Genomic DNA, 71,912 nt, shown 5'->3' on the forward strand with positions numbered 1-71,912 from the left:
ATTTGGGCCTCTGCCATTGGCCCTTGAACTCTTGAGTTGTGATTCGCAGGTTGGAAGTTAAAACAGCCAATCACGTTGAAGGTGGGAGTGGCCCAGGCTTTCAGGAATGTATATAAGCAGTTGCTTTGCTCGTTTCCCAGTTATGTAGTTCAATAAAGGTTCTTGCTGTTATCACTGTCTTGCCATGTGGGAACCCACCTACACTTCAGGGCACCAGCTAGGCTGCAGGAGTTGCCAGAAGGAGGCAAACAAGTGGCTTGAGAGAGGTAAAGTGGCAGATAAAAAGGCAAATGGCCTTGGAAAGGTGAAAACCCCCAGAACAGGCCTCGTGGACCTTTTTTTCCGTACTTTGCAATGGTGTTTTTTTACAGCAAAACCCAATCGTCAAGAGTAATCCAGTATTAAATCCAGAAATCGGAACATGGCCCAGCAGTTTTGCATCCTGGTCCACCAAATATTGAGAATCCCAAGCAAGCAAGGTTTATCCTATTTCATGTAGTGGCTGGTGCTTCACATGGTACCTTACAAATAGTGCAAGCTTACTTTATTACGCCATGTCTGCACATTATTTCAGCCTTGCAATAAAAAGCATAAAGCCTGTTAGTGACTGATCTGCCTGGTTGGAGAGTCCACCTTTTCTCTGATGTGCAAAGGTTGAGCACTGAGTCCTCCTCTCTGCTGGTACAACATCCTGTGCCTTATTATAGGCAGCTTCCCGTCTCCCACATTGGATAAACCTTTCCAAAGTTTCAACAAAATTGTAAGGGACAAAGAGGCAAAATGTGGAAAACCACATAAACATAAGCACATGACTAGAGCACAAGAGCACCATTTCAAATGGCTAGTATGCCTTTCTTCAGGTCATTTTTTATTTTTTACTGTTAATGATCCATTACAGCCTCATAACAGGAACCTTTCGGCTGAAGAGCAAGGTTTTTTAAATTCCCTAAATCTAGACCTTTTAAGGACTTGCAGACCCAATTCAATAGGTAGCTTCCATTTTAAAATTTCAGTCTGCTAAAAGCTTTCCTATTCGACAAAACTCATGCAGGCAATTGAGATATTTTAAGACCTCATCTCTGATTTTAATTTTTTTTCTTTTTACATGGTTTTTGTGTCCCTGGTTTCAGCAGCTATTAATGAGGATATAACCAAAAGGCAAAGAGAAACAACTGCAGCCTGCTCCTGGATCTCTGCTCCTGGGTGGGGAGATATTCCAGGAAGGGCTAGAATCTACACTCATAATTTATTCACTTATGAGTATATATACCCTGCCTACTAACTGAAAGATGTGAAAGGGTGTGTGTGATTATAGCAAAACCAAACAGGAAAAGAAAAGAGTGCTCTGCAGTTATAAATTGATTTTATTTTGAAAATAATGCTAATATTAATCCTAGAAGGATAGGAGGAAAGCTTCAGAATTAGGCATTCAAGAAGCGTTTGTTAAATCCAAAACTTTTGCTATATAAAAAGGTGATAATGGAACTCCCTTGCATTGCTCCTTTAAATTCAAAGCCTGACACCTTCCCTGCATCTTCCATATAAATATATCTTTTAAAATTCTTCCAGGCCTTTTAAACCCCTGCAATTTTAACAGATCATGTGATTGTCATGTTTTGAGCTATTGCTTACAAGCTGTATAACTTTATCTTTGCTTCTCTTTCTGCCAGGAAGGATTTTCTTTAAATGCTGCAAGGTGTAATTTTTATAATAGAGGAACCCCCCCCCCCATTTAAGTGTGTTCAATTCATGCACAACTGTGCATATGCGTAGCACCAAAAACCCAATGGGGGAGAGACCTGAAGAGCCTCTACAAAACCCCAATGCACCTCCAGCCGACAAAGACTCCCTGGAGCCCAGAGGGCGTCCTCTTTAGGGTCTGGGAAAGAGCTCCTTGCAAGCTGAAGTCGCAGCAGGGTGCCCCCCATTTTTGCACATTTCACTTATGCGCGCAGGGGACCAGAACGTTACCCCCGTGTAAACGGGGAGCCGCCTGTACAGAATTTCTAAAAGGTTTTAGAGTTTTCATGCTGGGTCTTTACCGAGCAGTCATCTCTAACTAGAAGCCAGAAACACATAAGGATGCATTCAGTGACAAAGGCAAGCAGACTGCAGTCACAAGAGAAGCCCATGGGGGGGGGGGCAGGGGGGAGGCAAGAGCTGAAAAAGCAGGTGCAAAGGTATGAGAGAGAAGCCAGGAGGTGCACCCAGTGAGGAACTGGAGAGTGATGGCAGAGACCAGTGAGGAAGAAGATGTGTCTCAGCATCAAAAGCATCTGGAGGTGTTGGGCACAGGTGTGTAGACACACAGGTGGCTTTGCCCCCACCGATGATGATCCTTCACAAGGTCTTGTAGCCCCTGGGCAGGAAAAGGGCTTCCTCCACCCCCTTTCAAACTCCAATTCCCAATTAAGCCTTTGCTTAAGTCCTTAGGTCCTGTGCCACAATGTTTAGGAAGACCCTTGTGGTATCTCGGAGATTTTGTCCAGTGACTTCAGCAGTTCAGCCACCACCTGCAGCTCTTTCGCGCCAGAGAGCAGCTGCCTGGAATGAAAGCAGGAGGTTGTTAGAAAGAAAGGGGGGGGGATGAGTGACTGCTTAGGCCAGGAATTACTTATTTATAAAAATATTTGTATGACCACTGTATCATAAGGATATATATCAAAGCAGTTTACAGCAATAAAAACATAAAACCATACAATACAAAACCAGACAGACATCCGTTAACCATTGTAGAAGGAGGCATTCTAAATTGTCCATGGAGGCCTAGCAGAACAAAAATGTTTTCAGCAGGCGTTTAAAAGTTGGCATCGAAAAAGTTGGCTTGCTGAATCTCCAGTGGCAGAGAGTACCACAGGACTGGACCAATGACAGTAAAGGCTCAGTTTCTTGTTGCTGTCAAATGAACCTCACCAACTACGGAACGCCCAACAGCCCTCCTGCAGATGATCTTGGTGATCAAGCTGGGGTATAAGGGTCTGGGATATAAGAGTTCAGGGGCTCCCTGAGGCACCCTGGGCCTAAGTTACTGAACCTGGCACAGCAATAAGTGGGCTTACTGGCAACTCCCTTATCCCCAACTGCACCCTTGGCAGGTTTTCAAGGAGGCCATGAAAGCATTTGGCTCAGAATAGAAGCTGGCCTACGCAGACATGGACATCTGAGTGAACTTTTGGGAACCTGGATAAAGTGGAGCAGAGACTGAGCTGCATTCCTAGCACACAATTCAAGAGAAGCCCAAACTATTACTTCCATCTCTTTCGATTACAGATACAGGTAACTCCCATCCTGAATGGTAAGGGAAGTGCAGGGCTTTGGGGGGGGGGGGCTCTGCCAGGGTCCCAGCCCCCCCCGCCTCCTCCTCAAAGCTGGGCAAGTACTTACAAGGCTTTGGCATGTCATACCGGTTGCAGACATATCATTAAAAAAAAACAATATTCCCCTAGTGACACAAACAGGACTTAAAATGCTGGGCTCCCTCTGTTTCCACCCAAGTCGGACTTGTCCACACTGAACATCTGTGGCTCTGCGGGATTTCACACAGGAGGCCATAAAATGCCAGAGGCAGAACTTGGGAGAGTCTGCCTGCAAAACTAGCCCTCTGCCCAATGAGCTACAGCCCTCCCAAGTTTGTCTTGATGGCAAGGGCTGAGGACTGAAACCATACTTCGTTTTCAGGGGAAGGGTTGCAGCTCCACACGCAGAAGGTCCTGGGTTCCATTTCCAATGGAATCTGCGGGAGACCTCCTGCCTAAAACCCTGGAGAGCTGCTGCCAGTCAGTGTAGACAATACGAAGTTAGATGGACCAATGGTTCTGACTCTGTAGAAGGCAGCTTCCTAAGTTTCTACCCTGTTCCCCTTTTTAACACATGGCTGCTGCTTTGAAGTTTCAGGGTCTTAAAGGAAGCGGCTTGTTGGGGGCTTGTGGAAGTCGGCTGGAGTTCATCACATCTCTCGCTGTTTGTTGGATCAGCAGAGTTTGTGGAGACCCAGCAGAATCTTCAGAGATGCCTCGGCTATGGGGAAAACTCCTCTCCCACACAGTTCAGAGGAACCAAGTGTTTCTTGTCTCCACACGCAAGACGAATAATAATAATAATAATAATAATAATAATAATAATAATAATAATAATAATTTATTATTTGTACCCCGCCCATCTGGCTGGGTTTCCCCAGCCACTCTGGGTGGGCGGCTTCCAACAAAGATGAAAGATACACTAAAATGTCACATATCTAAACACTACTGACTACTGTATTGGCCCGAATATAAGCCACACTTTTTTTTTCCAAATTCCAACTGTGAAAAGTTAAAGTGTGGCTTAAATTCGTTACCTTACAAAAGTTGGCTTTTACAATATCACTGCTGAAACAGACATATGGTAAAATGGAACAATTTTTATTATTATTGCCGATTTGCAAGCTTGAGACTGTTGTGCAATTAACCCACAGGATTTTATTCTACATTTGCCATTTACAGGTGTGAGTGCATGCGGAATTGTAGCAACTGAATAGCGATTTCAGTGATTGTTTGGTAACTTTTGCTGGCTTGCAAGATCGAAGGCTTAAATTGGCTCAGAGTTACAATTCTACCAACCACAGCAATTTTCAGCCTGTAACCCAATTTTAAGGGAGCGGCTTATATTTGGGTATTGTCTTTTTTTCCTCCCCCCCCCCCCTAAATTTTAAAGGTGCAGCTTATTTATGGGTATGGCTTATATTTGGGCCAGTATGGTACTATATAGTTCTTTAGGTCTCTGAATTAAAGATACATGTGGACAGAGAGATCTGCTAACACATGGTGCTGATAATGCCAAAGTTGCAGGTTCCCTCCCTGCATGGGACAGCTGCATACTCCTGCACTGCAGAGGGTTGGACTAGATGATCCTCAGGGTCCCTTCCAATTCTATGATTCTATGCTAGCTAATGCTACTGAGTAAAACCCATCCTCACAGACTCAGTCAAACAGGCCCGGACAAGGAGAAGACAGAAGCAATGCCCTAGAGACTCTTATCCTTGTCTTCTCATTCCTGAAACAATGAGGGCGAATGTCTCTGAAAGTCATACCACTGACCGCTGATGTTGCTATGTTGCCTGGCACCTTATCTCAGAGCACCCAGACCGGGGTGTGTGTGTGTGTGTGTGTGTGTGTGTGATGTGCTAACTCAAGGCCTGGACTGCGTCATTTAACTCATTTGTTTACATCACACAAGATGGCTCATCCATCTCTCGTTGAGGTGCAAGTTGACTGGGGTTCATGTAGATTTTAATCTACAGATGCCGGATGTTGAAATGTACCTGATGGATGGTTGGGACTTTGTGATGACGGCGCGGAGATTCTGCAAGGCAGCACTGGCATTTTGCTGCACTATGGCCAGGTTAGCCGAGTGGCTAGATTTCAAGGCTTCATTTTCTAACCTGTAGTTCTCCACCTGAACCTTTAAGGTAAAAAACAGGAGGGGGGGATACATCAGTGGCTCACCACCCCCAGCTACAGAGACATGTGGATAAAAAGCACAGAGGAGCTAGCTCAAAGGATCCTGGAGATGCCAGCAAGCAAGATTAGTTGATAACGTTGCTGCAAACAATGCAAGTCTGCTAAGCAGGGTTTGGTTTTTTTTTTTTTTTTTAAGCATTTTTCACCCTGCTTTTTCTGCCAAAACGTGTATAAAGCCCTTGGCTTCCCCCAAAGGATCCTGGGAACTGTAGTTAACCCCAAAGAACTATAACCCCCAGCACCCTTAACCTACGTTTCCCAGGATTCTTTGGGAGAAGCCAGGTGCTTTGAATTTATGGTGTGTAGCTAGCCACACACACAAGACGTGGTCTGGGCAAGTTTCCTGGCAAAGGAGTTCAGCCGTGTCTCGCCTTCAACCTGCAACGTCTCCTCAGCCTCATAACCAGAACAGGAGAAGCGCCTGGGGGCTGGGTCAGGCCAGGGGCCTGTCTGGTTCCACATCCTGTTCTCACAGGGGCCACCAAATGCTCATGATGGGAAACCCGCAAGCAAGAGCCAGCTTTCCCCTCTCGCCCTTTCCAGCAACTGGGATTCAGAAGCTGCCTCTGCCATCCTGGCTAGGAGCCAGCTTCGTCCTCCCCTCCTCCCTGAATCGGTCTAATCCTCTTTTGGAGCCCTCCAGGTGGGTGACCCTCATGGCCTCTTGCGAGAGAGTCCCCCAGTTTAACTCTCCACCCTCCTCAGCTTTGCCTTAGCCGGTGCTCAGAAACACAAATGTCTGGCTTCTAAAAAGGACTGAGAAGAAAGGGAGACCCAACGGAGGAGGCCCCCAGGCCGTACCTGGAGGAGGCTGTTGTGCTGCTTCAGCTTCACAGTGCTGGTTTCAGCCTTCATGGCCCGTTTCTGGAATAGAGAAGAGCAGGGCTGGTCACTGGAGCCGGAAGAATAAAGGAGGGGAGCGGGGAGACCCTGAGGTCCCGCTATCAGTCAGAGGCAGTAGGCCTCTCATGACCAGCCGCCCAGAGCCACATGCCCTCCTTGTGGGCTTTCCACGGGGGGGGGGGGGGGGGAAGAGAGCAGCGTCCCAACAGAGTCTAGGAGCAGAATCCCCCCACCTGCTCGCTGTTGTGAGTCAGCTTCCATTACAGATGGATCACATTCCCATTTCGCACAGCTTTCCAGGGGCCACACGCAGGGCCAGAGGAAAGAGTGCAGAGCAGCTGAGATAAAGTTGACCTTTTGTGCAGTTGGCATCCTTCTCCAGGCCCTCAGAAGGCAGTCTTCTCTCAAGGACACCGTCCAGGCTGGCAGAAGCCCTCAAGAGGGCAGGAAGTAAGGCTGATTCGGGGGTGGCCTGTGGAGGGTCTTTGGGGCCGGCAGCCTCTCCACAAGCTGCTGGGAGGAGCTGCCCATTGCCCCACCACCACCAAGAGATGGGTCAAGCGAGGGGGGCAGGTAGAGAGATCTGCTTCCATCTGAGATCTCAGAAACAAATTGAGGATAACAGAGACCACTGTCCCCTACAAACCAGGTGTATTATTCAGCAGTCAAGACACAGGGAAGAGTGCCCATTACAGAGCCATCCCAGGGCTGGGAGGGCCATGGTCTTCCTCCCATGGCAGGCCAGACTCACCGCCATCAGCTCAAGGTTCTCCTCCACCTGCTGCACCATCGCCTCCAAGTCCCGCGTCTCCTTCTCCTCTTTCCGCCGACTCTCCTCCAGGGTCCTTTCCAGCTGCTTGATTCTAGTTTACAAAAGGCAACAGCAGGGAATCAAGCATTGCCTTTGTGTGTGGGGGGGGGGGCTCCCTAGCTCAGCAATTCCCAAACTTTTGGGGGCCACCACCTCCTTGCTTCCATATATTCCTCCCCCCTCAGTGCCCCCTACCCTATAAACAGGATCATTCAGAATAGTGGTTTGCACAGCGCACTAAGGTAACAGCACAAAAAATGTTCAAAACAGTAACAATTTATTGCACCTTCATTCAAAATCAAATTAAAACTATTTAAAGCAAATTTAACAATTGAAGCTTTTAAACAAAACAGATTTGCTGCCTCCTCCTTGCCTCTTAGCGCCCCCCCCCCCCAATCTCACTGCCTCCCAGTGGGATTGGCCATTTTAGTAGTCACCTTAGCTGATAAAGGACCAATTCAATTAGTATAAATTTGCAAGAGCATAGCAATACTTTGCAAGTGTGAAAGCCATCATCTCAGAAGAGATGACTCTCCCCCCGCAGGCCCATTCAAGGCAAGAGAAAATGACTCTTCAAGAGATTCAAAAAAATTGCAGGTGCAAATATTAAGGACTTATATTAAAAATAATACTACGTGTGCTGCTCAATTGATTGGGAACACGTTTTAAGATGACTTAAAGGCATTCTTAATCAATGAATCCAAGTGACTGATTCACTGTTGAAGTCATAACAAAAATACTTTTCGAGGTTTGGTTTTTGTTTTTTTTAAAGGGCTTGTTATTTAGCTAAGTTGGAGGAATTTTTTTGCGAGAAACACAGTATGTGTACCTCTCTGCCTGACTCTCAGAAACTGCTTGAAGATGGTTGATCTTACTCCTAAACTTGGAATTTTCTTCTTTTAACTGCAAAAGGAAGAGCAAAAGAAATACCTAATTGAACAAATGTTTGCCTCGTATATCAGTAGCAAAGTTGTTTGGATGACACTGGATTAAGACAATGTGTATTTTGGGATAAAGAAAAACATGAATATCTAAATTTTTGGTCAAGGACCCAGGTTTGACTCTGTTTGCTCTGTCTGCAAAATTAAAGGGATTTTGAATTATTAGGAGAAAAAAGGAACCGAGGAAGAATCCAGAGTTCATGGAGCCCAGAGGGCCAGTATGAAGTCAGGATGTTGAAGGTGCCTTTAGGGTAGCCATATTTCAAACAAACCAAGACATATCAGGGATTTTCCTGATGTATGGCAAGCCTACTTTAAGACACCAAAACCCCATCTCTCCACAACCAGGTTCCTGGCTGGGACCCACACTAGTACAGGGCCTCCAAGTAGCCTTTGAGCAGTCCCTGGGGCGAGTTTCAAAAGTGTGTGTGATTTGGGGGAAGTGGGGAGCGGAACAACTCTCACTGTTAATTATAATAACCTTCTGATGTTTTTAAATACTAGTTTACAACAGTCTTGTTAATAATTTTAATGTTTATTGTAAGCTACTCATAAGATTTGTTACATTCAAGAGGCATATGAATAAAATAAAACAAAAAATTAATGGGTGGGGGATACTGCTCCTCCCGAAAAGCCTGAGGTGAACACAGGCCCCTGGGGGCCCATATGGTCCAGCCTACACAGAGGCCCCAATAGAAAGCCCACAAGCGGGGCCTGAGTGCAACAGCAACTCTTCAGCTGTGCTCCCACCAGCTGGCATTCCGGGGTAGACTGCCCCTGGGCAGGGAGGCTCCTGCTATCCCACTAAACCAGGCATAGGCAAACTCAGCCCTCCAGATGTTTTGAGACTACAAGTCCCATCATCCCTGACCACTGGTCCTGTTAGCTAGGGGTGATAGGAGTTGTAGTCCCAAAACATCTGGAGGGTCGAGTTTGCCTATGCCTGCACTAAATGTTCATATGGAGAGCTAAGCTGGATTGGCCCAAAGGGAGCCCATCTGGTCCCGCCTCCTGTCCTCACAGTGGCCAACCAAGATGCCGCAACGAGAAGCCCCAAAACAGGACTGGAGCAAGAGCTCAGAAGCATTACTGCCTCCAACGGGAGGCGGGGGGGGGGGGGGATAAATTGGGTGGCAGGAATTAAGAAGGGCTACAGAACACTTCCTTCCCTTGCCCAGCCTGGGACTTGAGAACCTCGAAGCAGACCCATTTGCCAGGGAGCAATCCTGGCCTCCCAGCTCATTCAGGAGACGTGGACTCGCTATTCAGATGGAAGGAGGAGCATTAGGAAGAGACCCAAGCAGCCTACAATTCAGATTCCCATCTTCCTCACTTCTTCGTAAGTCGGCTGGCAAGGAGGCAGATAAAAGCTGTCCCCCCCGGCAGCTCCATCCACAGGCAAGCTCTGGTCCTCCTTGGCCCCCAGCTTCCACGGAGTAAACCTCTGGAGCTCAGACAGGTCAGAGGGATTGCAGCAGAGAGAGTCATGGGTGCTGTCCAAGGAGGTGCTGGGCATCCTGCCCAGGTGGGCCTCTTCAATGGCTGATGGCTGGTAGGTGCTGCTCCATTCGCTGTCCTCGTCTTCATCCTCCAGCGAGGAGTTAGTTGCCATTGGGTTCGGGGGAAACAGCTTGTGGAAGGCCACATCCAAAGACCCAGGGGACGAGGTGCTGTCGTCCAGGAGGAGTGAGAACCTGGAGGAATCCTAAAATGTCAAAGGGGGGAAATCTGTTCTCAGCCTAAGGAAGAGCCTTGGGATACTTCAAAAACACAGCCCATCACTCAGGAAAAGAAACCCATGGATACCTGACTGTAGTTGCTTAAGAGCAGCCCAGAGAGAAGCGGCTCCGCTGCAGCTCCCAAACACCGTGTGTGTGTGTGTGTGTGTGTGTGTGTGTGTGTCACTCTCCCCTCTCCCCTGCCTTTGCCTCCCAGAGGGGGCTGTAAGGGCCTGCCTGAGCCTGAGGGGGTGCAGGTAGCACAGGCACAGCTTTCCCACCGCTGGAGGAGGAGGGGGGAAAGGAGGAGCCATGCAGGACAGCAGCGCCCCCCTCTCACCGCGCAGCCCCCTGGTGCAGGTCTCTCCTCCCGGCCCCCCTTTCCTCCGCCAGTAGCCTTCTCTCTGCAGAGCCACTACTCTTCCCACCTGTGGCACAGGAAAGAGGGAGGCCCGTGAGTGCGGGGAGGTGTGGGAGGTTCCTGGGGGGGGGGGACTCAGCCACTTGCCCCCTTGATTCCTGGTGCCCCCCATCGCCCGCTTTGCCCCCCAGGCCTTACCTTGGGGCTGCTGGTGTTTGACCCCGAGGAGGCCAGGGCAACGCCGCTCAGCCCCTTTGCTTCCTCCAGGACAGGGGCTGCCAAATACTGGTTCTTGCTCCGCACAAACTCCTTGAAGGAGAAGGGGTTGGCCTCTTCCTCCTCAGGTGCAATGGAAGATCCAACTGGAGGAGGAAGCCAAGGAAGGAAGGAAGCCTTACAAACAGGGGAAGGAATAAGAGGGAAGATCTGGGACTGGGGGGGGGGGATGCACAGCCCCCCCCCCCCAGGATGCTCATTTTGCTTGCAGCTGCAAACACACACCTGCCTTGACTATGATAAGGGCGACTTTTATGGCTCCCCCTGGAAAAAACAGGAGAGACGCCTAGCAGTTAGAGCAAGGGTCAGCAAACTTTTCGAGCAGGGGCCAGTCCACTGTCCCTCAGACCTTGTGGGGGACCGGACTATTTTTTGGGGGGAGGGATGAACGAATTCCTATGCCCCACAAATAACCCAGAGATGCATTTTAAATAAAAGCACACATTCTACTCATGTAAAAACACACTGATTCCCGGACTGTCTGCGGGCCGGATTTAGAAGGCGATTGGGCCGGATCTGGCCCCTGGGCCTTAGGTTGCCTACCCATGAGTCAGAGCTTCAGGCTCGGGCCTGGAGTCCCCAAGGGGCATGGGCTGGGGAGCCTCACCTACCTCAAGGGCTGCTGTTGTGGGGATTCAGTGGGGAGAACCGCCCTGGGGTTTTGGAAGAAGGGCGCTGTACTAATTTAATTAGTTAATAATGAAAATAATGCCCCCTTTAACTCCCTGGGAATACAAAAGCAGTCAAAAGCAAAGGACTAGTCCCAGAGGGGACTTCCTCCTCCTCCTCCTCCTCCTCCTCTCTCGCAGCAGCCTCGGCTGCCACTTTCCTCTCAAGCGCTTTTTACAGCAAAGACCCTCCTTGTTCTTGCCGAGGCAGCGCTCCAGGCAGCCACTCCTGAGCCGCTTGCAAGGGAGGCGCTCTGCACGCGCTCAGGAGCACCGCCCTCCGCGCTCTCCTTCTGACCCTCTTCCCTCCCGGAGTCCCGCCCAAGGCGCTCTGCCCATGCTCAGAGTCCTACCAGCGGGGCCCGCCCGGGGCTGCTGGCGCCCGAAGGAGGCTTCGCCCGCGGCGGGAGGGCGGCCGGGCCCCGCCATGGAGCCGCGCCGAGGGAGCCCCGCCCGCCCCTTCCAGGCGGGAGGGAGAGCCAAGAAAGGGCAGAGTCGCACGCGCGGGCCACAACTTCCGGCTCTCCTTCGGCACTTTCTCTCGAGGACGCGCGTCAAGCACGACCCGCCCCGCTCCTGGGAACTGTAGTTTGTTCAGTGCAGCAGGAAGGACTGCGGAAGCAAGGGGCTTTCAAGCCCGGCAAGCGAGGGGGAGAAGGTGCTGCATCCTCCGGGAAAGGGCGCGTGGAGCTGGAAGGGGCCCCGGGGCCCCTAGTCCAGCCCCGGAGCAGCGGAAACAGGATCAAATCTCTTTTCTGATGAGAGCAGCTTTTGCATCTCATTTGGAAACCAAGGACCCAGAGTCTGGAGGAAGAATGCTTGAAGTCCAGTGTGAAGTTTCCACAGTCTGTGTTGATCTGGGGAGCCCTGTCATCAGCTGGTGTTGGTCCACTGTGCTTCATTAAGTCCAGGGTCAACGCAGCCGCCTACCAGATTTTGGAGCACTTCATGCTTCCTTCTGCAGATGAGCATTATGGGGATGCTGACTTCATTTTCCAGCAGGACCTGCCCACACTGCCATAAGTATCAAAACCTGGTTCAGTGCCCATGGGATTACTGTGCTTGATTGGCCAGCAAACCCGCCTGACCTGAACCCCATAGAGAATCTATGGGGCATTGCCAAGAGAGACATGAGACCAAGCAATGCAGAAGAGCTGAAGGCTGCTATTGAAGCATCCTGGTCTTCCATAACACCTCAGCAGTGCCACAGGCTGATAGCATCCATGCCACACCGCATTGAGGCAGTAATTGATGCAAAAGGGGCCCAAACCAAGTACTGAGTACATATGCATGCTTCTACTTCTCAGAGGTCCAATATTGCTCTATTTGCAGTCCTTGTTTTGCTGATTTCATTTAATACTCTAATTTTCTGAGATTGTTAATTTGGGGTTTTCATCAGCTGTACGCAATGATCATCACAATAACAAATAAAGGTTTGACATATCTCGCTTTGCATGTCATGAGTCTATATTTGCATGTCATGAGTCTATATTAGTTTCACCTTTTAAGTTGAATTACTGAAATAATTGAACTTTTCCACGATTTTCTAATTTTCTGAGTTTTACCTGTAACCTCCCGTATTCTATTTTATCGAACACTGCTTCAGTGACTTTGTTGCGAAGAGGTTTATAAATCTGCAAATGCGCCTTTACATGGGCTTATTTCAAAACGCTGCCAATGGTTTGGAATCGTAGTTCAGGAGTCCTCTTTATGCCCATATGCTTGCCCAAGTACCAAACTCCAGAACGCTGCTTTAAAGAAACAAAATCCAATTTCTTCCTATGTCACACACTGGCCTTTAGAATGCCACCGTGGTCCGCCTTCGAATACGAGGACTTTTGTGCCCCTGTGTGCATCTTCACAGAAAGGTAGTTTTCAAATCTCCATACCGCCATCGCACGGCACCAGTCAAAATCGTCCACTAGGAAATGTCCAGAACCACAGAAGCCCTAATGAGGTGAAGCTCATAGAATCATAGAATCATAGAATCATAGAATCATAGAGTTGGAAGAGACCACAAGGGCCATCGAGTCCAACCCCCTGCCAAGCAGGAAACACCATCAGAGCACTCCTGACATATGGTTGTCAAGCCTCTGCTTAAAGACCTCCAAAGACGGAGACTCCACCACACTCCTTGGCAGCAAATTCCACTGTCGAACAGCTCTTACTGTCAGGAAGTTCTTCCTAATGTTTAGGTGGAATCTTCTTTCTTGTAGTTTGGATCCATTGCTCCGTGTCCGCTTCTCTGGAGCAGCAGAAAACAGCCTTTCTCCCTCCTCTATGTGACATCCTTTTATATATTTGAACATGGCTATCATATCACCCCTTAACCTCCTCTTCTCCAGGCTAAACATGCCCAGCTCCCTTAGCCGTTCCTCATAAGGCATCATTTCCAGGCCTTTGACCATTTTGGTTGCCCTCCTCTGGACACGTTCCAGTTTGTCAGTGTCCTTCTTGAACTGTGGTGCCCAGAACTGGACACAGTACTCCAGGTGAGGTCTGACCAGAGCAGAATACAGTGGCACTATTACTTCCCTTGATCTAGATGCTATACTCCTATTGATGAGGCCCAGAATTGCATTGGCTTTTTTAGCTGCCGCGTCACACTGTTGGCTCATGTCAAGTTTGTGGTCAACCAAGACTCCTAGATCCTTTTCACATGTACTGCTCTCAAGCCAGGTGTCACCCATCTTGTATTTGTGCCTCTCATTTTTTTTGCCCAAGTGCAATACTTTACATTTCTCCCTGTTAAAATTCATCTTGTTTGTTTTGGCCCAGTTCTCTAATCTGTCAAGGTCGTTTTGAAGTGTGATCCTGTCCTCTGGGGTGTTAGCCACCCCTCCCAGTTTGGTGTCATCTGCAAATTTGATCAGGATGCCCTTGAGTCCATCATCCAAGTCGTTGATAAAGATGTTGAATAAGACCGGGCCCAAGACAGAACCCTGTGGCACCCCACTAGTCACTCTTCTCCAGGATGAAGAGGAACCATTGATGAGCACCCTTTGGGTTCGGTCAGTCAGCCAGTTACAAATCCACTGAGTGGTAGCATAGTCAAGACCGCATTTTACCAGCTTCTTTACAAGAATATCATGGGGCACCTTGTCAAATGCCTTGCTGAAATCAAGGTAGACTACATCCACTGCGTTCCCTTCATCTACCAGGCTTGTAATTCTGTCAAAAAACGAGATCAGGTTAGTCTGACATGACTTATTTTTCAGAAATCCATGCTGACTATTGGTGATCACAGCATTCCTTTCTAGGTGCTCACAGACTGTTTGCTTAATGATCTGCTCCAGAATCTTCCCTGGTATTGATGTCAGACTGACTGGGCGGTAATTATTTGGGTCCTCTCTTTTCCCCTTTTTGAAAATAGGGACAACATTTGCCCTCCTCCAGTCTGCCGGGACTTCGCCTGTTCTCCAGGAATTCTCAAAGATGACTGCCAGTGGTTCTGAAATCACATCTGCCAGTTCTTTTAATACTCTTGGATGCAGTTCATCTGGCCCTGGAGACTTGAATACATCTAGACTAGCCAAGTATTCTTGTACTATCTCCTTAGTTATTCTGGGCTGTGTTTCCTCTGCTGAATCATTTCCTCCAAATTCTTCAGGTCGGGCATTGTTTTCTTTATCGGAGAAGACTGAGGCAAAGAAGGCATTCAGGAGTTCAGCCCTTTCTGTGTCCCCTGTTTGCATTTCACCATCTTCTCCTCTGAGTGACCCCGTGGTTTCTTTGTTCTTCCTTTTGCTACGAACATACCCATAAAAGCCTTTTTTGTTGCTTTTAACCTCTCTAGCAAGCCTGAGTTCATTTTGTGCTTTAGCTTTTCTGACTTTGTGTCTACACGTGCTGGCTATTTGTTTGAATTCCTCTTTGGTGGTTTCCCCCCTTTTCCATTTTTTGTACACATCCTTTTTTAATCTTAACTCAGTTAAAAGTTCTTTAGATAGCCACCCTGGCTTCTTTAGGCACCTTCCATGTTTCCGTCTCATTGGTATTGCCTGAAGTTGTGCTTTTACTATCTCCCTCTTAACAAACTCCCAGCCATCTTGAACTCCCTTTCCTTTTAGTATTACTGTCCATGGGATCTCACCCAGCACTTCCCTAAGCTTTATGAAGTCGGCTTTCTTAAAGTCGAGAAATTGAGTCCTAGTATGCTTGGCTGCTCCTTTCCGCTGTATAGTAAACTTCAGAAGAGCATGATCACTCGCGCCTAATGATCCTTCCACTTCTACCCCACTAACCAGGTCATCAACATTGGTTAGGACCAGATCTAAAATGGCTGTTCCTCTTGTTGCTTCTCCCACTTTCTGGACAATGAAGTTGTCTGCAAGGGCAGTGAGGAATCTGTTTGACCTTATGCTCTTGGCTGAGTTTGACATCCAACAAATATCCGGGTAATTGAAGTCCCCCATTACTACTATCTCCCTTCCTTTTGCATGCTTGGCCATCTGTTCCAGGAAGGCATCATCTATGTCCTCCGTTTGGCTTGGGGATCTATAGTAAACTCCCACAATGAGGTCACTGTTATTCTTCTCTCCCTTAATTTTGACCCAAATGCTCTCACTTTGGCTTTGAGGTTCTAAATCTTGGATCTCTTCACAGGTATACACATCCCTGACATATAACGCCACTCCTCCTCCTTTCTTGTCTGGTCTGTTCCTTTGAAATAGATTGTATCCCTCCATTATTACATTCCAATCGTGGGATTTATCCCACCAGGTTTCAGTGATTCCTATTATGTCATATTTAGTTTGCTGTACCAGGAGCTCAAGCTCATCTTGTTTATTTCCCATGCTTTGCGCATTAGTGTACAGACATTGAAGTCCATTAATCATTTCCCCGTGTCTCTTATTTAAGGATTTTCTCATCATCCTTGGTACATCTTGACAGGCCCTTTGAAAGCGACTAAGGTGTAGAACAGATCTAAAGGGACATTTCAAATAGGTGAAAGTCACGTGGTACGTTAAAATTGGTATTTATACTTTTAGAATACTACACACTGTTGCAAGATCAACACACGGGGTAACACCACAGGTGCTTGGGGCATCATCACTCTTTAACCCCTGTGAATATCAAGCCATGTACTGTAACATGCTACACAGCTTGAGTTTTCCTTGTACAGTACTGCCATCTGCTGCATCTTGACATTATGACCAGCAGCAGTGGAGAACCCACCTTCCTTATGTGTGTGTGTATACACACACACATGCACTAAAATTAGAAAATAAAAGATAATAATTTATTATTTATACCCCGCCAACTGGCTGGGTTTCCCCAGCCACTCTGGGCAGCTTCCAGCAAAATATTAAAATATAATAATTCATCAAATATTAAAAGCTTCCATGTATCATTTTGCTTTGTGGTTTGTGTTATTACGATGGAAAACTTAATAAAATTTATTTTTAAAATATATTAAAAGCTTCCCTAAACAGGGCTGCCTTCAGATATTATATAATAATATATTATTATTATTAAGATAAGTCCATTCAGTGTACAGTGGTACCTCAGGTTACGTACGCTTCAGGTTACAGACTCTGCTAACGCAGAAATAGTACCTCGGGTTAAGAACTTTGCTTCAGGATGAGAACAGAAATCGTGCGGCGGCAGCAGGAGGCCCCATTAGCTACAGTGGTACCTCAGGTTAAGAACAGTTTCAGGTTAAGAACGGACCTCCAGAACGAATTAAGTTCTTAACCCGAGGTACCACTTTACTGAAGGGAACCAGGCTTCTCGGTGGTGGCGCCCTCCCAGCAGGTGTCAAGGAGATAAAGAACCACACGACTTTCAGGGAAGTTTTTAATGCTTGGCATTTTATTATTTTGCTGGAAGCCACCCTGAGTGGTGGTGGAAGCCAGTCTGCTGGGCGAGGTTTAAATAAAAACATTCTTCTTATTTCTTATTCATTACTCTGAGCCTGCCTTTCCCCCTCACTGACTGGAAGCAGCTGCAGCGCAACCCTCAGGGAAACCCGAGGCTGCAGGTTGGACCCCCGCCGCAGGGGGCGCCGCCTCTGCCTGCCTGGCAGGGGGGTCGGGTGGGACCCTTCTAGGAGCTCCTCTCGCTGCACGAGGCCCCTACGGAGCACTTCCGGGGCAACCGGGGCCGTGACCCCCTCGCCTGGCCGCGCTCTTCCCGGCGACGCTCCGACTCGCCCCAGAGCCCGGGAAGGCGGAGGGACGCTCCCAGCGCAGCCACGTCGCGGAAGAGGGCCGCTCGGCTGCCCGGCAACGGATCGAGCGCGCCCCGCCTCATGCCGGCTGGCCAATGAGCGCCACGTGGCCGGTGCGGCCCAATGAGGGCGCGGTCCGCGGAGCTTGAGGTTGGCCCCCAGGTGGCCCCGACCGAGGGGAAAGAGGAGCCTGGCAGAGCGAGGGCGGGACTCTCTCAGGGCCCGCTGGAAACACAGCGAGCAGTCAGGAAATAAAAGACGTGACTCAGAAACCAGCCGCGCCGGGGTCTGCTTTGTGGTTGTATTCCGTATTTTTATGCTGGGAACCGGCCTGAGATCTTCAGACGAAGCGCAGTATACAAATGCAATAAATAATATAAAATAAATAAATAAACAGGTTAGTAGTGGGCGCACAGATGAGTATCATCCTCATTGATTATTGCCTTCTCCCTACTTCCATACAAAAAGAAAAATACAAGTTTTATCTGGCCAATGATTCTGTCCTCAAAGACCTCCAGCCTGGGACAGTCTGCAAAATAACCACATAGAGCAGGGATGGACAGCCATCGCCTCCAACCCACATGGCCAATGGCAAAGGAGATGAGGACCAGAGTCCAGCAGCATCAGGTTTTTCCCATCCCAGATGTAGACAGAGGTTGCATATGCACCATTTATTTAAAGCACATGGCTGCCAAAGACTCCCTGCAACTGTAGTTTGCTCAAGGGAACTGTAGTTAGCTCTAATAGTCAAACTACAGTTCCCAGGAGTCTTTCACAGAAGCCAGAAGCTTTAAATTTATGCTTTGTCCATGAGCATAAGCGGTCATTCTTCTCTAATCAGGATTAAGGACAAATAATTTTGTGGCCTAGAAAAGAATATCCGTTTCACAAGCGAAATAAGGTTGCCATATTTTGAAGAGCAAAGAAGAGGATGCTATGACAGCCATTCAAAGCAAATAAGTGCAATTTGTATCAAATTTTACCCCTGAAAAAGAGGGTGTGTCCTGGAAAAAGAGGGCACTCCTAGTTTGGGAGGTGAGCATGGAAGCCTGACAATAATGTTGCCCTGACTGATGTGGATGCGAGCAGAGCAAACTTGCCCACTTCTCACTAGGGAAGAGTATCCAAATGGGCCCCAGCATGAAAGGCAGCAATGATGCCAGAAGAGGCCATTTTTCCTAGATGGCATTCATGTTTCTTGCATTGGGCATCTGAGAAGGTAGCTGGCTGAGCCTCTCTTTACTGAAGTTACAATCCAAGCAGGAAAGCTTGCACAGCCCGCCCCCCACCCCCGGAGGCCAGGCTTGCATCTCCCAGGGCGTTGCATGAAGACTTGCTGGACACAGAGGAATGGTGGGAGGCACCCTTTGGGGAATTCCCAAGGGAAGAAGGCTTAGAGCTTGCACATTGGTGGTGGGACCACGATGGGCGAAAAGAGGGAGAAGACTGAGAAGAGGAGGGAAATGATCTATAATGAAATCAAAAAGGTCCTTAAATGGACATTTCTTGAAAAACCAGAGGCTTTTCTCCTGGGCATGGTGGGCCAATTGGTGCCAAGGAAGGACAGAACTTTTTTTATGTATGCTACTACAGCGGCAAGAATTCTTCTGGCAAAGTATTGGAAGACGCAGCAGTTACCCACTCTGGAAGAATGGCAAGCGAAGGTGATTGACTACATGGGAATGGCGGAGATGACCGGCAGAATCCGTGACCAGGGGAGTGAGACAGTGGAAGAAGAATGGAAGAAATTTAAAATATATCTTAAAAATTGTTGTAACATTGAGGAGTGCTGAGATGTTATGGGGTTAAGAAACAGAGAACTGCAGTTGTAAATCATAAGTCTAAGGAAATTATAATGAAGATGAGTCAATTAATTAAATGGAGAGTTGCTGTGAAAAGGTAAAAATAAGGATGCAGAAAAAGGGAGGTATGGGGAAGTCCGGGAAGTAAGGTGAAGGAAAATAAGTTTATGAAATTATACATGTTTATTTGTTTGTATGTTTTGTTCTGTTTTATTGTTTGTTTTTATTACATGTTTGGAAAATTAATAAAAATTATTAAAAAAAAAAAGACTGAGAAGAGGAGTTGGCAGAAGCTGAAGAGGTAACAGGTCTTAGTGAGCAGGAAGTGTCTGTTGCAGAGAGAAGTCCAGAGTCAGTATCAGAAACTGAAGCAAGAGAGGAGAGAGGCCAAGAGGCAGAGATGAGTCAGACTGGTGAAGAACCCTGTGACCAGTTCCCCTCCCTGCTGGTCTCCCAAGATGAGAAGAGGGATGAAGAGGGAGGAGCAGAGACAGGTGTGCTGGCATAGTCTCAGATTGCTTGGAAAGGACCTGGTGGCAGAGGGAATTTTGGCAGCTGTGGAAGGTGGGGACCTTCAGCCTCCACAACTGCCTAATAGAGGCAAGACCTATGAGAAGGGTTGCTGTGCTCATTAGGCCTGGCTCCCCTGAGCTGGCCTGGTTTCTGTTACTAAAGAGTTAACTTTACATACTCTGTGGATTTCTGGCTGACTGGCTCCCTGTCAGGTAGGACCCATACCAATGGATTCCAGTCACAAGAAAGGAAATTCCAACTCAACATCAGGAAGAACGTTCTGAGGGTAAGAGCTGTTTGACAGTGGAAGGGACTCCCTGGAAGGGTGGTGGACTCTGCTTCTCTGGAAGTTTATAAATAGAGCTTGGATGACCATCTGCTAGGGATTCTTTAGTTGTTATTCCTGCATTACAGATTATTTCAGGGTTGCGAAGATCTGTTAAAGATCACTTTTTTGAAAAGCAATTTTGCTTGAGAGGAACAGGCAAAAAACCTAGCAGAGGAGCTGAGGATCTCCCTGCTTAGGCAATTCTTCGCAGGAAAGCCTGTATTATAGGACTTTTCATTCTGTTTAAGCACACAGTAGAGATGGAATTTAGCCTTGCCATTTCTAAAGAATGAGGCATTACATCCTATCGGCTTTAGCCAACCTTGCAAGAATTCTTATGCCAAGAATTTGTTTGCAGTAACAAGTTCCAAAGGCATCCTTTTCCCTTTGTTATGCATTAGTTACAAGCAACCCTAAGCAGAAATATTTGAGGCCTCCTACAGCACCAAGCTCTTGATCCGACCGTGTCTCCATGCAGCTTTCAAAGTTAGTGCACATTTATGCTCCAGAAGAAGGACATGGCAGTCAGGAACAGGATAAACAGAAGCCACAGGGGTACTGACTGCAAAGGATCCAAGCATTTGGTTTGCCCCTCATATTTGAGCCTGAGCTGACTCTCGTGTATGTGTGGTTGTCCATCCACTCCTTTGGGGTCCAGTCCAAGGACGACTTACTGCAGCTCTTCCTAGACCAGACCAGAAAGAGAGGAAGCTGCCATATGCACAAAGGTATTTTTGTCAGCCATGTCAGTGAACAGGACCCTGCTGTCAAGTTAAAATTCAGAGGCCTGTCTTGGTTTGCCTCAGTGTCACGGTGAAATAGGTGGTGAACAATCAATAGGTGAGCGTGGAAGCCTGACGTGAACCAATCTACAGAAACTGGGCTATATCCCTTGAATTGCTGGGGTCCTAAATCAAAATGCTGTCAGCTAAATTCAGACATTCCACATACCAATCATACTGTGCATGGACTAGGCCTCCGCAACCAAAATAAAATAGACAAACTAAAGACGACAGCAATGAACCTCAAGTTTAGGATTGAGGAACCAGCTGGTGGAGACCGCGGGCAGAACTTCCTGTGGCCTGGAGGAAAAACAGGAAGGGTCAGAGCTCAAATCTTATAATGTGGCTTAATAACCTACCCATAGGCATAACGCTAAACCTGTCACACATCAAGAGATCCTACAGGATCCCCACACGGCGCTCTCACCCCACACGGTGTCTCACCCAGAGACACCATCGCAACTTTCAAGAGAACTTATACATTACGTTACGTTATGTTATGTTACATTTATATCCCACCTTTCCTTCAAAGAGCTCAAGGTGGGAGACATGGTTCTCCACTGCCCATTTTTTATCCTCACAACAACCCTGGGTGGTAGGTCAGGCGGTGAGGCAGTGACTGGCCCAAGGCCACCCAGTGAGCTCTGTGGCCAGTTGAGGATTTGAACCCTAGTCTCATGGGTCGTAGTCCAACACACTAACCACTGCAACACCCTGGCTCCCATGAGACACCATATATAAAGCTCTGCAAAATATCAAAGACCTAACTAGTGGAAATAATATCATCTCAATCTTCCAAGACATCAGCATGGACCTGCTTCAGAGACATTCCTTGCTTCATCCCTTCACTCCAGTACAGGCAACTCTCAGTGCGCATGGGGGCTACGTTTTGGGGATCGTGTCTAAAGCCAAAATCGTGTGTAGTCAAAACAAATTAGGATTGCTAATGTCCCCCCCCCCCTTAATTCCCCAACTGCATAAAGCTGAATGCACACAAATTAAAGTTGTGAGTTACTGTACTTCATGACAAAGGCATATCCTACCACTGGGGATTCCCTTTCAAATTGATTGCTCAGCATAGTAGAAGGACACTGGCTGCAAATAATACCACACAGGCAGAACACCTATTAATAAGATAGCAATTCCCTTACCATCCCTTGCAGCTGCAAACTCTGACTCTCAACAAAATGGTGGCACTCATTCCTGGAAAACAAGAAGGAGAAAACAAGCTTGTTTGCTCTTCCATGTGACAGCCCTATCTGAAAATGGCTATCATATCCAGAGCCATAGCTAGGTGATCTTGCACCCCGGCAGAATTGTCCAGATTGTGCCACTTACAAATTAGCTCTTCTTTCTGCCTTTTCTTCAATTCACCCTCTATTAGAAACCTTTTCTTATGAGGCAATCAATATTTTTATTTATGGACATATTTTAAAGCTGATTTTGCACCCACCCTCGCCTGCACCCTTGGCAGGGGCCCACCTCACCACCCCCTAGCTACAGCCCTGATCATATCTCCTCTCAGTCTCCTCTTTTCCAGGCTAAACATACCCATCTCCTTCAACTGTTCCTCATAAGGCTTGGTTTGCTTGATCATCTTGGTTGCCCTCCTCTGCAAACGTTCCACCTTGTCAACACCCTTCTTAAATTGTGGTGCCCAGAATCAGACACAGGACTCCAGGTGTGGTCTGACAAATGCAGAATAGAGTGGAACTATGACTTCCCTTGATCTGGACACTAGACTTCTGTTGATGCAGCCTAGGAGAGCATTAGCCTTTTTTGCTGCTGCTTCACATTGTGGACTCATGTTCAGCTTGTAGTCCACTAAGACTCCTAGATCTTTTTCACATGTACTGCTAGTGAGCCCTGTGTCCCCCATCTGGGTCTTAGCTTCCAGAATTCCAGCATTATGTCCATGTCTGGCCATGGTACCCAGCAGCAAATGTGGAAAACATGAAGAGTGGGCACAGTCTTTAAACATGCAGCAGACATTGGAGGTGGCTGAATGAGAGCCCCAGTGTGTGCTCCACATTTTTCAGGGATACAGGTTGTGCTGTGGTCTAAACCACTGAGCATCTTGCTGATCAGAAGGTCGGTGGTTCGAATCTGCGTGACAGGGTGAGCTCCCGTTGCTCTGCCCCAGCTCCTGTCAACCTAGCAGTTCGAAAGCACACCAGTGCAAGTAGATAAATAGGTACGGCTGCAGTGGGAAGGTCAACGGCATTTCTGTGTGCTCTGGTTTCCATCACATCCCTCTGTATTCCTGTAGCAGTTTAGTTCTGCTGGCCACATGACCTGGGAAGCTGTCTGTGAATGACGCCGGCTCCCTCGACGTGAAGGGAGATGAGTGCCACACCACACAGTGAAATTCGACTTTTTACCTTTACCCACATTTTGCCTTCACACTTTGTTTTTATTGAATGAAGCACCAAGTGTAAAACAGCTCTATGTTTGCAATTTAAAATCAATATTTGCCGTCCTTTGATTTTTGCACCTTTGATTTTCTGCAGAGTCTTCAACTTAAGCACTTTACAGTGGAACCTCAGTTGTCAAATGCTTCAGAAGTCGAACACTTCAGCTTTCAAATGCCGACAACCCGGAAGTGAATGCTTCCGTTTTCGAACGTGCCTCAGAAGTTGAATGGCTTTCAAGGCGCATTTCTCCATTTTTTCAATGGATTTTGCCGACCAGCAATAGTGCCTCGGTTGTCATACGTTTTGGAAGTCAAACAGTCTTTCGGAATGGATTATGTTCGACAACCGAGGTATTCTTTAGGAGGTTAAGCTAGTGACTGGCTTCCCCCTTCCCTCTTCTAACCATTTTCCCAAAGTGGTACTACTATTTTTATCCTCCTTTAGCTGCGTCTTGCATGGCGGAGTTTAGCTGACCCAAGGGCAGATGTCTGGCCTGCCAGGAAGTGCTGAATGAACATGATGATTAGGGGAGGACCACTAGTAAACACTCGTAGCATATTTGTCAATCGACAGGAAATTAATGGCATGATATATAGCAGGAATGAGGCACAAGCTTTCTGGCTTTTGAACTGTAACAGGTTAAGAAAGCAGGGCAAGAGTAATATGAAAAGGACATTGATTTGCAGCCCTGTGTTCTAACAGAGGCTTACCTACTTGCAGCAAAAAAGGGCTCATGCACAACGAATCATAGGAATGCAGCCTCAAGCCTCAAGGCCTGGAGAAGAGCCAGCTATAAAGGTTCCTTCCTTAAGTTGAGCCTATTCACTCAAACACAGAGGCCATTTAATGGATGTTAAATTTTGCAGAGTGACCATGTTGCAAAAGACCCAAAATAAATGTGACTTGCTATTTAAACTCCACAAATGTAGTTCACGTTTGTTTAAAGTGACAGTTCCCAGGCCTCTGAGGCAGGAATGGTTGGGAAATGGATTAATTGCCTTTGCAGGCTTGTGTGTATAATGCATCTGTTGACACATGCAAATAATGGGTACTATAGTATATTTTGGTGTATAACGCCTATATTAACATTCTCTAAGTGATAAAGGGGTCAACATTTTTTGAAATGCAGAAAAAGGCTCCAGGTTCATGAACACAGCATTGTTGGCCGCCACCCCAATCTCTGAGTGGTGGGAGATTCCAGAGGTTCCAGGCGTGTCCCCAGGGTTCGTATTTCCTTTCGGGAATGAGGCACAGCCGAGACTGTGATGTCTTTAAACTATATGGCTTATTTACACATATATACAACCTGAGCCTACAATGAAGGGGTTCACAGCATGAACACCCCGAGATGGTCTAGTTTCCCCCATAGCTGTAGCCTTGGATTCAAACACAAATCAAACGTTGGGCTATCTCTCTGCCTTTTCCAGCTTGCAACCTTCTCCCCAGGTCACATCACAGCCAACTCTCTACTCTGGCTTTTGCCTTCTCACTATCTAAGAGATGGAGGAGGTGCCCCGGCCATCTGTTGTCTGGAGCTCCCTCACCTTAGCTTCTTAATGGGCCACCCTCTTTCTTTTGTTTTCTTAGTGGCTCATCACCGTGGGTGATTCCCTCACCAGAAGGTTGGTCTGCCTTAGAGTTTAACACTTACTGGACCCAGGAATTATAGGTGTCTGGTACCACAGAACTCATGACACTATATTATTTAGGACAGTTTGCTATGACAGATTATGTTTTAGTAACCCAATTACGGGGTTTGCAGGGAGGGTGAGTCAATGAAATAGTATAATAATAATTAGGTTCAAGAGCAGAAGTTCCTATCCAAGACTTACAAGAGGGTGTAAATATTCAGACAGCATGTACATAACCTATGGAGATCACTATCACCCAAGATGTGTTAGTAGATGCTAGGAGAGATAGCACTGAAATGGTTTAGATAAGATTTATAGAGGATAGGTCTATGTACAGATATTAAGCACAACACATTCTGGCATTGAATGACAGGGGCTGTAGTGCCAAATAATTAGGGGAAACTATTGCGTCATATTCTGATGATGAGCTTCTGAGAGGCACCTGGGTTGTCATTGTTCTTTCATTATTTCCCTATTTACTTTATACAATTTCTTACCTGCCCTTCACCATAAGGTCCCAGGGTGGGTTACAGCAATAGAATAAACAATTATAAAAACAGCCCAAACTATTGCAATTATAAATCAAGTAATAACGTTCAAACGTATTATGAATAATAAGAATTCAGCGAAAGAGCTGGTCCGAAAACTATCCCATGATAATGCCTAGTGCACTTCTGAGTGTAGGGAAGTGTAGGATCGGATATTAGTCTTACAAGAAACATTTTGGTTTCTTTCACTTTCATTTCACTTCTCTTGCTTTCATGCTAAAAATCTATATTGGATTTAAACCAATGACTTTAGTAATGTCTCACAATGAATCCTGGGAATGGCAGTTTGGTGAGAGTGTTGAGAATTTTGAGAAGGGTTTCCTTGCTCCCAGGCACAGAACTGCATTTGTCCATGTTATTTGAGGAGTAACAATGGCCATGAAACAATTTACAAATGCACCAGAATATACTCTGTGATTAATATTGTGGGTGATTTCTATACACTGCCTCCCTCCCCACCAAGTTTCCCATCACAGAAGCCAATCCTGGCTTCTGTTTGGATCCCAGAATGTCCCATATTTTTGTCCAGCGCTTTGATGCAAGTCCTTGTTGCAAAGCATCAGACCAAAAGGCGCTCCTTCTGGCAGAAGTCAGCAGGGACCAGAAGGCACTCTGGCCCAACCCTGTGGATAATTGCCTGGACCAGAAGGCACGCCCTTCCTGACATCCCAATTTTGGGGACAAAAATGTTGGAGGGTATGCCATAAATATTTCTCCACAAAGTTGAATTCTGCTTGTTGATCCCTTTGAGTGAATCCATTTATGAGCCACTTTCCCAATCCAGGCGTGCTCTATGTTATATCTACCCATTGCTAATTATTCCACTTGAAAATTTGCAGGAGACACAAAATTGTTCAGATCCCATTCGCTGTACAATGCCATGTGTTTAATCCCATATCGTCTATAGAATTTCTGAGAACAGAAAAAAGGAATTCAGTTACACCCATGTCATGAGATGGAAACAAGGCAGCTGGAGGGTGTTAAGAAGAAGAAGATTGTCCCATGATCTCTCCTTTCCAGAATGTTCTAGTCTGAAGCTTTAGTGGTGCATTTTCCCTTTCCATGCTGTACAGCAACAATAGATACTTATATTCCTTCTCAGTGTCAAGTCCTGCCCAGAATGAGAAACAGAACTGGATAGATTGACTAGAAGCAGAGTGCATAAAAAACCAGGAGTTAAGATGGGATCTGTTCTGATGTCAGGCTGTGAGCACGTCATGCAGAGGTAGCGAAGTAAAGTTGTGCATTCCTGGGAGATAATCAGAAGCAGCTCCAAACCAAAGCTTAAGAGAAAATGTACTTGCCAGTTATAGCATATGCCTTCAAAGCATTCAGAAGAAAATTCAATGTTTTCAGGGAATTAATGCTGCTGGAATTTAGTAGGATAAATGTGATAAATGTGTATTGTTTGGGGCATATGAGAAAACACTGCAGTAGCTTATTCACTTATAAATGTGGAGAAAATGAATAGGGAGCACTATAAATTTTGGTCATCCAGTGAAATTAGTTGTTAGCATATTGAAGACAGACTAAATTCTTTGTCATAGAATCTGCAATTAACACCTGGAATTTACCATCCACAAAATGCAGGAATCAAACCAAATGAGGGAGAATAGTTGTTATGTATTTGGTCAAAAGCATCCAGGACTGGACTGTATTAGATGCAATTTGCTAGTTTTGTTGAACAGCTGCCCTGAGCCAAAATAGCTATTCATTTATTGTTTTCATGTGAATTTCTAACTATAGCTATAATCATTGCTTTGCCTATTTGCTTCTTTATTGCAATTATTTATATATATCCCTCCAAGTAACATAAGCCACCCTAGGATAGACCTTACAATTTAATAGTTTCACTCAACTACGTGTTAATACTCTTAACGCCTCTTCTATCTACTCTAGCATTCAGTACTGTATTAATAGGGACGCGGGTGGCATTGTGGTCTAAACCACTGAGCCTCTTGGACTTGCCAATCAGGTCAGTGGTTCGAATCCATGCAATGGGGTGAGCTCCCATTGCTCTGTCCCAGATTCTGCCAACCTAGCAGTTCAAAAGCACACCAGTGCAAGTGATAAATAGGTACGGCTGCGGCAGGAAGGTAAATACAGATTTTGGGACAAAGAAGCAATGGCTACTCCCCAGTTTGGAAAACATAAAGCACAACCATTACCCAGATCTGAGCCACAACTTAAGTGAAACATAACAGAGAGCAGAAGTAGAAAGTACCATGACGGTATTAATAATACAAGTAAAGACAGATATTAATACAGTAAGGTAAAGGTAAAGGATTTAGAAGAGGCAGAGGAACCAGAGACCAAATTGCAAACATGCGCTGGATTATGGAGAAAGCTAGAGAGTTCCAGAAAGACATCTACTTCTGCTTCATTGACTATGCAAAAGCCTTTGACTGTGTCGACCACAGCAAACTATGGCAAGTTCTTAAAGAAATGGGAGTGCCTGATCACCTCATCTGTCTCCTGAGAAATCTCTATGTGGGACAAGAAGCTACAGTTAGAACTGGATATGGAACAACTGATTGGTTCAAAATTGGGAAAGGAGTACGACAAGGCTGTATTTTGTCTCCCTGCTTATTTAATTTATATGCAGAATACATCATGCGAAAGGCTGGGCTGGATGAATCCCAAGCTGGAATTAAGATTGCCGGAAGAAATATCAGCAACCTCAGATATGCAGATGACACAACCTTGATGGCAGAAAGTGAGGAGGAATTAAAGAACCTTTTAATGAGGGTGAAAGAGGAGAGCGCAAAATATGGTCTGAAGCTCAATATCAAAAAAACGAAGATCATGGCCACTGGTCCCATCACCTCCTGGCAAATAGAAGGGGAAGAAATGGAGGCAGTGAGAGATTTTACTTTCTTGGGCTCCATGATCACTGCAGATGGTGACAGCAGCCACGAAATTAAAAGACGCCTGCTTCTTGGGAGAAGGGCAATGACAGGCCTAGACAGCATCTTGAGAAGTAGAGATGTCACCTTGCCAACAAAGGTCCGTATAGTTAAAGCCATGGTCTTCCCAGTAGTGATGTATGGAAGTGAGAGCTGGACCATAAAGAAGGCTGATCGCCGAAGAATTGATGCTTTTGAATTATGGTGCTGGAGAAGACTCTTGAGAGTCCCATGGACGGCAAGAAGATCAAATGCATCCATTCTTAAGGAAATCAGACCTGAGTGCTCACTGGAAGGACAGATTGTGAAGCTGAGGCTCCAGTACTTTGGCCACCTCATGAGAAGAGAAGACTCCCTGGAGAAGACACTGGTGCTGGCACAAGGAGAAGGGGGCGACAGAGGACGAGATGGTTGGATAGTGTTTTCGAGGTTACCAGCATGAGTTTGACCAAACTGCGGGAGGTAGTGGAGGACAGAGGTGCCTGGCGTGCTCTGGTCCATGGGGTCACGAAGAGTCGGACACGACTAAACGACTAAACAACAACAACAAAAGGTAAAGGACCCCTGGACGATTACGTCCAGTCAAAGGTGACTATGGGTCTGTGGTGCTCATCTCACTTTCAGGCTGAGGGAGCTGGTGTTTGTCCGCAGACAGCTTTCCCGGTCATGTGGCCAGCATGACTAAACCACTTCCTGCGCAACGGGACACACAGAAATGCCGTTTGTAGCACCTAGCAGATACTTAGTGAATTGAAAGTGTCAATCTTTTAAGTTTGCAGCTGGTTTTGTTCCCATTTCATTTGTGTAGTCAACCCTAACAAATACAAATCTTGCTGCTTTCTCTCTGTAAATTCAGGTTTAACTGATACAAAGAGAATCTGATAAGGTAGGGGAAATCATGCTCCAAACAACAGCACTTGGTGTCACACACAATATTGTGATGAGTTTGGGGGATTCCTTTATTTGAAGAAGCCAGGGAGGTTTCTTGGTAAGTTAATAGACCCTACATATGGGTCTTTAGTGGAAGGAAGTTGTTCTGTGCTGGAGGGCAAATGGGTGGGATCCCTACTGTCTGAAAGTGAGAAGGACAATAGCCAGTAGTGTGTGTGTGTCTATGTATGTGTGTGTGTGTGTGTGTGTGTGTGTGTGTGTGAGAGAGAGAGAGAGAGAGAGAGAGAGAGAGAGAGAGAGAGAGCTGGGCTAGAAGCAGGCAGAAACCAGAGAGGGAATCCAAGGCTATGGCTAGGAGAGAAGCAAGTCCCTCTTGGGGTGTGAATGCTGTGCGTAGGCTCAGGTTGTAGTTTTGTGTAAATAAACCATATAGACTAAAGACACCACAGTCTCCACTGTTAATGTTAATAATAATAATAATAATTAATAATAATAATACAATTTCCTCAGTGCTTTCATTTCTTTCCTGGCTGTGCTCATAACTATTGCTGGTGTGCTCCTGAATGAATATATATTTCTCTCTCTTTTGAATTTTAAGACCAAGCCTGTCAGTTAGCTTATTCAGTTAAAGTCAGTTCAACTAGTAATCTGGAACTTCATGCTGGAGGAGTCAAATGCATTGTGTGAAGGAAATATGGGAGGTATTATGCGATATTTGAGGGCTCCATGTCCTTCACTGGTCTCACTTGAGGCAGCTGAGGAATGGAAGAGGGAGCGGGGAGATATACTGAAAGGAAAAAGGTGTCTGTTTTAAACCATGGCTGAAGTTTGAGTAAAGCAGGGAGAGGCCAAAGTCGCTACTCCTGCGGATTCAATGTGCAGGGTTCAACTACGCCAGTCATAGGAGCCAACTCCTAGGGGCTGAGGGGGCTTCGCCCCCCCAATAAAATATTGGGGGGGGGGTTGCCATTCAAATGGTGTGCGCACACCATGGCATGTGATCAATTGTGAAGGGTGGGGCTTACCTGCCCCTCCCATATTTTTTTCAAGTTTGCACCCCTGACTCCAATTTTCATTTGAATGGGGAAAACATGGATTAACATCTAACTGATGCTCAGATGTGGGCAGCCAGCCCTGAATGGCAACACTGACCTTATCACTACAACAGCCACCCTAATTTTTGTATTCTTTTTGTGCTTTATTTTCCTTCAACCCCATGGCTTCTTGCTTTGTGTAACACCTTGGCCAATGAAAAATTCTGAAGACCTCAAAAGCTTACAACAGTTTTGTGATGTCTTGGTTGGTCATAATAAAGTCCATACAGGGATCAAGTTCTGTCCCAGCTAACACACCATGACTCTGTAGTAAAATTTTTTGCCCAACTGTGGCTTTTGGAATAATAACAATAGTCTCACATATGAGATATTGCACAAATCACTATATGCCACTCTCACCCTCTTCACCTTGTTCCCTTAATTCCAGACAAAACCCCAATAGATTACAACCAAAGAAATTTAAATCAGGCTCCATGCGGTGGACTTTTAAACCTGCTTTGAAAATTAGGTTAGCAAAAACCTAAAAAGGAAGAAAAATGGTCCAAGTGAAGCTTAACAGGTCTGATTTCAATAATGTCAAACCCTGAATTTTATGTAGCATGTGTAGGGAGGGGGGATTAAGAAGAAAACAGAACAGAATGAAATGAAATTGAGATGAAGGGAAAGCGAGACTATGAATTCATGACTTTTAAAAATTATGTCTCTCTTTCCCATCCCCCAGTGCAGGAGACTCTATAGCAAAATATAATGAATCAGCATTTGTTCCCCATTCATTTCTCAGGCAAGGGAAAGCAGCGGAGGGCAACATTCAGAATGAGGTCTGGTTAAGTTTCATGTAAGGGAATTCCTGTGTGAATGGCCTTTGTGTTGGCTTCACACCTGCTGAGCTAGGAGAAGCATAAGAGCTCCTTTCATTCCTCTAGTTAAAGCCTGTCACAAGGATGACATCATTGCTCCCACAGACATTTTAATGTGGGGCTCTGGAGCCAGCCTTTCAAAATGCTTGACAGATCAGAATTTGAACATCTTAAAAACAAAAAAGCAAACCCAATTGTGTTTGGCTAGCGTGCAAGAGCCAGCACAGTTAAGTTACAGGGCTGGTTTGGGGAATTGTGCTTTGAGAGGGCAGGGGCTAAACAAACTTTCCCATGTTGTTTTTAGACAGTGATGGGGTCCGTGGTGAAAAGTGGCTTTTATGCTCGCCTGAGTCTTGGTTAAATATCTCAGATACCACTAGAGCTTGAGTCTCAATGACAGGGAATGCCTGACTTTGGCTTGTTCTCAAATCCTCAGACAAAGGACACCACAGATGGCCATAGTGGGTGTGAGTAGATAGATTAAGCAAAGAAAGAAAAAAATCATTAAGTGAGACTTATGAATACAGCAGAGGGTTTTATTACCGCATGCCTTGAGAGGTCTTTGTTCACTGTTGTGTCTGCAAATATGAAAATCAGGAGGAAGATTTGGAGGATGGCACGAAAACATTCACACATTTCTCTTGAATTTCAGGTGAGGCTTCAGCCATGCATTCAATTTTATGCATGCTGGCAATATGAGGTTTTGAAAAAACTAGCACTTTTAAAGTCAATTTGGAAGTGATTTAAGCAACAGCCAAAATGACATGTGGAGAAAGATGAAATTTAGGGGCGGCGGGGAGTATATGAAACATTTGACCCTGCTATCCTTGCAGAGTGGCAAGTTGTGCTACAAATGAAAATCTGCTGTCCCAAATTTGAAAATTATCGAGAGGAGAGAAAATTTCTGAGGAATTCTCATGGTTTTTGTTGCGTTTAACTTTTTGTGAGCCTCCTTCCTTTCATCCTCTGAGTCATCTCTCTTGTAGTCTGCATTCTACAGCCTCACCATCTGCTCACAAATCCTGAAAACTCCATGACGTTGGAAGGTAGGAATACTGCCTGCAATGTGCTTGCCAGCTGTTCATTGTTGATTTTTAAAGTGAAGTATTCTTAGTTTGAAATAAATCAATAGAAAAGTTTTTTTGTTTGATTTTTTAAAATTCCCTTCAAAACAAAATTGGTGACTGCACGGGTGTCAAGCACTTGATTCCAGCCTCCTTCACTTCCTGAACTTCCACTAAAGTCCAGACGATGGCATCATGGAAGCATGCACAGCCTGCAGAGGATTGGCAAAAAGTTTAATGGAAAGAAAAATATGCAGTCCACTCTTGGTCATCTCATAACTTTAAGGTGAGCTTATCCCTGGACCCACTGAATTTCTGAATAAATGATAGAGCACCCTACAAGGAAGGCAGAAAAATGGAAGCTTTCTTCATGGGTGAAGACCACTCTCAAGAAATCAGAGGACAGGTTTCAGCACAGCACTATAACATGCAGGAAAAAAACCATTGCAGAGTAAGAGTAATGCACACCAATTGTGATTATTAATATCACAGAATTGTAGAGTTGGAAGGGAACCCAAGGGTCCAACCCCCTGCAATGCAGGAATCACAGCTAGATCATCTGTGAGATTCCTTACTGGTCTACAGGGCTTTGCAATCCCATGGTACAGAAATTCAATTCAGAGGCATATATGCATTGGCGAGCCAACTTTTGCCATCTTTCCGTCTCTTCTGAAGGACAAGATTTGCACAAAACAACATCATTTTTTTATATATATACAGTATATGCTGCCCATCTGACTAGTTGCCCCAGCCACTCTGGGTGGCTCCCAACAAAATATTAAAAATAATAAAACATCAACCATTAAAAACTTCCCTGTACAGGGCTGCCTTCACATGTCTTCTAAAGGTTGTATGGTTACTTATCTCCTTGACATCTGATGAGAGGGTCTTCCACAGGGTGGGCCCACTGCCGAGAAGGCTCCTGCCTGGTTCCCTATAGCTTCACTTCTTGCAATGGGGAAATCACCAGAAGGCCCTCGGAGTTGGACTCAGTGTCCGGGCTGAACGATGGAGGTGGAGATGCTTCTTCAGGTACACAGGGCATAGGCCATTTGGGGCTTTAAAGGTCACCACCAACACTTTGAATTGTGCTCAGAAACATACTGGAAGCCAATGTAGACCATAGATCCTTTAGGACTAGTGTTATATGGTCCTGGTGGCTGCTCCCAGTCACCAGTCTAGCTTCCACATTGTGGATTAGTTGTAGTTTCCAAGTCACCTTCAAAGGTAGCCCCACGTAGAGCGCACTGCAATAGTCCAAGTGGGAGATAACTAGAGCATGCACTACTCTGGTGAGACAGTTTGTGGGCAGGTAGAGTCTCAGCCATTATACCAAGTGGAGCTGGTAGACAGCTGCCCTGGACACAGAATTGGCCTGCGCCTCCATTGACAGCTGTGAGTCCAAAATGACGCCCAGGTAGTGCACCTGCTCCTTCAGGGGCATGGTTACCCCATTCAGGAACAGAGAGCCCCCCCCCCCCGCACACCCTGTCCCCCAGAAACCTCTGTCTTTAGGGATTCAATTCAACCTCAGTCCGTTAACCACCCTCCACCCACCTCCAGACACTCACATAGGACATTCACTGTCTTCACTGGTTCTGATTTAAAGGAGAGGTAGAGCTGGGTATCATCCACATACGGGTGAACACACAGCCGAATCCTCCTGATGATCTCTTCTAGTGGTTTCACTAGGAGAAACAGTTTAATAACCACTAGTTCAAAGGGGTCTGGGAAGACTCCCTCATAGAGGGAAGCAATCACCACCCCAGAGCCCATTGCCTAGCCTGGCTCACTTTTATGAGCCAGGATGGGCAAGGATAAAGGAGACAGGTGGTCAGTTTTACTTGTTTAAGCATCCTGTCTGTATTCTCGGAGGCAACAGGTTTAAATTGAACCCATGTAACTTGACTAGCAGAGCTCTGGCACTCACCTGCCCAGGCCTTGCTACAATGGTAGAGTCTACCTCTTTCTGAATCTGAGCGATTTTATCTGCAAAAAAACTTTGTTACAGGAGATCTTGGAGTCTTCTTGGACCCTGATGGCAACAGTGGTTCTGTTAAACTACAAACCACCTGAAAGAGTCTCCTGATGCTGTTTTCCACAGATGCAACAGAGGCAGTGAGGAAGGTCCTCTTCACTTTTGCTATCACCACTTGGTAGGCTTGACATTGAGCTCTAACCCCGGTTTGGTCTGATTCAGAATGAGTTTTTCACCACCAGCGCTCTAGCTTTCTCAGCGATTGTTTCATTGCCCTCAGCTCTGGAGAAAATCATAGCACCGTCCAGGTTCTATGCAATTGGAGAGGGCGCTTTGGAGCCAGACAGTTGTTAGCCTTGATTAACTCAGCATTCTAGCGGGCCACCAGTGAATCAGCTGAGAGGCCATCAACATGGGATAAGACATCCCCTATAGAAGCTATTGTGGATCCATTAAGTGGCAAGGGCACACCATTCAAATCAGTCCCACCTCCATACAGAGGGGAGGGGTTACAGAGAAGTCTGGTTGCACCAGGAAGTGATCTCACCATGGCAATTATTTTGTTCTGTTATTTTGTCAGCAGAGGTAAACACCAGATCTAAGGCATGTTCATGGCTATGAGTAAGGTCAGATTTATTCAGGGACAGCCCCACGGACACAATGCTTTACTCAAAGCCTTGAGCAGGCCCTTTTAAGGTAATGTTGGCATGTGGAAACAAGAAGAAATACCAACTAAAGAAGAGTGGCAAGAGAAACTGATGAACTATGCTGAGATGGTGAGACTAACAGGGAAAATTCGGAACCAGCAGGACCAGACTTTCCTAAAGGAATGGAATAAGTTTTTGATATATTTGGAAAGCAATTGTAATCAATTGAATTTGTTTGTAGGGTTAAAAGAAGTTTTGTAAGGAGTAATTTATAAATTATTGTGAAAAGAATTAAGAATAGATGTATTGGAAATTTGAGTTTATAACAATAATTATAGTAACAAAATGCATAATTAGAAAGACTTTAGAAAACCACCAGTTGAGGTTGAAGGAAGGCTGTGATAGCCAAAAATTTCAAAATGACGATTAAAAGGATGTTATGCTGGAAAATATATGTAAAAATTAATAAAAATTGTTATTTTTTTTTTTTAAAAAGGTAATGTTGGCATGGATGCTAAAATCCTAGAATTTCTAGGATGTTGATACGTTCATTCACTATGCTCAGTTTAGATTTCCCTTCCTAAAGTGGTGCCTCCCTTCTATAGATATCTTCTCAAGTGCAAAGAAAGGTTGTCTCCCTTGTCCAGTCTATGCAGGGTCTGTCTTGTACAACTCTTGTCTTGAAGATCAGGGAGGGACCAGCTGCAGTGGTAATTCTCAAGCTGACCATATATTCATATATTCAATGGATACTTGGCTTGGTGACTTGTCTCCCCGCTCCTCCCGATGGATTCTTAATCTTGTTTGAGTTAATGAGTAGACTGGGTATGTAAAAAAAAGTAGAGTGGGTATGTAAAAAAAAGTTGAGAATCCCACAGAAATCAATGAGCCCGACAGCACTTCTTACTGAGAAGTGTCTCCAGAAGAACATCTGACGTGACCTAAAGTAACTCAGGCAGGGTATCCTTGATGCAGTGGGGAAGTTGGAACACAAGTTGGAATCCTGTACTGCCCCTATTGCTCAACTTCCAGAACATGCACTCAGAAAACTGGGTCTCCCTAATAAGACACCTGGTGAAAACTAAGGACTTCCTAAAAATCACTGCAACCCCCCTCCCCACCCACATGACCTGGATTGCTGTGCACAAAAGAAACCTGGTGGACAAGCAGCGGCAAGAACAGGCCCATCTGTCTCATCCAACCAAGTCTCTGTTACACATGCCAGGTCAAGTTCTCAATCCATGATCAAGTCATGGATGGCAGCGGTCGTATGAATCATTGACCTGGCATTGCACAGCAGCACCTTCAGGTCATGTGGGTCACTCTTGTTGATTCCAGCATCCTTCTGGTCAGGACCAGCCCCAGAGGCAGGGATAGCCTTCAAACAATGACTAAACCTTCCTCCTTGGTAATGATGTGGTCTGGTCCTAGCATATAAATTTTCATATGGAATGACAGTTTCATAGAAAGACAAACTGAGGACGATTGCAGAAGGTCCAGTAATCTGAAGGATAGTTACATGACTTGTCCTTAGTTGCCCCCCTTCCATTTGCTTCCAGCCTATCTCTCCAGGAAGCTCAGGAAGAAGAGACATGCAATGCATTCCTGTGCTTCTTACTCACAAATGAGCCCTGCTGTGTTCAGTTGAGTTTGCTCACCAGTTAGTGTGTTTCAGAGTGCTTACAAAGCTGAAGCATACCATAGTACCTATTCATACATCTTAGGTATCTTTGCCTACTGAAGCCAGAAATTGGTTACCTGCAAAGTGTCAAAATTGTTTGCTGCTTCCGCATTAACCCACTGCTCCCCAATGTACTGTAACAAACTTGACTTGCCCTTGTCCTAATGGTATACATTTGCCATGTTCAAACAGCTCATGCATGAGGGAGTGGGCAGCTGAGGTGGAGGGATTACAGGGTCATGGATGTAGGTCTCCTTCTAGTCTAGTGGAGATAAGTGGAATCTACATGGGGAGCCTATGCACATGCTCAGGAACACCATTTTTGGCCACCTACTATACAGGCGAACTAATATCAGTGGAAGAAGCAAAGATCACCAGTGTTGAAGCAATGATTCTTCAACATCAACTTCGTTGGACTGGTCATGTTGTGCAGATACCTGATCATCGTCTTCCAAAGCAACTACTCTATTCCGAACTTAAAAATGGAAAGCGTAATGCTGGTGGTCAACAAAAGAGGTTTAAAGACTCTGTCAAGGCAAATCTTAAAAAATGTAGTATAATCACTGATAACTGGGCAACACTGGCCTGCGAGTGCTCCAATTGGAGAACAGCCTTTACCAAAGGCTTTGAAGACACACAACTCAGGACGAAATGACATGCTAGGAGGAAGGCACGCTTGGCAAACCCTCACCTTGATCAACCCCTGCCCAGAAACCTATGCCCCCACTGTGGAAGGATGTGTGGATCCAGAATTGGCCTCCACAGTCACTTGCAGATTCACTGTTAAAACTGTGTTTGTGGAAGACAATCTTACTCGGCTACAAGGAATCGCCAAAGAAGAAGTGACAATTTACACACCCTTGGTTTCATGAAGCATTTAGAGCAACCAGCTTCATCTGGTTGCTTTTGAATCTCCACTTCCCAGGTCCAGCTATTTCCGTTAAAAAAACCCAGTTATCTGCTTCACATATAAAAGATTGAAGTGTGTTGACATCATTGGAGCCTAACAGAACATTTCAAGTACGATGGACTCTCCAGTGCTCTCTCCTGTAGCTGCAAATTACTATGGATATAAAAGTAAATGGAATATGATGATATACGTGACAGCCAGACAGAAAACATTATGCAATATTCAATACTCAATGCAATTTCATAAACAGAGGGAGATCAATGCACACAAAATGTAATCAAATCATAAAGATGTGTTTGCCTGAATGACGGATAGTGCATCTATCTTGCTCTATTCAAATATTAAACCAAATATTAAACTGAAGAAAGGTGCATACTTGAGTGGCCTGCTTTAAAGGGAGGCATTAATGGCCCTTAGCATCTTCAAAGGAATGTGATAACATAAGACCATTGATTTCTCAACAATAACAGCAGCATTCAGTTCCTGGAGATGCTTTGCACCTTCCTTCTTGACATTTTTTAAAAAAAGATATTTATTAAAGTTTTTTAAACAATAAAACAAACTTCACATTCACAACCAAAAAGAAAAAACACCATCACAATCAGTCAAAAAAACCAAAAAAGAAAAAAAGTACAATAAAAACGAAACCCCCCATACAAAGTAGAAGAAAAAAGACATGGAAAAATGAGGGGAAAAAGAACATAAAAAACCAATTCCTTAGATATTATTTTCATAACCCTCCTTCCAGACTTCCTCACATCTCCCTTTTCTGTGTTCCCCTTTACAAATTCTTGTTCAGCAATACTTCACCCTCTTTCCAATCATATTTTGTATTTGTACATATCACCCATTATATCTCCAGTTTTTCCCTTTATTATCAATTGTTTAATTTGGACATAACGTTATTCTAGCTTCACCTTTGTCCTTATTCTTTTTACATACTCCTTTCAGCTATGTCACTAGTGCCCTATTATCTTTATATCCTGCATCATTCTAACATTCATACAGTTTACAATACTTTTGCAAATAGTCTTTAAATTTCTTCCAGTCCTCTTCCACTAGCTCTTCTCCCAGGTCTCGGATTCTGCCAGTCATTTCTGCCAATTCCATATAGTCTACACCTTCCTTCTTGACATTTGAACCTGCTATTGGTCTTGCCAGCTCAATCCACCAGGGCCTGTCTTCATATGCAGGGGAAGTCCTTAACTCCCTGAGGGTTTGAGATCCATCAGCCACCTTCACCTGGTTACATACAGGCCACCATGAAAATGTTAACCCTTCAGCTGAGGAAACAGAACAAAACAATATTATGCAGGCCACCCACCTCATCTCTCAGCAGCAGCATAAGCAATCACTCCCCCCACTCATCTCACAACCAGGGGTTATAAATGCTCTGGGACATCTCAGTCTCTTATACTGGGAACCCCAAAAGCATAACCTCAAGGTTTCCATATGAACCTACTCGGACCCTGAGATCAACTTCTGAGGTCCTCCTTTGTGTGCCCCCTCCTTGAGAGGTCTGGAGGGTGACAACACAAGAACGGGACTTCTCTGCAGTGGCTCCCCATCTGTGGAATGCTCTCCCCAGGGAAGTCCGCCTGGTGCCTTCATTATACATCTTTAGGCACCAGGCAAAAATGTTCCTTTTTAACCAGGCTAGTGGTTGATCCGATTCACATCATATGCCCTTTTAAAATGTGGTTTTTTTGGGGGGGGGCTGTTGGGTTGTTGTTTTTATTTTTATTATGTATTTTGTGGTATTGTATCTTGATTTTATTCTGTGAACTGCCCTCAGACCCCTGAGTATAGGGTGGTGTATAAATTCAATGAACAACAACAACAACCCTAGGTATGGAATACATACATTCAGTCTCTGACACACCTGGAATACTTGCTGCACACAATGAACATTAGTGTGTGGGGGGGGGGGCGCTAGAGTGCTGCACTTGGGAATGGGGGAGCATTCAAATCTGTGATCCTTCCACCTGGAGCCTGAAGTACAGTCCAGGGAATATTAGTTGCGGTTCAGTTATTCTTTTTTTTTACAGGAAACCTACCATAGAGGATTCTCGTTTTGGCCACTTCCAGAAACATTTCCAGGCTACGTGAGCTGTAAAAGAATTTGGCAGCTCTGCATTCTAAGCAACAGCAGAATGAGAAGTCCGTTTCCCAATAGGACATTTTGCTTGGACCCAGCCCAAAGACGTAGATTCCACTCCAACATCTCTCTTTCCATTGGAAAAGTTCATACTCAGACAATGTGGCTGAGACCCATGCCTAATTGAAACTGTCCAAGCTCAGTTGTTTACATTTTCTTTTGAGTAAGGGAGCATGTGTTGCAAGACACCCCCCTCCCCAGAACTTGCGGGGGGGGGTAAGGGGGAGGGAGAAAAACACTAAAAAGGCACAAAACAAAACTTTCAAGATGCTGATATTTAGTGGAATCCATTTGGTTAGCAATGATCGGTTGCTAAAACATTTGCAGAGAAAAGACATTGTGTGTGGATGTGGATTAACTTTTCTGTATCAACAATCATGCCCTCTTATTCTGAAAGGCACATTATGGAAGGAAATGTAGTCTATGAAGCAGCTGTTTTAAATAAGAGCTATTTCAAGGGTGTACATTCAGGTCATGGTATCACAGCTGTTCAGCTGCAGCTGCAAACAGTTCTGTGACATGGAAAAGGAGGAGAAAACTCACAGAAGGAATGTTAAAAGAAGTACTTTCCTTTCATACCTGAATTAATAGAGCAAAAATAAATTTGAATATTCACAAATAAAAGCCTTCATTGGGCTTTGTACTATTAGATTTGCAAACATTTCTTTGATATTAGCAGTTGTATTTGAAATGCAATTCTCTGAACTTCATCATCTGTTGGGGGAAGAGGAGAGTTTATGTGTGTGTTTTTAAATAGTCTTTTATAAGCACTCAGCAGGCAGAAACCCACCATTAAAATAATTAAAATGAATTAGCATTCATAGCATACAAAGATTAATGCAGACAACCAGCTACAAAGTGGTGACTTGACCGTTGTATTTATGTAATCACATAGCAAGTTGTGGAGTCAGCTGCCCATCTTAGCATAGATCTGGACTTGCCTGGTAAAGCCCTTGTACACCACCTCAGAGTTTTACTACCAGAAATCTGTGTATATGTTTTATAAACTAAGATCAATAAAAGTCCTCCTTACCACTTGCAGGGTAATGGAGCAAAAGCAGCCCTACCAAGTGCTGAAGAGAATTTCTTTATAAATCCACACTGGGTTTGAAATTTAAGGAAGCAGAGTAGCAGCATAATATAATTCTCTCTACTTAGCAAGATGCTATAGTCGAGCTGAAGAAGTGGTCATAGCCATATGTAGTTACAGAAATTTTTGTTTGTTTGTTTGTTTAAGGAGAGAAGATGGACAGGAGCCTGTCAGTCACTGGAAATGTATTGATATTATTGAGGGTGACAGGACAAACTTTGGAGGCTCTAGTCTAGAGGCTTTGGGACGTTCAAAATCCTGGCATGGAGATGCCCCACTTTGCCCACAAGAGGAGCCGCCCCCTGCCCATGGGAACACCAATGCAGGAGCAGAGTTTGACAGAGCTAGCAGCCAAGTTTACCTGCTTCACCTTGCACAACCATTTTTTTTTAAAAAAACAGGAATTTCTTGTTTAGTGCTACTCCAATCTCCAAGCAATGCAAGATTCCAGGGGTTCCAGGCACTTACTCAGGGTTCAGTTACCTTGGAAGGAGGGACAACAGAGACGGTGGTGTCTCTGTTTACTTATACAAATATACTACCTTAGCTTACCATGGAGGGCCTCACAGGATCTTGCTTCCCCCATAGTCACATCCTTAGGCTATGATGAATAAGCCCTGTGATACTACTTTAAACAGCCATGGCTGCCCCGAAAGAATGACTCTTAACTTTGTTAAGGGAACTCAGTTGTTAAGAGACCTCCTATTTCCTTCACAGAAACAGGTGTCCCCCCCCCCCAGCTGGAACTCACTGGAACTCTTGAGAGTTCTTAAGAAGCCATTACTGCTTCAAGTGGTGTCATACTACTTTAAATGTATGTTTGAATATGTGGATTCAGATTCAGTCATCAGCAGGAAAACAGTGCCCAGCCTGGTGATAATACAATGAATGATGCAAAGAGAAGCTGCAGCCCAAGGCAGGAAAAGAGGTGGCAAAGGAACATCTGGGGATTTAAATGATTTCAAATGAATGCACAATTCCAGGGCCCGATGAGCTGCACCCAAGGGTACTTGCAGATGCAATCTCAGAGCCTCTGCCTATAATCTTTGTGCTTTTTTTTTGAGAACAGGGGAGGTCCCTGCAGACTGGAGGTGGGCAAATGTTGTCCCCATCTTCAAAAGGGGGGGGGAGACCCAGGTAACTTGACCAGTGAGCTTGACATCGAAACCAGGAAAGGTCCTAGAACAGATAATTCAACAGTCACTCTGTTAGCACTTAGAAAAGGATGCTGTGATTACTAAGACCCAGCATGGGTGTCTAAAAAATAAATCATGCCAGACGAACCTCATTTCTTTTTTTAATGGAGTTACAAAATTGGTGGATAACAGGAATGCTGTAGACATAGTGTATCTTGACTTCAGCAAGGCTTTTGACAAAGTCCCCTATGATACTCTTGCAGAGAAGCTGGTAAAATGTGGTCTGGACTCTAGACAATGTTACTGTTTCGTGGATTTGTAGCTGTTTGACTGAGGGAACCCAAAGACTGTTCACTCATAGCTTCTCATGTGGGGTGCTGCAGGGTTCTGACACCAAACTGGGAGGGGGAGCTAATACCTCAGAATCAGGACTAAAGATGACCTTAAGAGATTGGAGAATGGGGCCAAAACTTGAAAATAAATTTCAGTAGGGACATATGTAAGATTCTACACTTAGGCAGGAATAACCTGATGCACAGATATGAGATGGGAGACACCTGGCTTGCCAGTAGTACACACTTCAATGCTTCTGAAGAAATTAGAAAAACCACTCATATACCTGCTTTTTCAGTGATGTTGCCAAGACAAATCCCTGAGCCAACAGTATGAGAAAATAATTATCTCCAAGTATATGTTGCCTAAGTCTCGTAGTTGTTGTTCTCTTTGACATCTGGTGGGAGGGCGTACCACAGGGAGGGTGCCACTACCGAGAAGGCCCTCTGCGTGGTTCCCTGTAACTTGGCTTCTCGCAGTGAGGGAACCCCCAGAAGGCCCTCGAAGCTGGACCTCAGTGTCCGCGTAGAACGATAGGGGTGGAGACGCTCCTTCAGATATACTGGGTTGAGGCCGTTTAGGGCTTTAAAGGTCAGCACCAACACTTTGAATTGTGCTCGGAAACATACTGGGAGCCAATGTAGGTCTTTCAAGACCAGTGTTATGTGGTCTTGGTGGCTGTTCCCAGTCACCAGTCTAGCTGCTGAGTTCTGGATTAGTTGTAGTTTCCGGGTCACCTTCAAAGGTAGCCCCACGTAGAGCGCATTGCAGTAGTCCAAGCAGGAGATAACCAGAGCATGCACCACTCTGGCGAGACAGTCCGTGGGCAGATAGGGTCTCAGCCTGCGTACCAGATGGAGCTGGTAAACAGCTGCCCTGGACAAAGATTTGACCTGTGCCTCCATGGACAGCAGTGAGTCCAAAAAGACTCCCAGGCTGCGCACCTGGTCCTTCAGGGGCACAGTTACCCCATTCAGGACCAGGGAGTCCTCCACACTCGCCCGCCTCCTGTCCCCCCAAAACAGTACTTCTGTCTTGTCAGGATTCAACCTCAACCTGTTAGCCGCCATCCATCCTCCAACCGCCTCCAGACATTCACACAGGACCTTCACCGCCTTCACTGGTTCTGATTTAAAACAGAGGTAGAGCTGGGTATCATCCGCTTACTGATGAACACCCAGCCCAAACCCCCATGATCTCTCCCAGCGGCTTCATAAAGATATTAAAAAGCATGGGGGAGAGGACAGAACCCTGAGGCACCCCACAAGTGAGGGCCCAGGGTCTGAACACTCATCCCCCACCACCACTTTCTGAACATGGCCCAGGAGGAAGGAGCGGAACCACTGTATGACAGTGCCCCCAGCTCCCAGCCCCTCAAGACGGTCCAGAAGGATGTTATGGTTGATGGTATCAAACGCCACTGAGAGATCCAGTAGAACTAGGAAACAGTTCTCACCTTTGTCCCTAGCCCGCCGGAGATCATCGACCAGTGCAACCAAGGCAGTTTCAGTCCCATGATGAGGCCTGAATCCCAACTGGAAGGGATCCAAATGGTCCGCTTCTTCCAGGTGTGCCTGGAGTTGTTCAGCAACCACTCGCTCAATCACCTTGCCCAAGAATGGAAGATTTGAGACTGAGCGATAGTTGGCCATCGTGGCCGCATCTAAAGATGTTTTTTTAAGAAGCGGTTTAATAACCGCCTTTTTCAGCGGGTCTGGGAAGGCTCCCTCATGGAGGGAAGCATTCACCACCCCACGAAGCCCATCGCCCAGCCCTTCCCGGCTAGCTTTTATAAGCCAGAATGGGCAAGGATCAAGGAGACAAGTGGTTGGTTTCACTCGTCCAAGCAGCCTGTCCACATCCTCGGGGGTGACAGATTGGAATTGATCCCACACAACAGGACAGGACTCTAGCACTCTCCCGCCCCAGCCCTGCTCCCACGGTGGAGTCTACCTCTTCTTGAATCTGAGTGAATTTATCTGCAAAAAACTTTGCAAAATCATTGCAGGAGATCATGTGGCCCGTACTGGGCCCTGATGGAACAGGTGGTTCTGCTAAATTGCGAACCACCTGAAAGAGTCTCCTGCTGCTGTTTTCCGCAAATGCAATAGAGGCGGTGAAGAAAGTCTTCTTCGCCGTCGCTGTCGCCACTTGGTAAGGCTCGACATTGAAATCTAATCTGTGTCCGGTCAGATTCAGAATGAGTTATCCGCCACCAGCGCTCTAGCCATTTCAGCGATTGTTTCATTGCCCTCCGATCCGTGGAAAACCACGGGGCTGTCTGGGCTCCATGCAATCAGAGAGGGCGCTTCAAAGCCTGACAGTCAATAGCCCTGGTTAACTCCACATTCCAGCGGGCCACCAGGGAATCAGCTGAAAGGCCATCAACATGGGATAAAACATGGGTTCGCAGCAGTTGGAAATAGATTTTTACATGAGTACTTTGGGTTTTCACAATGAAAGAAAACACTCAGATCTAGGCTCACAGAACAAGTTAAAGTCATTGTGACCTTACAGGGAAACAGAGGCAGGACACATAATGTTGGGTGAACTGCGACACATTTGTTTAAACCAGGGGTCAACAATGTTTTTTGAGGCCAGGCCGGTCCACTCCCTGGCAGACCTCTCATTGGGCTAGAGCGTGCGCGCCTGTGTACGCGCACACACTATTTCCAGCACATTTCCGGGATGGAGGAGCGCCTGTGTGCATGTGCACACACTCCCGGAAGTCGGTCCCTGCAGCGAGAAAAAGAATGGCACCACGGGGGGAAAGCACAGAATCCCCACGCCGATCCACAGAATGGCCATGGGCCTTAGGTTGCCAACCTCTGGTTTATACATTTAAATGCCAAACTGATCTGCATAGTCTCAATGGTGCAGAAGAGTACATTTGCTTTGTTAAAATGTTTGGTGTCATATGACTGCACACGAGCAACTTTACTTACTAGGAAACTGAAATATCTGAATTCTGTAGCATACAATGGATGAATGAAAGTACATGAAGCCATTACAGGGATTTCCTAATATTATTGTTATAGATCTGGGGGGGGGGCTAAATGCTTGGGTTTAATAAATGTTTGTATTTAATTAGAACTGGTGTGTTAGGACAGGTAATAGAAAGACACATGCATATTTAAGATGTGGACTAAAAGGTAAAGGTAAAGGACCCCTGAGAGATAAGTCCAGTTGCAGGTGACTCTGGGGTTGCGGCGCTCATCTCGCTTTACAGGCTGAAGGAGCCGGCGTTTGTCCACAGACAGTTTTCCCGGGTCATGTGGCCAGTATGACTAAGCCGCTTCTGGCGCAATGGAACACTGAAACCAGAGCAGCACACAGAAACGCCGTTTACCTACCCACCAAAGCGGTACCTATTTATCTACTTGCACTTTTTGGCATGCTTTTGAACTGCTAGGTTGGCAGGAGCTGGGACTGAGCAACTGGAGCTCACCCTGTCGCGGGGATTCAAACCGCCAACCTTCTGATTGGCAAGCCCAAGAGGCTCAGTAGTTTAGACCACAGCGCCACCTGCATCCCTCAAGATGTGGACTAGCCATTGTTAAACCCCTGGAATTAGCATTTGTGTAGAATTGTGGGAGTCATTTTGGACTCACAGCTGTCCATGGAGGCACAGATCAAATCTGTATCCAGGGCAGCTGTTTACCAGCTCCATCTGGTACGTAGGCTGAGACCCTATCTGCCTGCAGACTGTCTCGCCAGAGTGGTGCATGCTCTGGTTATCTCCCGCTTGGACTACTGCAATGCACTCTACGTGGGGCTACCTTTGAAGGTGACCCGGAAACTACAACTAATCCAGAATGCGGCAGCTAGACTGGTGACTGGGAGCGGCCGCCGAGACCATATAACACCGGTCTTGAAAGACCTACATTGGCTCCCAGTAAGTTTCCGAGCACAATTCAAAGTGTTGGTGCTGACCTTTAAAGCCCTAAACGGCCTCGGTCCAGTATATCTGAAGGAGCGTCTCCACCCCCATCGTTCTGCCCGGACACTGAGGTCCAGCTCCGAGGGCCTTCTGGCGGTTCCCTCACTGCGAGAGGTCAAGTTACAGGGATCCAGGCAGAGGGCCTTCTCGGTAGTGGCGCCCGTCCTGTGGAACGCCCTCCGAACAGATGTCAAAGCGATAAACAACTACCTGACATTCAGAAGACATCTGAAGGCAGCCCTGTTCAGGGAAGTTTTTAAAATGTGACATTTTAGTGTATTTTTTATCTTTGTTGGAAGCCGCCCAGAGTGGCTGGGGAAACCCAGCCAGATGGGCGGGGTGCAAATAATAAATTATTATTATTATTATTATTATTATTATTATTATTATTATTATTATTATTATTTAACCTAGGCACACTTCCTGGGTTGTGTCTTGGACATTGTAATCTTAGCCAAATCAACAAGTGTTAATGAACACAAAGGCTGACTTCCTTGTGAGGTGACTGCCCGAAGGGGAGAAACAGGGAGTATCAAAGGATTAGGTACCAGGATATTGAAATCTGTAATGGTAATAAAACATTGTATTTTTAGAGTGGGCCCCAAGCATTTCATTTACTTTCCCTCAAGCTTATACTGTAGGGGTTGCAGACTGGGGGTCAGGGGAAATGGTGCCCCAGGGCTGCTTCTCCTGTGTAACAAACTGAGGTGTGAACAAGGTGGCAAAACAAGCTGTACCAATTAGATTGTTAGAGCTGGAAGGGATCCTGAGGGTCATCTAGTCCAACCCCCTGCAATGCAGGAATCCATTGGTTCGGGTTCCATCCTCCAGACCAGGAGAAAACAAGCTAACTCCATATTCATTGTGCACTTTTTTGGGGGGGGGGGAAGGGCTGGGATCACATTTCTAAATGCTCCTTTCTGTATAAAAACTCTTCTGAGGAAGCCAACTGGAAAATCCTTGGACAGACAACTGTTTTCTGAATTGCTCCTTCCTATAATAGTAAAGGTAAAGGGACCCCTGACCGTTAGGTCCAGTCGCAGACGACTCTGGGGTTGCGGTGCTCATCTCGCTTTACAGGCTGAGGGAGCCAGTGTTTGTCCGCAGACAGTTTTTCCTGGTCATGTGGCCAGCAGGACTAAGCCGCTTCTGGCAAACCAGAGCAGCGCACGGAAACGCCGTTTACTTTCCCAATGGAACGGTACCTATTTATCTACTTGCACTTTGACATGCTTTCGAACTGCTAGGTTGGCAGGAGCAGGGACCGAGCAACGGGAGCTCACCCCATCGCGGGGATTCGAACCACCGACCTTCTGATCGGCAAGCCCTAGACTCTGTGGTTTAACCCACAGTGCCACCCACATCCCTTTTCCTATAATAGTAGTTGCAGTTAAATACAGATAACAGCAGTTATAGCATGATGTTTTTCTGTTTTTTTTCTCTGTAGCATGATAGATGCTGCTGTGAGGTTTTATTTTCGTGGGTATATCAAATGCAAGTGTGTTATTAGTTATAAGTGTGTGTGTTAGGAAAACCAATGACAGGAAAAAGAAAGGCAGAATATTAAATAATAACTTAATAAGGTACATGGTGTACCCCTCTGTCCCAGCAGCAGAGAGAATTAGCACTTGGGTCACCTAATAAACAACTGCTTTAGCTCCTAATGCGCTGATACCACTTTAATTGAATTACTTCTAGTACAACATACATCTCCTTGGTAAAATACGAATCAAAATTATATGCATAGTCTTTAGAATTTTTCTTTTTTGTTTTTGTACTTAAAAAATCACATTATACAGCTGGAAACAATATTTGAAGGGAGGTGTAAAATTGTTCTCTTAAAAATGATTGGTAACCCTTGAAAACATTTCAGATGCACAACATTTACAACCTCACCACTTAGACATCTTCCTTCCATCCTCTCCGGCTTAAGTGCCTTCTTCAGGCATATATGTATCTTCCTGTTGAACTGGGGACGGTACAGAAGAGAAGTGGAGAACCTCTGGTCTGTGGGACCCTCTTGGTCTGCCAGGGGTCCATGATGTTGCCCTGCCAGGCCATTTCTCCCAAACCATGCCGTCTGCCCCTCCGCAGACATCACCCAGTGGGGGGCAGGATTCAGTCCTCCTGGGTGCTGCTTCATCTGCACATTCCATGGAGGGACAACTGCAGCACTGTGGATTGAACTTCCTTTCATCCACTGGAGAGTGAAGGCTTCAGTCCTGCTGGTGCTGCTTTGCCGGATGGGCTGGTGAAGCAGACCCCTCATCCACCAGCCAACTTGACTGCCCACCCATCAGTCACCTGACAACACCATGACGTTAGATGTTGACCCCTGGGGGTGTGTGTGTGGGGGGGAGATAAAGATCTGGCATACAAGACCAAAATGGTTCTCCAAGCCTGGGGTCACGGTATGTGACAGAACACATACGCTGCATGCAGAAGAATATCGACAAATCCTTCTGCCCCTTGCCTTTGTGCTTTCTTGTTGGCTGTTTCATTTGTTGTATTTATTTATTCAACATCTGTTTGGGTTATGGGGTTGTTGAAAGAGATTTAAGGAAAATAACAGCATATGTCCCTGTACTAATAAAGGACAGATCTTTGCTGCCACAACGAAGTTTCCACATGCTCTCACACTGTATTGAAACCTGTAAACTCCATTTCTCTCTCCTTGCCCTCTCCCCCCTTCTCCTTCCCCCCTCCCTCCCTTCGTTTCTTTTTTACACTGTATAGACCTTGCCTTTTTTGCTAAAAGGCTGTAACTTTTCTGAACTTTATAGTAGCTTGTGCAGAGGTCAGCAAACTTTTCCAGCAGGGGGCCAGTCCACTGTCCCTCAGACCTTGTGGGGGGAATGAACAAATTCCTATGTCCCACAAATAACCCAGAGATGCATTTTAAATAAAAGCACACATCCTACTCATGTAAAAACACGCTGATTCCTGGCCTGTCTGTGGGCCAGATTTAGAAGGCGATTGGGCCGGATCCAGCTACCGGGACTTAGTTTGCCTACCCCTGAGCTTGTGTGTCTGTATCAAATGTAACTTTAGTAATGTAAGTCTGTGTAAGTTTGTCACTTTTAGATGTAAAATGTAGCCATCATGTTGCATGGGAAGGATAAAGTATCAAAAACCTGTCAGAGAATGGACGCAAAGGCGCAGCGACAGCCACTAAGTCTGCTAGCCATGAATCTCATTCATAAAAACTATACATTCATTCACAAAGAACACAAACTCCCATTCACAAAATACAACTTTATTTACAAAGGAAAATCATTACTATCATCCTGCATATCCTTGACAGCCTACAGGCAAACCGTTCAAATCATGTCTCTCCTTATCAGCCCACTCCAAGTATCACACGGATTGCTCTGCAAACAGAAACATACCAGTAAATGTGTCACAAAATAGTTTGCATAAGCTTCTTGCTGACATCACCCAGGGAAAACAATGTAAATCACCCACAAGCACTGTTGTTAACATGGATGTTTACCCTGAAATGTCATTCACCTGCAAATCCACTCACTCTAATCCATTGTCCTGTATGTAAAACCAAGTGTATAAATATCAGGGCTTGTCCTTTGTTTGGGGTTCCTTCTCTTGAAGCAAAGAACCCTGTTACAACAGAATTCTCTTTGTTTGCAATAAAGAGCAGGCTTACAAGCCACCTTGCTTTGAATTTCCTGGTTTGGTCTCTATTCTTTATTCCCGACCAAGAGCCTAAAGCGTGCCTTTTTGGTGGTTACATTTTCCCTTAAGGAAGGTGTCAGGGAACTGACATCGGAACTAGAGGCGAAGAGAAGGCTCTCAGATGATGCTGGAGAAGGGCCCAGCAGGGAGAGAGGCAGCTCAGTAGAGGGGGAAGCAAATCAGTGCAACACCAGGGATAAAGGGGGGCAGATGGGGGAATCGGCGAGAGGGCTCCAGGACTCTTCACTGGACACCAGCGGGGAGAGCACAGGTCCTCCGCTACCCACGCCCTCCCTGCGCAGAAGACTTCCGCGCAGTGAGAGTAGGAGGAGACTGGGCGTCAAACAACTTTTATGTTGGAAGAGGTTTAAGAAACGCCCACTGACGGATTCTGCTAGCGACTGAGGCAGCCACGGAGGGAAGGGCTGTCCAGTCAGAAAGGTTTAACAAGGCAATTTAGCCTGGAGAGGTGGCAGCTTACGCACGAGCAACCCCATACGCATTACAGAAGGTAACATTTTTGGGTTTAAATTCTTCTAACAGGGTCATAGGAACAGTTTAAATTATCCCACAACCAAGGCCAGATTATAATGGTGCAATTGCACCAAGGCCCATATCTGCAAAGAGAAAGTAATTCTCTAGCTCTCCTAGAACTGTGCAGACAACTATCTAAACATTTTTTGTGAGTTGAGCCAACCTTGCTGTGACTTCTTTCAGTGTTTTTAGCCTAGGAGTGGTCAGAGTTGCAATTGAGAAGCGAGCTTTTTGGAATATAGGTTATAGTATTCCCTGGGGTCCCAAAGTTCTCTTTCATTTTTCATTAATACCTCTAAAATCTCCCTTTTCTTTTATCCTCTCTGCTTCCTTCTGTACTTATTTTCTAAATAAATATCACGACTGCTTTACTGGCATCCCACACTACCTGAATTTTGGTATCCTTATTAAGATTTAATTCAAAATAATCTTCTAAAATTTTTTGTGCTTTTTCTAAAAAAAAAACCAATCCTCTAACAAATTCTCATTTAATCTCCACCTTAAAGTGGATTGAGTTTCATTTTGCATTTCTAAAGATACAGGGTTATGATCTGATATTGTTCCTTACATTCAACTCTAATTCTTTAGACACCCATATTGCATTTCGGGAACTGGAGGCAGGATGGATTTTGGTAGGGAATGGAGTTCACGGTCTTGCTTGTCCATCTCTATATATCAGGGTCACTGACTGAAGAGACAACAGAACCATTAATTGTTTAAACCACAGAGCCTTGGGCTTGCCAATCAGAAGGTCTGCGGGCAAACGTCGGCCTCGGCCAGTAAAGCGAGATGAGTACCGCAACCCCAGAGTCATTCACGACTGGACTTAACTGTCAGGGACCCTTTTTTTACTCAAGGTGGAGGAGGATGCAGGTGGATCAAAATGCTAGATAGGGAGTAAAACACATGTGGACTGAAAGCTACCCCTACCCAACAGGGCCTATATTAGCCGGTGATATAGAATCATAGTCCTAGAATGGTAGAGTTGGAAGGGACCCCAAGAGTCATCTAATCCATTTAACTCTGTTTAAAAACCTCCAAAAAAGGAGAGTCCACCACCTTTTGAGGGAGTCTGTGTGACGTTAACATATGAGAGTGCTGGAGGTGAAATAGTTAAACAGGTTACCCAATCAGAACCCAGGGGGTGGAGTCAGAGGGACTATAAAACCAGCTCTGGGAGTTCGTTGGGAATTGGGTGGTTGGTTGGTTGGAGTGGGAGTGAATTGGGATAGAGTCTGTGGGTAGGTTGAGCTAGTGTAGCGAAATAAGCTGAGTCAGGAACAGTTAGGAGCTAGGAAGACAAGTAAATATCTGAGAGGTGGTTTAGTGAGTGAGAGCAGGTAGCGGAAGTTTTAGGTCTGGATAGACACCCCATGATTGTAATTGACCACACGCTTGTTAAACTGCAATAAATAAACAGAAGTTTATGTTCCAATTTAACCCTGACTGGACTCAGTATTTTACCAGGTAGGGCCTGGGTGGTGGCAGCAAGAAATAAAGTGGTGGCACAGGGATCAATTGACGGTGAAACGTCTGGGGACCCTGTGTGATCACCACAGTCTGTTCCACTGTCAAACAACTCTTATGAATTATTCTGAACCACAACTTCAGCAAACTTTATTTTAACTGGCACATGCCAAAGTCAGCAAAGTGAACCAGATCATTAACAGTGCAAATATTTATGCCCAATAGTAAGAAAATGCTTCTCAAAAGTCTTATGAAATTTTGCTTAGCTTTGTACATATTGGTGTGTACATCTGATTTGTTGGTATAAGTTGTAAGTAAACAAGTTGGAGTTCACATACTTTAATATTGTTCTCATGTTCTCTAAACATTCAACAAATAGGCAATTTAGTCATAGGTCAAGCATTTATCACAAGGCTTGAATCCACAATGTTTAAAAATGTCTGGGGAACTGTTGTTAGAAAAAAAATGCCTGAAAAAATAGCCCACTTTGATATTTTACAGTGATTAAAAGAATTCTAAGGTGTTCATTCACTTACAGTCCAAATGAACAGGTTTTAAAAACAAAATTTTTATTCTAAAAGAGTGTCATGTTACTCTATTGGTTCCTGGATTCTGCTTCCTTCTACATGTCCAGTTCAAATTTTTCTAACAGTGAATTCTTTGTATCTCAACTAAAAAGGAAGCCCAAATGATTTCAGTGGGACTTACTCTACTGTAGGTATGTCAGAGAATCCTAACAAAAAATGGAAATAGGGGCTGAAATTGCCCTTGTTCACTTCTGTTTGATGTACAGAATGGAAATCAATGCACACATGTGCACACATGCACACTTGCTTAACTAATATCTAAGGCTCTGTGTAGGTTGCTGTTGTCATGCATTTCTCAAAAGTGCGACATAAATTTCAGCTAGAAAATTAGTCTTGTGTTGAGTGTTGTCCTCTGACCATTCCCTCTTATGTCTGACTCTTCAGCAAAATATGCAGTCAAAATATGAAACTCCTGTCCTTTCCTCTTTTTATTTAGAAATAGTGTTCTGAGTTCCTAACCTTTAATAACACTGGCCTGTCACCAAGAACTTGGCATGCCATATTGTTCAATGTCTGACCCAGTCATGTCACATTCTAGAATAAATTGTTCTTCAAGGTTGGCTGGGTTTTTCTCGGATTCTTGTAACTCAATGATGCTCAAACATTTTTCTCTGGGCCACACTTACAGAATAATAATATGTTTGTGCCACACCAATTTTTTAATTGATTTGAAATACATTGGGAAACAAATGGAAACAAAAACTAGCAGTACTTGATTTTGGAAAGATATCTATCTATCTATCATCTATCTATCTATCTAATCTTCTGCAAAAAAATTTTTTTTGATGCGAACGCAGGTTTTGACGTTAACTGAGCCTGATATTTCCAATTCAGTCAAGAATGTGTGTGTGTGTGTGTCTCAGGGTCTGCTAGAGTCCCAATGCTTGTGGTGGACTCTGGAGGCTGAGCCAGTTCTTTGGTGGCCAATCCATATGGCTCTTCTAGTCAGTGAGCAGGTGAGCTGTGTGGAAACATGAAGCGGGTGCAAGCTGCATGTGATAAAGGTGGGACCAGAAGCAGCCAAGTCTCCACAGGCTGCCCTTGAGATGAGTCTGCACAGCACCTGGTGTTCCTCAGAATCCACCAAAGAAAGTTTTCCCTGAACAGAAAACGATGAAGGAAGGCTGAGGAAGAGTGGCCTGGAGCAGTCCAGCAAATGATTACCCTAAGAACTGAACAAAGCAGGGACTGCAATTCCTTCCAAAACGCTGATGACTTTAAGGACAAGAGTGGATGGGCAGGGCCTGGAATGCCAAGTACTTTTCATTTAGTAAGCCTCTACCCAACCTATCGATGCAAAGTTCATGCCATATAATGGCCAAAGGATCCTAAGTAGTTTCTAGCTGAGCAGAGCTCCTGTCCCTGGGTGAGGGGCAGGGCAGAGAGCATCCCCCAGCCAGGGAGGGAGGCTGGCGGAAGAGGGTAAAACTCCCAGGTGAGAGCTGCGAGGGTCCATTCTTCTGCACGTGGAATAAAGGTTAAAATATAATTGCAGTTGAGGGTCTTGTATTTCTTCTCCTTTCTTTTTTTCTTATTTCTCTGCTCTGGATTAGTTTGCCTTATTGTATTTTATGTTGAAAACTTTTAATTAAAATTGTTTTAAAAAATACGGTAACTCCCAGCCAGGTAACTTGGGTATTGTAGGGGAAGGTGGAAATGTTTTCCCGTAAATGTAAATTTAGACTTAATCCAAAAATCAGTGGAAAATATGCACTGGAGGAAGTCTCTCTGTTTCTTTTCTGCAATTAATTACTAGCTAAGTACAGTGGTACCTCGGGTTAAGAACTGAATTCGTTCCGGAGGTCTGTTCTTAACCTGAAACTGTTCTTAACCTGGGGTATCACTTTAACCAATGGGGCCTCCCGCTGCCGCTGTGCCACCGTCGCACGATTTCCGTTCTCATCCTGAAGCAAAGTTCTTAACCCAAGGTACTATTTCTGGGTTAGCGGCGTCTGTAACCTGAAGCGTCTGTAACCCGAGGTACCACTATAGAGATACCGGTATGTATTTTTATTAGATATAGCAAGAGTTCCGAGGCTGTTTCTTGTACAGCAGCCACCACAGAGAAAACCAATCAGTGTTTGTTTTCTCTGATTTCTTGGCCATAGTACTATACACATTGCTCAAAACCAAGCAAAAATAGACTTTTTTCCAGGGCATATGCAGAGTTCCAACTGAACTGAGGGGTTTTTTTTGGTAACAATGAGTGTCTTGCTTCTACATTGCATTTCACATGCAGTCATGTGAACTGTTAACACACAAGGAAGGGACATGCCAAAAACACTCTGTGCAAGATGTTGACAGCAGCCAAATGAATTAATAGCCACAGAGAATTGGGGGGAGGGGGATCACAGCTGCCACACACAAAAAGCGAAACATATGTTGTACAATTCCCTAGGAAATTGCTTCTTTTATAATTTCTTTCTAGGAAATGCTTGTGTTCAAATACTATAATAAGCAGACAATAATTGATTGCAAATTGCAGACGTGAATAGTTTGAATGTGACAATCCTAGAACTGCAGGCTCCCCCAAATGGAACTTTCAGATGTAGGCCATGTGTTGCCTAACTCAGGGAAGGGTCAGCTAACTTGAGGCTCAAGCTTTCTGGCTTTATTGGGTGCTAATTCCAACTTCTCCCCCTGCCCTCCAGGACAAAGAGGTTAGAGCTTTTGGGGGGAGGGGGACAACATTGTGGTCTCTTCTCTTCCCCACAAAGGGATTTTGCCTCTGAAAACCAAACAATATGTTTTTAAAAAAATGCTTTTTATTGATTTTACATTTAATACAAACAAAGTACAATAATATTCAGCAATCATTTACCCACATTCTTTCCCAACACTCTGCCAAGCATTGACTTCATTCCCTCCCTTCAACAGGTTTTCTTACTTGAGTCACCTTTCCACAGTTTCTTATTATATCCAGTCCAGTCTACATCGTAAGATTTATTTCAGTCCTGCTAGAGTCTTCAAATTTCTACAGTTATTATTATATAATCCATAAATTTACTCCACTCTCTTTGGAATTTTGTTTCCTCCTGGTTTCGGATCCTGCAGGTCAGTTTTGCTAGTTCTGCATAATCCACCATCTTCGTCTGCCACTCCTCCACTGTTGGTAAATCTGGTACAAAGTTCTAGCAGCAGTCGGAACTGGCGGAAATGACTGGCAGAATCCGAGACCAGGGAGAAGAGTCGGTGGAAGAAGATTGGAATCAGGGCTTGTCCTTGAATTGCTACTTCTGTGGATTCGCTCCACAGAAGTAGCAATTGACTCTCAGCACCGCGCCACTCGCCCCGCTTCACTCCGGAGCCCGTAATTGAGTTCCTTCACAAATGGGGGGGGGCGCAAAAGGTGCCCGCCGAGTCCCATGGTCACAGGCTTCACCCGCCTGTGATTTTTGAAGGGTCCCTGCTTCGCCGTAGCGGTGCAGACCCGATTCCTGTAGAGCAGAATCCCTCAGAGTCAGAGGGAATCCGCCATTACCGATGGCGCCAACCCGGAAGTAATAATGGATGTTTTTAACTTGGCTCAGTGTTCCTCAATGTTATCAGGGAATTCTGAAAGCAGATAGTCCTTAAGAGTTGTTTGGGAGCAGAGCACTTCCGGGTTGGCGCCATCGCCGAATGGCGGACTCCCTCCGAGCTCCGGAGGGAGCCTGCTCGGCAGGGGCTGGGTCCTACCGCACCGGCGATGCGGGGACCCTTAAAAACCACGGCCACGGAGGCCGTGGACATGGAGACTCGGCTGGCACCGCTAGCGCCCTCCCGACTCGTGAAGGAGCCTTTTTAAAGGCTACGGATCGGGTGCCGGGGAGAAGCGTGGTGCTTTGAGTCCTCTGCTATCCCTGCCGAGCGAAGCCGCATGCCATCCGGCGGAGAGCGCTGACTTCTTCCATTGAGAATTCGGACTTCTTAACAACAACCCGTGAGTAATCTGGAAACCGGGTTCAAAAGGAGAAAAAAAGAATTTTTTTTCGGATTGGACACGAGCGGAGGGGGATCCAAAAAGGAAGTCAGTCCCCCTCCCTACTGTAAACCTGCCAAAACAAGGATTGGGAAACCAAGGTCCAAAAAGATTTGTATTGCTGATAAAAACTAAGAATTCCACGATGGGAAACTACAAGAACTGTGCTGGAGGAAGAATTGAGGGAGAAGGAAAACGTAACCCCCCCCCCCTGGGAACCGGGGTGATTGAAGAGAGAGCCTGGTGAAAAGAGTCGGAGATTTTGACAGCTGTCAAAGTAGCTGTCAAAGTCGGAAATTCAGAGAGGATTTTATTATGAGAACTTGGCTGGTTAAATTTGTTACAATTTGCTACAACCCGTTAAAACTTGGATACAAAATGGCGAAAACATGGATAACAATCGGACTTTTGGACTAGAGAAAACAAAGTTACAACAATCCCCCTAGAGGAGTTTCGGGACATTACAAAGATGGTCGTAAGTGGAAAAATACCATTGGAATTTTACAGGACTGGTTATCTTCTGGGAAAGCTGCAAAACGGAAATAATATTTTGTCTACAGGGTGTTCAGCTAAAGAAGACAATAGAATTTTCTATTGAAGAAAGGAAGGGACTGAACGCAAGTTTTTGTTCCTGAATAACAATAATCCCTGCAGAGTTACTAAATTTCTGAATTAGAACGTTTTAGCAGCGGAACAAGAGGAAACTGGACTACAACTTGGAAAGAACAATGGGGGGAGTTTTATTAAAGATTTGAAGTTAAATATCTTAAGAATAATTTTAAAAATAACTATAAAAAGAAAAAGCCAGCAAGGAGTTGGGGGAAATATGTGATTTATGGACTTTAAGAATTCCAGGCAGATAACATGGTTTGGTGGTCAGGGGGAAATTAAACCGGGGACGGGGGGGGGGGGGGAGAACTAAAATCCAAAGGCTTGTCAACTTTTTTCTGAATTGGTTCTTTTTCATCTATTATACTTTTTATTTCTTATTTCTTATATTTCTATTGTGTGGGGTGTCCTTATCATTAAAAAAAGGGAAATTGTGGAATGAAAATGGGGGGGCCCTGGGGAGAGAACTTTTGTCTTTTATTAAGGGTATTGATGAGGAGTGTATAAATTTTAAATTCGAATAATGGTGTAAACAAATTAAGTTTTAATTAGAACTGAGAGCTTGTGGAGCCAACAATATGAAAGGGGAATATGGTAGGGGTGGGGGAAGGGGGGAGTCCCGGAAAGTGGATGTATGAAAATAAGGCTTTGAATGTACTTTAATCTTTACTTTCTGTATTTCTGAAAATCTTAATAAATATCATTTAAAAAAAAAAAAGAGTTGTTTGGGAGCAGTCTCGCTTAATAGGATATTGAAGGGCTTGACTGTTCATTTTGTGCCTTGGTTTCCTTCCTTGAAGCCTGTGTTAAGATATAATATTGATAGCCACCGTGGAGTGTATTAATCAGTGATCTGTCCAGCACTCATTGGCACTCATCATAGCTCTGGTAAGGAGCACATCATGACGATTTTCAGCTTAGACAATTACATAGCCTAGGAGGTGCTAGTGGTTTGACCGAGGCTGCCTCCAAGATGTTCTTAATTTATTTTTTTGTCGAAAGGGTATGTTGGTAATAACAAGGTTGTGCTTCACATATCGTCAAAAGTAAGATTCCATTCTGGTTGCTGTTACCAATTCCTTCTTTCCCAATAGTCCCAGGCCACTGATCGGAATCTCACCCAACTCTTGCATTAAAATCACCCAGGGGGATAATTTTATCTTCCTTAGGCATCTCTGATAGGATGGTATCCAGCTGAGAATAAAAATTTTCTTTACTGTTTTCATTGGCTTCCAGTGTTGGAGCAGAAGCGCCTGTTGGTTTCTGGCAAGTTTTTCCCCGACAGGTTGAAAGTCACTCATTAATGCCAGCAGGGACATCTGACAAGAGCTTTACAAGATCATTTTTGATAGCAAAGACTACTCTATGTATTTGACGTTCTTGTTGAGGTAGACCTTTCCAGAAGAATGTGTAGCCTCATTTTTCTTCCTTCAGTTGTCCCTTACCTGGTCTTTGAGTTTCTTGAAGTGCTGCAATATCGATGTGAAAACGTCACAGCTCTCTTGCAATGGTGGCAGTTCTGCGTTTGGAACGCTTATTATCTGTGCTATCCAACAAAGTCCATATATTTCATGTTCCAAAGTTCAATTGTCTTTTATGACTGCTGGTGGTGACCCCACTGGGCATTGGTAATCCAGTCGGGGGAAAAGAGAGGCAGACTATGTTTAGGGCACCTTTTCTAGCCCCTCCCCCTTTTGGGGTGAGCAGAGTGGATCCTAAATAGGGCTGCTCAGACATGGATACAGCTGCCGAGCTGCTCAACTGCCTCATTCCTTGAGTCAGAGCGACTGAATCTGTATCCACCGCCCATGTGCTGGTTCATGACTAGGGGCTTCCAGATTTCACGGTCCTGCCCCCTTTACCATTTCCTGATTGCCATGGGACGTTTAGGGGTTTGGGTTTGGGATGGATTTTTGAAAGATGCCTGTGCATGAATTTGTTTTATGTGTGTAGATCAGTGCACACTGACCAATGCACAGTCTTCACAGTAAGGCTCTGTTCCTCTGGCATGAGAACCGGTAGATTCTTATCTGCTGCAGCCTTCATCTGCCTTCACAGCCGTTGTAACATACCGCTTGTTATCTTCCGCCTGTTCTGCCGTTGAGGACTTCTTGGATCATTCTTTGTCTAGCTCCTTCCCTTTGACCTTAACACCTTGGGTGACCCTGCTGGGAGTATGAGACTTCCAACAGCTTTGCTCACAAGGGTCATACCAGCAAGTGAGAAAGTACCAGCCAAGTGAGGATGAGGGAAGGCATGGGCCCAGAGGGCACCATCACTAGTCATGGTGCTCACCATCTTGATTCACAACCATTTCCTGAACAAAGGGACTAATGACAGTACTTAAGTGGCAAGGGATGACACTTACCTTGCATTAACTTGTCTGACTAGTTCAGCAATAGATTCCCCCCCCCCATTAGATTTTAACCCTTGCCTGATGTAGGACCCCCGGAATTAGAAGGGGCTCAGGACACCATGCAGATGGGGATTTGGACCTGGGTCCCCCGGCCTATTCTGACACTTTAACCAGTATACCTCACTGCCTAGTTCAACATTCCCCAAACAGATCTAACACAGGGTTAGAATGCTTATCAATATTCACAAGGCTTTGTCAATCTGTTATCTGGATGTCAGTTAAAGGAATGACGCTGCATTATTTTCAATATATAAGAGCAACATCTGCGAAATATCTGAACTTCTTTCAGAAGCCACACTCTCTCCCTCCTCTTAACAAAACCAAAGCTTGAGAACATCTAAAAACACACATGTCCATGTGACTGTCTCTTGACAAAGAAAAATGATAGAATGCAAGCTGTAGAAAAACAAAATGTTCTTTGGACAAGTCTCACATTTTGTTTTTCATTCATTGCTTTTACATTGCTTTTTGCCAAGCAAGTTTTGTTGTTGCTGGGTTGCTAAATCCCACCCCACCCCCGTAGCTCCTGTGCTCTTCCCCTGGGGGTGGAGGAGTCCAGGAAGTGGGTGGTTTAGGAACAGAACAGCTGGGTGCATTACAGATGTGCAGACTGCAAAGTGAATTGCCATCATTTAGGTCACCTGGTAGAGAGCGCCAGGGAGGAGTCAGTGGCTGCATAGGGCATGTTGGCACCAATGAACTGGGGAAGGCCTGGAGGCCTGGAGGCCTGGAAGTGGACTTTAGGTTGCCAGGTGGGATGCTGAGAGCCAAGATCTCTCTGTGGAACTACCAGTTCCATATGAAGGGCCAGTTAGACAAGCACAGCTTGCCCCATGGCTGGATGAGAGGGGGTTAGATTTGCTAGGCTCTGGGGGACATTTTGGGAGAAGACCAGCTTCTACAAAAGGAGTGGGCTCCACTTGAACTGGGATGGAGGTAGACTGCTAGCACCAAAGATCAAGAAGGTGGAAGATTAGCTTTTACACTGATGGGAAAGGGGGCCAATAGGAACCTAGGAGGGTCCAGTTTGGAACAGAAATCTGGGGGAATGGAGAGAAACAGCAGGAGACAGGCACCTCTGGATACAAAGTCCATAGCCAGGGAAGGGAATCTCTGGCCAAAGGGCAAAACATGGCTTGCCAGGGGTCTCAGTTTGGCCTGCGGCTCTATCTTCCTCAAACCACACCTGCTTGCCCCACACCTGGCATAATACATGAGAAGGATACAGACTTCAAAGGAACAATCAGAAGTGCATCGTTAAACTGTGGAACTCCCTCCTACAGGAGGCAGTGATGGCCACCAACTTGAATGGCTTTTAAAAGAGAATTGGACAAATTCATGGACGAGGAGGAGGAGGAGGAGGAGGAGAGGGCTATCAATGGCTAGTAGCCAGGATGGCTCTGCTCTACCTCCACACTTGGAGGCAGCAAGGCTTCCAAATAGCAGTTGCTGGAAACCACGGGAGGGGAGAGGTGCTCTTGCGCTCATGTTCTGTTCACTGGTTTCCACAGGCACCTGGCTGGCGACTGTGAGAACAGGATGGTGGACCAGGTGGGCCACTGGCCTGATCCAGCAGGATCAAAGTGAGCTCCTGATGGCTCCTGTGGTTGGATTCAAGGCTTTCTTCCACTTCCACAGTGGTTTTTGTGCAGATGCTCCCCTCTCCTGGAGCAACGCAGGCTCCAACCATCCAAAGCACCAGTCATTGGTCTGGGAGTGCCCTTTGCAGAGAATCATAGACTTGGAAGAGACCCTGTGCCAGAGCAGGTGTCAAGAGAAGGCCAGCAATAGCCCACAAGGTGTTGGGGTAGTTAAATCTTTACTCAACTACACAAAACAGTGCAGGCCTAGTGAGCACAGCAACTTTTTCCAGTAGATCTTGTCCTCCCCCAGGTCCTTCCCAATCAATATGAGACTTCTTAGCCTTTGCTCCACCCTCTTCATACACCTGCAGGTTCTGGGAGACCAGGGGGGAGGACTCCCGGGTTTCCTCACCAGCCTGCCTCATCTCTGCCTCTTGAGCCCCCTCCTCTCCAGCCTCCACCTCTGCTTCTGATTCTGGACTGTCCTCTGCCACAGCCTCTTCCTGCTCAATGAACCCTCTTACCTCTTCAGGTTCCAACACCTCTTCCATCTTCACAGTCTGCTCCCTCTTCTCCATCTGACCACTCACCACTGTCCCACCACCACTTCTGGGGCTCTGAGCCTTCTCCCCTTGGGGTTCCCCAGCCGATTCTTCCCACCACTCCTCTGCATCCAGCCAGTCCATGATATCGTGAGGGTCATCTAATGCAACCTCCTGCGATGCAGGAATAATGCACAGCGGTTCCTGAGCACCAAACACCCAGGTTGCTCTCAGGAGCTCAGGAACCCCATGCAAGGGATGTTGGAAAGTAGGTGGGACAAATTGCTCGTCAATCATGTCATGTCACAAGGACCATGTGATTCAGAGGTGGGTTGTCCCACCCACCTGCCAAAGTTGGCCTGTGTGGGGACAGATAAAGATCTGCTCCATATAGTCAAAAGTTTCCCAACCCATGCTCAATAAGAAGGCTAAGGAAGGATGTGGGGCCATTTTCTTTGCCAACAAGTTGGAAACGCCAAAAGGGGCAGACTCCTCGCCCAAAAATGTTTTGGGTGACACTGGGCCCCAAGAGTAAGTTAGTACTGAAGGTGTGTTCCAGTCACAACAAAGAGACAAAATGTCTAGATACCCTAAATTGTTGGATGGCTTTTAATACATAGGTAGGAGAAAATATCTCAGATGCAATTTATCCCTCCAGGTTCCCATGTGTGTGGGTTGAACAGAGTTTAAATGTCCCACCCTTGGCAGCAAAATCAAAGCATATATGAATAGGCTGTGAAGCCTTCATTAAATTAAGCCCAGCTGTGAAGCAAGCTGGCTTCCCCTTTTCATTTAACAAGGACATCAGACAACAGATTGTGGAAGTAAGCTTAAAACGTGATTTAGTTACTCATGGTCATGCATCCAGCTATAGAAGCACTAAAAGCTATGCAGATAAAATACTTATATTTACAGTAGAAACAGTCTCAGGCGCATGTCTCACAAGGAGCAAGCAGATGTACACCCTCCTGCTAGAGAAATAGGTGGGGAGAGAGGAACAGGAAATTACATATGCTGCTTTCCTCCCAGAAGAGGAGTGGAAATGACACAACGCCCTCTCTACCAACTGCATTTCTGTGGTCTGAGTCTTTGCCTATCAGCAATACTGCTGTGTGGTCATAGAATCATAGAATCATAGAGTTGGAAGAGACCACAAGGGCCATCGAGTCCAACCCCCTGCCAAGCAGGAAACACCATCAGAGCACTCCTGACATATGGTTGTCAAGCCTCTGCTTAAAGACCTCCAAAGAAGGAGACTCCACCACACTCCTTGGCAGCAAATTCCACTGTCGAACAGCTCTTACTGTCAGGAAGTTCTTCCTAATGTTTAGGTGGAATCTTCTTTCTTGTAGTTTGGATCCATTGCTCCGTGTCCGCTTCTCTGGAGCAGCAGAAAACAGCCTTTCTCCCTCCTCTATGTGACATCCTTTTATATATTTGAACATGGCTATCATATCACCCCTTAACCTCCTCTTCTCCAGGCTAAACATGCCCAGCTCCCTTAGCCGTTCCTCATAAGGCATCATTTCCAGGCCTTTGACCATTTTGGTTGCCCTCCTCTGGACACGTTCCAGTTTGTCAGTGTCCTTCTTGAACTGTGGTGCCCAGAACTGGACACAGTACTCCAGGTGAGGTCTGACCAGAGCAGAATACAGTGGCACTATTACTTCCCTTGATCTAGATGCTATACTCCTATTGATGGTCATTTGCCCCTACACTTACCAACTAGCATGGTTGGATTTTGACTGCTCTCTTCCACATAACTGGCTGTGCTGTAGAACAGCTGGTCATGGAACTGACCAGAAAGGTCACAACCTTGGATTTAATCTTAAGTGGAGCTCAGGGCCTGGTGCAAGATGTAAGAGTTGTTGAGCTGGAATGTGGAATCTCCCAATGTAACTGGTCTGTGGTAGGTTGAATTAATTTTTTTTCAGACAGCTGAAAAAATATTTATTTATTTGGAACATTTGTACCCTACTCTTTGGTTTAAAAGTATCGCAGAGGGGCTTACTATCAGTTGAAACAAGGACAGACCCTACCCACAACTTTACAATCTAAAAAGGAAAAGAAAGACACACAAGGGAAAAGGAACAGGGAGGGAAGAAGAAAAAAATCAAACTCAGGTACCAATTCTTAAACAATAGTTCTTGTAATGTCCAGCTGTCACAATTCAAGGGCAGGAGGTGCCTGGTGGAGCTGCTTTTTTGGCAAAGCTGTTGGAATGAGCCCTGCTTCCCATCTCTCCTCCTGGGGCAGTCTCACAGAATGGCTGCCCCCATTAAGAAGTTAACAGAAAATTTATTGCCATAAGGTATGGTGAAATAATCATCATCATAATTTGGCAGTGTATAGTCACCCATCCTTAAACAGACCCTGGACAATTTTCAATAAAATACTAACAGCACAATATAGAATAATAATTAAAACCAATAGTAAATAGCAGCTGAAGAAACAAAGAGCACCTTCCCAAAATAGTTTACAGCCTGGATTTAAAGCACAGCATCATCATCATCATCACCATTTATTAGAATTATAGTGACCAATGGTGGCAGCCCCTTACACTGATGACCCTAAAATATAACCTTCATGCCAATAAGGTCTTAGCCATGAGAGCCAAATGGGCTCCCAGTGACCAAGCATGACTGTCTCCACTGTGCCCGACTTTCCCAGAGACATTTGGTTGGCCATGGCTGGAGACGGAGGCCTGGCCAGGAAGACCATTGATCTTACCCAAGAAAGCAAAATGTGACAAGAATGAAGGTTAGAAGCTACAGCTGGCAATCCAAGAAGCTTCCACTTCTGCCGCTCCCCTTTTAGGAACATGCAGTATAGCAGATGGGACCCACGAAAAGCAGACTGGTGTGAGGAACTGGTTGCTGGCATGGAAGGAGAGAGTCATCTGCAGAAGGGCTGGAGAGATCCCCATGTGCAGACTTTGCAGGAGGCCCCGTGGAGAGGAATTGTATGCTAACCCCATGTCAGCCTGCATCAGATCCGAGGAATCTGTGGCTCTCCACAGGACTGCAGCTCCCTCCACCGCTGGACTGCAGCTCCCTCCATCGCTGACCACTGGCCATGCTGGCAGGGGGGCGGGGAGCTGGAGTCCAACAACATCTCAGACCCTCCAAGTGCCCCCATTTTCTAGGGACACCCCTGATTTAGAGAAGCTGCCCTGATTTCTGATCTGATTCCGGAATGTCCTGCTTTTTCTTAGGACATCCCTATTTTCATTGGAGAAATGTTGGAGGGTATGGAGTTATCCGCCCCGCCCCCCCATGCTGCGTGAAGACAATCCTGTATAGGGAAGTTTTTTTAATGTTTAATGTTTTATTATATTTGTATAATATATATAGTGATCCATGCGACGGTCATCTCCAGGCTTGACTACTGTAATTCGCTCTACGCGGGGCTGCCCTTGAAGCTGTCCCAGAAACTCCAGCGGGTACAGAATGCTGCAGCGAGGCTCCTCACGGGGTCTTTGCCATGGGAGCGTATTCACCCAGTGCTTTTCAAGCTGCACTGGCTCCCGGTGGAGTACAGGGTCAGATTTAAGGTGCTGCTTTTGACCTTTAAAGCCCTTCATGGCCTAGGACCCTCGTACCTACGGGACCGCCTCTCCTGGTATGCCCCACGGAGAGCCTCAAGGTCCATAAATAACAACACCCTAGTGGTCCCAGGCCCTAAGGAAGTCAGATTAGCCTCAACCAGAGCCAGGGCCTTTTCAACACTGGCCCCGGCCTGGTCTCATGATACCAGGGCCCTGAAGGATCTGATTTCTTTCCGCAGGGCCTGTAAGACAGAGTTGTTCCGCCTGGCCTTTGGCTTGGAGCCAATTTGATTCCCTCCCTCCCTCTCTTTCTTTTTTCTTTTCCTTCTCCTCCTGCAATGAGGCTACATTTTAATATTTTAATGTTCCATTATTTTAATGTTGTATTTTATTTTTGTTTTTAAGTTGTAATCATTCTTCTTGTTTTTATTATTGCTTGTAAGCCACTCTGAGCCCGGCCTTGGCTGGGGAGGGCGGGGTATAACTAAAAAATTATTATTATTATTATTATTATTATTATTATTATTATTATTATTATTATATATGTTGGAAGCTGCCCAGAGTGGCTGGGGCAACCCAGTAAGATGTGTGGGGTATAAATAGTAAAATTATCATTATGGAATGGGACGTCCCTATTTTCAATGGAGAAATGTTGGAGGGTATGACATCTTGAGGGCCATAGAATAGCCCCCCCCCCCCCGTGCCCTATAACTTTGGAATATTCTAAACTGCTGAATTGCTGCCTGTATCCCTTAATTTAGCAGCCAGGGTAGGTGGAAACAATCATAACTAAAAACAACACAAGCTCATGTCCTATAAATCACCCATCTCTTTCAGATTAAATGCAGCCAATTTATTCCTCTGATGAAAACAGTTTAGTTTACAGTAGCTAAAAGCAATGAGTAACATTTGGCCTTGGTTAAGATTCAATGGCTCAGCAAGCAAAGCAAGTTTAAGACTTTATTTTTACATATTTTTGGAGCAGTTATGTCTAAGGAAAAAAGTTACTAAACAAAGAAATAATTGTGTTGATTAGACACAGCCAAGTAACCTAACATTGAACCCAGCAAATGTTTTTGCTGATATAATTCTATTTTAATTTATGACCTTCAAGCTGATACTATTGTTCACATAGCATTTTAAATATTTAGCTTGGAGTTGCAAGCTCTCGATACATTGGCAAGCAGCAAAGGCAGCAAGGCTTGTCTTTTTTTATCCCTTACTTTACAAATAGCTGTTTTTATTATTTCTGTAAAACATCTGCTTGGATGTGCATGGTTTTGTTTTTGAAGAAAGGCTACCATCAGTTATGTTAGGGGAAAACCCAAAGTTAGAAGAGTTAAATTCTCCTCAGAGTATCATGATGTGCGCATAGCTCAGCAATGACATGCTCATTACTGAATGGCTACAATATTGAGATCCAATATGCCAAACATAACTCATACATCAATCGCATCGCCTGAAATGCAGTACTGGTCAGTGAGGCTCATTGGTTCACACATTCTGATGTGAGGTATTAAATGATGAGTACATGACCCACCTTTCATGGCAGGTGGGCGGGTGGGTTCTCAGTCATGCACTACATGCATGCAACCTGTGGCAAACAATGCCTGATTTTGAATGCTTGATTTTGTTTAAACAAATCAGGAGGGCCCCTAGCTCAGCTCTTGCATGCAGAAGGTCTTGGTGTCAGTCTTCCTGGCATTTTCCATGAAAGCATATTTATGGTATGGGAAAGCCAAAGTGCATAAAAGTTTTACAAACCACATTATTAGGAAGAATTTATATATGGTATGGGATAAATACAAAAAATTGTTAGAAAGGAAGACACCGTGGTGGCTTTCCCCACTTGAGGCTATATCAGTGGGGAGGATGGGACATGAGACATATTAACACAAGTAGCTCAAGAGATAAAATTAAAGAGGTTTGGAGAGCTAGGGCAACAAGTAACTGGCTACAATATCATCAAATTAATGAAATATTTAAGTTGGACAAAAAGAATGGTTTTTCGAATCTCTAAGCAATACTTCAGGGATGTGTGTGGAGCTGTGGTCTAAACCACAGAGCCTAGGGCTTGCCAATCAGAAGGTCAGCGGTTCGAATCCCTGCGACGGGGTGAGCTCCCATTGCTCCCTCCCTCCTCCTGCCAACCTAGCAGTTCGAAAGCACATCAAAATGCAAGTGGTACCTCTAGATACAAACAGGATCCGTTCCGGAGCCCCGTTCACGCCTAGAGGTAAACATAACTAGCGACGGCATGTCTGCACATGCAAGCATCGCTTTTCGCTGCTTCTGCATTTTGAGCGTCTGCGCATGCGCAAGCAGCGAAACCCAGAAGTAACGTGCTCCGTTGCCACAGAGTGCATCTCGAACGTGCTCAACTTGAAGTGTATTCAACCTGAGGTATGACTGTAGATAAATAGGTACCGCTCCTGCGGGAAGGTAAACGGCATTTCCATGCACTGCTCTGGTTCACCAGAAGTGGCATAGTCATGCTGGCCACATGACCAGGAAGCTGTACACCAGCTCCCTCGGCCAACAAAGCGAGATGAGTGCCGCAACCCCAGAGTCATCCATGACTGGACCTAATGGTCAGGGGTCCCTTTACCTTAAGCAATACTTCTAGGACCAGAATGAAACGTTATAGGGATAATGGGCATCCTTGCCTTGTTCCCTTCACCAAAGAGCACTGGCCCCAAACTTGGATCTTGGCACCCAGGCAGGGGCGGGCAAGCAGCGTGTGCCCCTGAGGGGGGTGGGGCATGGAGGGAGCCCACTGCACCTGGCCTGGCTGGGCGCGAGAAGGCTGCCTTGGAAGCATCCTCGCTCGGTGTCGTCCACCTGAGGAGAGGGGTGGCAACGCTGTTGTTGATTCTCCTTTCTCTGCACCTGGGTCAGGCTGCTCAGCCGCTTGTCGGAAGTGGAGGCTGGGTAAGTGGAGGGTGAAGAGCACTGTCTGTGCCTCACCCAGCCCTCGCTGCTGACAGGCAGGCACTCACGCACCAGGCACTCACCCACCTGCACAATGGAGATCTCTGCGGGGTATGTGTGCCTGGTTTGCACCCCCCTCCCCATTGTGTGCCTGGGGCAACAGCCCCCCAGCACCTCCATGCTACACCAGTGCACCCAGGGGATTCTCCTTTTATACCTTCCCCCCCTTTCAATCCACATAAATAACCCGTTTCACTAGAAAACAAAAGGAACACTAACATCAAAATTGCAATTTTATGATAAAATTCCACACTATGCAGAGCCCTTGTTGAAGACTCACTTGTATGGCAGTTTTTGCACCCTTCTAGTTGACAAGGTCTCCTGTGAGGGGCATGTCTGGAGCCCCATAATAGCAACTCTGTTGTTTTCCTTGCTAAAGTTCTTTTTGAAATTGGTTGGATAAGTGCCCTGGCCTACCAAGCGGCTCTTCACAACCTAACGCTATTTCAGTATGCAATAAATAAAATTTCCCAAGAAACAATCTGCCATCTCCCAAAAAAGACCTAGGTTGATGAGAATTTCATTGATAGGGTGCCCCAACAAAATTATTCCTAAAACTTTATATACCTTATCTAAATTCAGTAGGAGGAGAGATTGGGTGATTGCATGCTGACTTCTTGGTCACTTCATGCCTGCTAGGCCAAATATGATGCACTATGCAATGGTTCAAAAGTTGGGAGCTGATCATAACATTTTTGACCTTTTAAAGCACAAAATCTAGACAATCTTGTTTTGCTTTGGGGGGGGGGGGATGAAATGTGCAATCCCACTGGGCAGAGAATCACATGCTACTTGCTCAGACATGATTCATGCAACTTGATTTAGTAGACAAATCATAAGTTTCCATGAAAAAGAAACTGTATGATATTTATGACCCAGTACAACATAATATTTTAAGCTGGATGATTGACTTGTTGATGAACCAAGCAGCAGTTTGGTCAGTGTTCTGATTGCCAAAGCTCTCTCAAGTCAGTGAAATATGCACTCGTGGAATTGGTGTCTCTGTGTTTCCAAGAGAGCTCAGCAGCACTCATTTTCTGGCAAGCAATTCACATTGCATCGTCCTCTGAGTCAACTGGAAGAGACTTCATGCTTTCCCCTCTCCTATCAATCCTGCTTGCTGTCGGACCATGAATAAACATGCTCCCGCTATTTTTAGCTTGACTTTGGCCTTTGTTACAGAAAGTTTTAAGAATTTCGTAAGTGCTTTTCCACCAGTGAAATGCAAATGCATATGAATGGCAGCAGAATACTTAGGGGTGATGTTTGATTCTCATATTTTGGTGTTTCATACAGGAATTAATGGGAAGAGAAACTTAGAGGGTTAGAAATGGACACCCCAAACCCAGCGTAAGGGAACTGCCTACCCTTGGATCAGAACCATGCTGGAATGGAAATAATTTATTTTTATGAAGCCACTATAACATTTTTCACTATTGTCAGGAATGCGTATGGTTGCTCACGAAGTAAACAGCCCAGGACTCTGACCTGCCTTTTACAGGTTTTATTGTGTGCAAAACTATGTACAGTGCAGAAGTCCAAAATGCATGTCTGCCTCAATCGCTAGCAGATTCCGAGAGTGGATTCTTCCGGTTTCCCCTCCAGAATAAAAACCGGGGCACCCACACTCTCCTCCTCTTTTCCTTATGCTTAATTCCCTTGGGAAAACTATGCAATGGAAGCTGCACGTCACTCTCCCTTTCTTGCCTGGGATTGGTGTCGCCTTCACCAGTCTTTGACGAAGTGCTTCTGCTCAGCAAGGGGGGAGGCTGCCTGTACGTTCCTGCCTCCCTCCCCTCTCTTGATGGCAGTTCCCTGACATCCATGGACTTCCAGGTTCATATGTATTATACATGTATATTGTTTAAGATCAGTATCTGAAACCCAGTTTTTCAGTTGGTCAAAATAAAGTGAAAAAAGAAAGAGAAGAAACATAATACAATATGTGAATATATGCAGTGGCGTAGCGTGGGGGGTGCAGGGGGGGCCGGCCGCACCGGGCGCAACATCTGGGGTTAGGGCAAATCCATGGGTTAGGGGGCGCAAATTACTTGCCTTGCCCCGGGTGCTGACAACCCACGCTACGCCACTGAATATATGTGGGAAGGTTTATTTTAGCAGAGTTAAACAATCCCCTTTATAAGTTTATGCAGTGATCAGCTTGGCTATATCAGGTCTGCATGTGGCTATTATTGGCTATATCAGGTCTGCATGTGGTAACTAAATACAAAAGTTTACCAATCATTGACTGATACTCATTGTTGTCTGGCAACGGGTTTGAATTCTCCTGATTCTTTAAGAAGTCAGTGGCCATGGGTGTAGCAACTGTGTTTGCAACTTGCATCTGCATGCTTTCAATGAGGTCATGGATCTTTTGCCTTTTATTCAGTCGTCGTACATAAAGTACTCACATTTGTAATCACTGGGCCTTTTCTTTGCAAATTGCTTGCCAATGGGGATTCCTTGGGTGAATTTCCTGACTCCTCCTCTTCTAAATATCTCATCTTTGTCCAATACTCCGGTGGTTCTATAGTTATCATTCTGTTGTGGCCATTGCGTCTATTATCTGTCTCTGCCTCCGGTTCTTTAATCTCTTTCAATGTCTGGCTCATAAGATCAATTTGTTGCTCTTCCTGAGGGAGATTCCTAAAGGAGCTGAGAAAATTCTCTTCCAAAGGATTTACAGAGTGCTCAGATTCCTGAAGATGATTATCTAGAGGAATCGGCTGTTCCTTTTGGCTCACCTGGTTATTTTGATGTTGGGCATGATCCTGCGAATTCAACTCAGGCATGTCTGTTTCCTCCCCACCTGTCAAGTTTTTTTGTGATGTCATTACTTCCATTGGGGATCCAGGCTTTGGTTTTGTGGGCCCCTCTGAAGCACCAGTCCTCATCTTACATAAGGGTGCAACAATAGAATTGCGAAATACCCGGGTTGGAAAAACTCCTCTGCTTGACAATCTGAATTTCAGCTTGTGAATCGGTGAGGGCAGTCTAGTAGAGGAAAAAGTTAACATAATTTTTTGGATTTGATTTGTGGTATTCAAGAGTTCAGTCCTAACGAGGTCGATCTCTGTAAGTCCAATGCCAAGTAAGTCTGATAAATGTCATTTGGAACGCTGGGCACCTTTCCAGCTAGGAGATTGATCTGGCCTTCCACAAATTGTCATGCAGATCTTTTTTGGTTGGAAGATTAAATAAGAAGAGCCTCTGCGCGTTCTATGTTGAGCTTAGGGGTCTGCTCTTGTTGTCGCCAATTCCCTTTGGTACTATGGTGTTCTGTTAATGCCTGCTTGTTATTAACTGATAAACTGTGGACCTCTTTGGATAATTGGGTTATTTGAGAGGCAATACCTCTAATTTGTTGGAAGATATGCTCAACCGTTCTTGCAATTAGAGTTAATTGGGTGTTTTCCCTACTTGTTATTCCTTCCTCTCTGAGCGGCACAGGATCAACTTGCCCCATTGCTGGATCCAGTTCCACACTCTCACCTTGAATACTCTCCCCACACTCACAATCATCTTCAAGAGGAGAAAACCAGTTTTTTGTTGGAACTATAAAAGCAGATTTGTTAAAAAAGTCCTCTATTTTAGATTGTTTGGGAACTGGTGAGAGAGCTACATCCTCTGGGTCCCTGTGGCGTTTACTAGCAGGCATAGCGTCACCGTGGGGAGTAAACAAGGAGAGGTTCCCCCAACCAAAAAAGAGAGGAAAAAATAGAAAGTGCTCAGTTTGTTCAATTTAAGAGCTTCTCTGTGTGGAGACTGCCAGGAGTTTTCAGGAACAAAGTATAGAAGGGAGTTGGCGGTTAATAGCCAGCAGCTGGCGGCCTGCCCAGGATGCTTCACAGAACTTGCCCAAGATGTTTCTCATAGCATAGACAAGCAGGTGCTGTTAAAATCTCAGTAGGTCGGTAAGTTTAAAAGTAGAGAAGTAAAAAAGGAAAAATGACTTCCCTGGGTGGCAGTCAATGCTAATTACAGTCCTGTTATCTGCGGAGCTCCGAAGCCTGCTTGCTAAGCCGTCGCCATGGCG

The 71,912-nt window shown here is 45.5% G+C and overlaps 1 protein-coding gene across 2 annotated transcripts; it reads right to left on the minus strand.

The window, feature by feature from the left end:
• Positions 1 to 1,346: 1,346 nt before the first annotated feature.
• LOC114607248 (endosome-associated-trafficking regulator 1-like) lies at positions 1,347 to 11,624 on the minus strand. 2 transcript variants are annotated; one of them, XM_028750263.2, is made up of 8 exons: positions 11,467 to 11,624; positions 10,368 to 10,531; positions 9,424 to 9,795; positions 7,979 to 8,052; positions 7,090 to 7,201; positions 6,297 to 6,359; positions 5,297 to 5,436; positions 1,347 to 2,544 (listed from the first exon to the last, which is right to left on the minus strand). In XM_028750263.2, the coding sequence occupies exons 1-8, from the start codon at positions 11,540 to 11,542 to the stop codon at positions 2,451 to 2,453; spliced, it is 1,095 nt and encodes a 364-aa protein (XP_028606096.2). In that variant the 5' UTR covers positions 11,543 to 11,624; the 3' UTR covers positions 1,347 to 2,450. The 2 variants fall into 2 exon arrangements, with proteins under 2 accessions (XP_028606096.2, XP_028606098.2); XM_028750265.2 differs by lacking the exon at positions 5,297 to 5,436.
• Positions 11,625 to 71,912: the final 60,288 nt, after the last annotated feature.

The sequence above is a fragment of the Podarcis muralis genome, chromosome 12, assembly GCF_964188315.1.
Source record: "Podarcis muralis chromosome 12, rPodMur119.hap1.1, whole genome shotgun sequence".
Classification (NCBI taxonomy): domain Eukaryota; kingdom Metazoa; phylum Chordata; class Lepidosauria; order Squamata; family Lacertidae; genus Podarcis; species Podarcis muralis.

Bases quoted from the DNA above. Each gene is read 5' to 3' on its own strand.
- LOC114607248 (XM_028750263.2), bottom strand. From the start codon at position 11,542: ATGGCGGGGCCCGGCCGCCCTCCCGCCGCGGGCGAAGCCTCCTTCGGG. The intron at 9,796-10,367 runs GTAAGGCCTGGG...TTGACATTTTAG, and splicing joins CAAACACCAGCAGCCCCAAG to GATTCCTCCAGGTTCTCACT. The intron at 5,437-6,296 runs GTACGGCCTGGG...TTTACCTTAAAG, and splicing joins AGCACAACAGCCTCCTCCAG to GTTCAGGTGGAGAACTACAG.